The sequence below is a fragment of the Moschus berezovskii genome, chromosome 9 (assembly GCF_049115385.1).
Source record: "Moschus berezovskii isolate FMDL1 chromosome 9, NW_MosBer_1.0, whole genome shotgun sequence".
Classification (NCBI taxonomy): Eukaryota; Metazoa; Chordata; class Mammalia; order Artiodactyla; family Moschidae; genus Moschus; species Moschus berezovskii.
Genome location: NC_142468.1, coordinates 102,854,122 through 102,926,210, shown reverse-complemented (window position 1 = coordinate 102,926,210; position 72,089 = coordinate 102,854,122). Strand labels below are relative to the sequence as shown.

At 36.2% G+C, this 72,089-nt stretch overlaps 2 protein-coding genes and 3 pseudogenes across 2 annotated transcripts; 3 read left to right on the top strand and 2 right to left on the bottom strand.

Annotated features, from left to right (window-relative positions):
- Nucleotides 1-844: 844 nt before the first annotated feature.
- LOC148776783 (olfactory receptor 4K14-like) lies at nucleotides 845-1,777 on the bottom strand (annotated as a pseudogene).
- An 18,671-nt stretch (nucleotides 1,778-20,448) lies between these two features.
- LOC148776782 (olfactory receptor 4K13-like) lies at nucleotides 20,449-21,423 on the bottom strand. Its single transcript, XM_088840406.1, has one exon. It carries the CDS (start codon nucleotides 21,421-21,423, stop codon nucleotides 20,485-20,487), a length of 939 nt encoding a protein of 312 aa, XP_088696532.1. The 3' UTR covers nucleotides 20,449-20,484.
- A 20,212-nt stretch (nucleotides 21,424-41,635) lies between these two features.
- Nucleotides 41,636-42,568, top strand: LOC148776781 (olfactory receptor 4K13-like). The gene has a single exon (XM_088840405.1). It carries the CDS (start codon nucleotides 41,636-41,638, stop codon nucleotides 42,566-42,568), a length of 933 nt encoding a protein of 310 aa, XP_088696531.1.
- Nucleotides 42,569-50,158: 7,590 nt separating this feature from the next.
- LOC148776780 (olfactory receptor 4L1-like) lies at nucleotides 50,159-51,088 on the top strand (annotated as a pseudogene).
- Nucleotides 51,089-65,212: 14,124 nt separating this feature from the next.
- Nucleotides 65,213-66,137, top strand: LOC129536208 (olfactory receptor 4L1-like; annotated as a pseudogene).
- The last annotated feature ends 5,952 nt before the right edge of the window (nucleotides 66,138-72,089 follow it).

Below are 72,089 nucleotides of genomic sequence, written 5' to 3'. Positions count from 1 at the left end.
ATCTCATGCTATGAACCGAGAGCCCTTGTGTGTTGGACTATAATTGTGTGTATGTGTATATGTGTGTGTATGCTCAGTCATGTTTGACTCTTTGCAACCCCATGGACTGTAGCCCATTAGGCTCCTCTGTCCATGGGATTTTCCCAGGCCAGAATACTTGAGCGGGTTGCCATTTCCTTCTCCAGGGGCTCTTTCCCACCCAGGGATCAAACCCATGACTCTGGCATCTCCTGCACTGGCAGGCAGATTCTTTTCCACTGTGCCACCTGGGAAGCCCCACTGGACTATGATTAGGAAATAAAAATTCATTTTTAATCAATTTTGTTAGACAAACTGTTAAGAGAAATCTGGCTTAAAGAATGTGGAATTCATTCCAAGGAGGATGTGTGGAATTGAGTAAACATACGCATGCATGCCTGCTTAGTAGCTCCGTTGTGTCCAGTTCTCTGTGAACCCATGAACTGTACCCTGCCAGGCTCCTCTGTCCACAGTATTTTCCAGGCAAGAATACTGGAGTGGGTAGCCATTCCCTTCTCCATAGGCTCTTCCCAGCCCAGCGATTGAATATGTGTCTCCTGCATTGCAGGCAGATTCTTTACCATCTAAGCCATTAGGGAAGCCCTGAGTAAACATATATTGTATGAGCAATTTCTTACGCATATATATAATATCACACACAAAATTATGTATATATTTTGTTGAAATCAGTAACTATTTCTCTATAATGTAACACAATACAAATTATACCAATGTCATGTCAGAATGAAATATTTGATCAGAATTATATTAAAGAAAGATATCTTCTGAATGAATAAGAACATATAACTTTTTGGAAAGCTGGACTTCAGTGAAAAGTCACATGTCGGTTTCTCAGTTTCTTCATAGATATTTTCGTCTCCTTATTTCTCAGTGTTTAGATAAGAGGGTTCAAGAGTGGAGTAAAAAGGGTATAAAACACAGAGAGGAGCTTGTCCACAGAGAACCTACTAAAAGGCCACACGTAAATGAAAATGCAGGGCCCAAAGAAGAGTGTGACTACCATGATATGTGCTGAGCAAGTTGAGAGTGCTTTGGATACCCCACCAGCTGCACGCTGTCGGACAGTGATGAGAATAACAGTGTAGGAGATCAGGAGGAGAAGAAAACAGCTCATGGAAAGCAAACCACTGTCTAAGATCATAAGTATACCCAAGACATAATTGTCCAGGCAGGCAAGCTTGATCACAAGAGGAAGGTCACAGAAAAAGCTGTCCACCTCTTTGGGGCCACAGTAAGGTAAATTTACAGTAAAGGCTACCTGACTGATGGAGTGCACAAATCCAATGACCCATGAAACCAACACCAGCCCCACGCAAGTCCGCTGGCTCATCACTGTCATGTAATGTAAAGGCTTGCATATGGCCACATACCTGTCATAGGCCATGGTAACAAGAAGTACCATCTCAGCCCCTCCAACAAAGTGCAAGAAGAAGATTTGAGCCATACATCCTCTGAAGGAGATGAGCTTTTGATCACTAAGGAAGTCCCTGATCATCTTGGGAGTGGCAAATGAGGCCAGCCATATGTCCAGGAAAGAGAGATTCCCCAGCAGGAAGTACATAGGGGAGGAGTGTAGATGGGGGTCAGATATTACAGTGACCACAATGATAAGGTTGCCCAGAACAGGGACCACATAGATCTCAAAGAAGAATACAAAGAAAAATTTTTGAAGATGCTGTGAAGTGCAGAGTCCATGCAACACAAATTCTGATACCGAGGAATAATTCTGCAGGTCCATTATCACTGGTCTCAGATTTTGTTCTGAATCTACACAAAGAAAAGAGCTATAAGTGAAAGTGCCTATCATTTCCCAGGCACATGAAAGTGACCGATTAAGTGTGATCTAAATATAGTTTTTAAGTTGTAAGAGAGAACATAAAATACGCTATATAGAAGATTTAAACCGATTGCCTACCAACATATTTATTCACCCTTTTCAGACTTCAGTGTTTCCTTAGGGGCAGTTAGACATTCTGGGAGACTCCAGCATAGATGAGAGTTGTGGGAATATTTTTTTCTCCATTATCTAGCCTTTGGCCATGAGCAAATATAGAATCAATCATGTATAGAAGGTGAACCAAAAATCCTTGTAGGATTGAGAATATAAAGATTTTCTTAATAGTATTATAGTCTGTCCACCTGTCACTATTTTTAACTATTTTTAAGTAACAGACCTAAGAATTTGAATTAAAACTTAATTTAAAATAATGCCATCAATGACAATTGAATGTACATTGTCAAGTCTCCCCTTCTCTCCTCTGTTTTCCATTTACCTGTGCTGTGCTTAGTTGTTCAGTCACGTCGGACTGTTTGTGACTCTATGGCCTACAGCCCGCCAAGCTCTTCTGTCCATGGGGATTCTCCAGACAAGAATACTAGAGCAGGTTGCCACGCCCTCCTCCAAGGGATCTTCCCAAACCAGGGATCGAACCCAGGTCTCCCTCATTGCAGATGGATTCTTTACCCACTGAGCTACCAGGTAAGCCCCTTGCATTTACCTATACAAACTCAAAACAATATCTGGCAAAGACATTTGATGGGTGGCCATATCTACATACCTAAGCACCAACCAACATCTCTCACCAGAAGCCAAAAGATGAAGTAAATTTCATCCCTTCGAGGCAAATTAAAAGGAAAAATATTCTTCCAAGCTAAAAAGCATGATTTGGTTAAAAACATATTTGAGATGATATATAAATATAGGAAACCTGCCAGATTGTGAACCATTGTATATTCTGTTTAGTAAATTGGGGGGTGGTGACATTATTGTGCTTTATATAAGTTATGCTGCTGCTGCTGCTGCTAAGTCACTTCAGTCGTGTCCGACTCTGTGCGACCCCATGGACGGCAGCCCACCAGGCTCCCCCATCCCCGGGATTCTCCAGGCAAGAACACTGGAATGGCATTTATCATATTTTCTGTTACTGTCTTTGAGTAAAATTTGATCTAAATAGTAGCCCAATTATATACAATTTTAATGTAAAGCATGAATTTGTACCATCAGGGAGAATAGCCTCAGTTGAGGCCACAGGACTCTTTCCTAAACTTGGAGAAAACATAATTATCAAATCTACAAATGACAGAAATCTGGTGGAGTTCACTTATAAGATATTTTAAAAGGCTATAAAAATGGGCTGTAGTCAGCAAATTCTATATATGGAAAAGAGAGATAAAAGAGTATAGACTGATACCATGTTAATACAGATATAGACTATTATTCATGCACTTCTTTATAATTGTGTTTTTTTATGCTTTATAATTATAATGAGAATATATTTTTTCTTTTATCATTTAGAAAACTGTTTTTGTCAAAAAATGAAAAAGGCCCTTATAGTATAATTTGTTATAATGCTTGTGATTAACTGAATGATAAAGAAGATCTGGTTCAGAAAAATTATGTCTTACTTTCCAATTAATATTCAACTCAAGATATGGCTTCCCAAAGAGCAATAGAGTTAGTATCTCTTCGGGTTAAGCCTATTTGGATTTTTGGGGGGGCCTGATTTGTTAACTCCAATTGATCAACTATAAAATACAGCCATTTTAAGTGTAAAAACTCTATGATATTCAGTAAACATATCTTCTGTACTAATTTACTCCTTCACACACTCACTCATTCAGATCATATCTATATAACACCAACAGAGTTTCCCATTCTCACTTAATTAAGTATATAGAAACCAACCAATATGAAAGAAAATAAATAAATTTATCTAAGATTTATACAATTTCCCTGATTCCACACATTTTTAAAAATTACTGCTTTTGTTATTTTTTTTAATTTGGTTTGGGAATACAAAGCTAATGGTCTAATTGTTTTTTTTATAAACTGTTTTGAAAAGATTTTAAGATGGCTTTCAATGAATGAGATTTTTTTTAGGACCTCTCAACAAAAATCAGAGCATAAAACCTATGAAATAATTTGGTGAGGGGGGTGTGCTGCTTTCACAATTATGTATAAGAGATTGCTAAGTTCAGTATTTGATTTAAAAATATAGCTTTGAGCTCCCCAGAAGTACAATGGGATGTATAGATCCCAATATTGATTTATCAAGAGAGATAAGCTTGTGTTTCACTTTCATCACAAGAGGAAGTTACTGTATAAACCAATTTGTAAAGTCATTGAATAGCTCTTTATGAAAAATTTTACAAAGCATGTAGAACTGTCCTTTGTAAGAGTTTAATTATGTTTACCCTTTATAAAATTGAAAAAATAGCATTATAAAGTTTTTACAGGGAACTAAAGTAACACAGGGGCTTCCCAGGTGGTGCTAGTGATGAGGAACCCACCTGCCAATGCAGGAGACTCAAGAGATGTGGGTTGGATTCCAGTGTTGGGAAGACCCCCTGAAGTAGGAAATGGCAACCCACTCCAGTATTCTTGCCTGGAAAATTCCATGGACAGAGGAGCCTACATGGGGCCCCAAAGAGTCAGACACAACTGAGCGACTAAGCACATAAAGAAACACATTCCATGCTTGAAATATTCTAATGATATGAATAGGACACAATAGTAAAAATTTAAAATCTATAGGAGTTAATGGTTTTATCTGTTTTAAACCACTCAAATAGTACTCATCTCAACAGACTTTTGTCAAGATAATAAGGACTCAAAATTTTTTATTCCTCTTGAACTTTTATAAATATTTAATTGCAACACCTTTGTTAATAGACTGGGGTTATAAATTTGAAATTAAGTGCTTCGTGGACAGAGTGGTCATAAATCACAATTCAGGAACTCTTCATAAATATAGTTGGATTACCCTGACACCCATTGTAGCATACATAGTACAGACCATAATGGCAGTATCTTTATTGATATTTCTTCCTCTTTATGACCATGAAAAATGTCACATGTAAATCTAAAACATAACTATGTTTAATTTAGTGTTTTACAAAAATTAAGAGAATGAAAAGTTGAAATAATCAAATGGAAAATTCAGGAAACAAAAAATTAAAAAAAAAAAACAAAACACTTGCCGTTGAGTCAAAATGTTCCAGAATTAGATATTGGTAATGGATGCACAACTCTGAAATGTAAAGATACTAAAAACCATCGAACTGAACACTTAAAGTGAGTGAACTGTATGATATGTAAACTATATCTCAACAGAGGTGGGAGAGGGGTTCAGGAAGGGGAACTCATGTACACCTGGGGCAGATTCATGTCAATGTATGCAAAACCAATCAATATAATATTGTAAAATAATTAGCCTCCAATAAAAATAATAAATAAATAAATAAATAAAATAGATACTAAAAAAAGTAAAATAAGAAAAACTTATATAGGGTTCTAATTTCAGAGACCCTTTTATGATTTGCAAGCGCTTTTTAAAGATAATTAAACAATGTTGAATTTGTAATCAGGAAAAAAAAATGAGGTTGCATACCTACAAAAGATGCTTAAGTATAGCAATGAAGAAATTTAAATGTTAATACGCTTTACTCTAATCATTTAATATACAAGTTAAAAGAACAAATCAGTCTCTATCTGACTTTTCTGTTTAGACACACATTCACTTAAATATACATCCAGTGATTTTTACTAACCTGGAGTTAAAATATTCAGTACTGACACTGTAGATCCCTCAGTTTGAATTTTACATCTATTATACTTAAATAAAACTTTTTAAAACATACATATTTTAATTCCAGAGAAGATTTAATTATCTCTTCTGCCTCCTAAAAAATAAGTCAGAGAAGTATCATTTTAAGAAGATAGAGAACTTCAGATTTGAGTTTCCCTCAGATTTCAGACATTAATGTCTATATCCTCTTGCCGCCAAAGAATGCTCAAACTACCGCACAATTGCACTCATCTCACACGCTAGTAAAGTCATGCTCAAAATTCTCCAAGCCAGGCTTCAGCAGTATGTAAACCGTGAACTCCCAGATGTTCAAGCAGGTTTTAGAAAAGGCAGAGGCACCAGAGATCAAATTGCCAACATCCGCTGGATCATGGAGAAAGCAAGAGAGTTTCAGAAAAACATCTATTTCTGCTTCATTGACTATGCCAAAGCCTTTGACTGTGTCGATCACAATAAACTGTGGAACATTCTGAAAGAGATGGGAATCCCAGACCACCTGACCTGCCTCTTGAGAAACCTGTATGCAGGTCAGGAAGCAACAGTTAGAACCAGTCATGGAACAACAGACTGGTTCCAAATAGGAAAAGGTGTACGTCAAGGTTGTATATTGTCACCTTGCTTATTTAACTTATATGCAGAGTACATCATGAGGAACGCTGGGCTGGAAGAAGCACAAGCTGGAATCAAGATTGCTGGGAGAAATATCAATAACCTCAGATATGCAGATGACACTACCCTTATGGCAGAAAGTGAAGAGGAACTCAAAAGCCTCTTGATGAAAGTGAAAGAGGAGAGTGAAAAGGTTGGCTTGAAGCTCAACATTCAGAAAACAAAGATCATGGCATCTGGTCCCATCACTTCATGGGAAATAGATGGAAAAACAGTGGAAAGAGTGTCAGACTTTGTTTTTTTGGGCTCCAAAATCACTGCGGATGCTGATTGCAGCCATGAAATTAAAAGACGCTTGCTCCTTGGAAGGAAAGTTATGACCAACCTTGATAGTATATTGAAAAGCAGAGACATTACTTTGCCGACCAAGGTCCGTCTAGTCAAGGCAATGGTTTTTCCCGTGGTCATGTATGGATGTGAGAGTTGGACTGTGAAGAAAGCTGATCGCCGAAGAATCGATGCTTTTGAACTGTGGTGTTGGAGAAGACTCTTGAGAGTCCCTTATACTGCAAGGAGATCCAACCAGTCCATTCTAAAGGAGATCAATCCTGGATGTTCATTGGAGGGACTGATGCTAAAGCTGAAACTCCAATACTTTGGCCACCTCATGAGACGAGTTGACTCACTGGAAAAGACTCTGATGGTGGGAAAGGTTGGGGGCGGGAGGAGAAGGGGACGACGGAGAATGAGATGGCTGGATGGCATCACCGACTCTGTGGACATGAGTTTGAGTGTACTCCGGGAGTTGGTGATGGACAGGGAGGCCTGGCGTGCTGTGATTCATGGGGTCGCGGAGAGTCGGACACGACTGAGCGACTGAACTGAACTGAACTGATCAGATTAAGAATCCTTTAAAGACCAGCTATTTTTGTCTAATTATCATGACGGAGTCTGGGGAATAAGCCATCTTCTAGTGGAAATTGTTGGTAGTGAATCATGTTCACTTCCCCAGTTGCCAATGGAAGAAACATTTTAAATGTCTGTCAGGTTATAAAATCATAGCTGCAATTACTTTAATAAGTCAACTAGAATAATAAAGCATCATTATCTAGTTTAAAAAGTATAAAATATACTTTTGGTTGGTGGTTTAGTCACTAAGTTGTGTCCGACTTTTGCAATCCCATGGACTGTAACCTGCCAGGTTCCTCTGTCCATGGGATTCTCCAGGCGAGGATACTGGAGTGGGTTGCCATTTCCTCTCCAGAGGATCTTCCTGACCCAGCAATTGAACCCTGCTCTCCTGCATTGCAGGCAGATTCTTTACCAACTGAGCTATGAGGGAAGACCTCAAAAATATGCATGCTTCTTTCTCAAATAGTCAAATTAACAAGTTACATTCTAAAAATATGCTGAAGATCCAGCATAACACTTTGGAGAAGGCTCATTCCTACCAGCAATATCAGATTTATATATAACAAAATATTTGCTTTCTCAAAGTCAGATTCATATGATCACCTCTTTTCTGGGTTACTACAGATCATTTATAATTAGTGTCCTACTTACTTACCCAAATCATTTTAAATTAAATCAAGTTTCTTATTCTAATGGTTGTATGGTTGCAAAAATCCTAGAATGTTCTAATGAATGGTAATCACATTTGCAACTATCTGCATAACATTGAATTCCATATTAGACATATATATGAAGTCAAATTTATAACACATTTTTCTTCCAAGATAGCACCTGCATGTAATGAAAAGACCAGTTCCAAACTGGTGTTACATAATTATAGTTCACTGAAAGGAACAATAAAACCTTTCTAAGGTTCTGTTTCTCTATTAGAAACACAGAAAGAATGGTTGCTAAATAATGATTGTAGAAGTAGACGACATATCAGTGTCACTTGCGTCTGAAATATAGCTTTTATGTGAGTACAGCTATATTCTGTAAAACAACTACAGAGAAACTGTGACAAATCACAGAAGTGGACACTTGATACAGAGGTAGGGAAGGATTTACTAAATGTGATAATTAATTATACGTGTCAACATGGAGAGTGTCTTTGGATGAGACTGATGTTAAATTGGTGAACTCTGAGTAAAGAAGATCACAATCCACAATGTGGGTGGGCCTTATCCAATCAGTTGAAGGCTAAATGAATACTCTAGATTATCCTCTAAATCTTTGAGATTGAATAGAAGAACAACAATCAAAAAAAGAAAAAAAAAGTCATCAGCTTGCTTGGGATTCCAGCTTGCCAGTCCATACTTCAGATTACCTGACTTGCTAAGGTTCCAAATCACATGAACCATCTCTTAGAATAAATTTCTTCTCTTCTTGTTCTTTTTCTTCCCTTCCCTCTCCTTTCCCCTCTACCACTGCTTCTCTCCACAATGGAAGAATTCAGATAGTAGAAGGATAAATTATCAAAATATTTAAAATTAAAAAAACATTTTGTATTTGAGACATCATCACAATAATATTAAAATCCAGCTACAAACTGGTTAACTGTATGTCTAAACTTGTGAATCATGTAAGCTTTAACTGCTCAAGTCCTACTGGCCAAAGGGTCTTTGGGGGCTGACATCCAGCCTGTGCCACACCCTTCCAATGAACCATTTACACTGACCAAGCCTGCGTCTGCCAAAATGGAATCACAATTTTTTTCCAATCCACACAAAGTTCCAGAGTGGGTATTATAGCCCTGATCACAAAGGCCTAATATCTTCAATATAGAAAAAAATGAATAAATTACAAATCAGTAAGAAAACTTGAAGAGAAAAATGAACAAAGAGTATAAGAAAATTATTTTTTAAATGAAGAAAATAATAGGCCAGTGAACATTAAACATCTTACTTCAATAAATGTCAAACATAAAAATTAACAAGATATCACATTTATTCACATACAAAATTTGGAATAAATACACCACATCCTTGATCAAGTATGAGGTATGTTTTAGTCAGTTTATTTTTCCAGGGGAAGCGATGAGTTCAGGTTCTTCCTATTTTGCCATCTTGGACTCCTCTGTCTTCAGCTAGTGTTTTGACAGAGCTTTTCTGAATGTAAAGAGCAGGTGAGAGAGAGAAAGGGAGTTGAGGAGAGAGAGGTTGAGAGATGAAGACAAAGAGAAAGAAAACACAGAGAGGGAAGGAAGAAAGAACCACTAAAACTTTGCAGATTGGCTCTGTGCAGGAACACGTATTCAGTGCTTAAACAGGCCATTTACAACTTTGCCTTAAGCCTTAACTTTCTGTTTGCACTTAGCTTAGAGACCAGTCAGAGTTGAAAGCTTAAAGTCTTCTCATGTCTTTTTAAATTTTTTTGAGCGTATATCTCACTCTGGTCATGCATGTAACTTTCTAATTCCTCAATGTACCTAGTCACTTTTGAAAGAGACAATTTCCCAAAGAAACTCTCCCCAAATTTGTTCCATAAGTTTTGGTGTTCTATTGTATACCTCAACAGTAAACTTTTGTCGAAGGTTGCTGTGGATTTTTATTTGCATTACAATGTTTTGAGGAATGTTGTCTGCTTTACTATCTTGAGTGAGTTACTAGGTATGTGAAATAAAAACAAGTGCTACTCCTTCAGGTAGCCTAAAGACAAGTAAAGGCAGAGAAATAATATTTTAAGAATAACATCTGCTTTGTTCCCTCTAGAACTTTAAGTATGTCATTCCACTAACTTCTGGCATCTATGCTTTTTGATGAGGGACGAACTGTAAACATATTGAGAGTAACTTGTGTGTGATGTATGAGTATTTTTTTTTCTGGATTCAAGATCCATTACTTAGTATTTAACAGTTTGACTAATATGTATGTAGCTGTGAACCTGAATTTATTAAGGTCACTGAGGGCTTCCCAGGTGGTGCAGAGGTAAAGAAACCACCTGCCAATGCAGGAGACGGAGGCAATACATGTTCGATCCCTGGGTCAGGAAGATCCCCCGGAGAAGGAAATGGCAACCCACTCCAGTATTCTTGCCTGGAAAATTTCATGGACAGATGAGCTTGGCAAGCTACAGTCCATGGGATCGCAAAGAATTGGACATGACTCAAGTACTGAGCACTCACACATGAGATTTTTTGGCATATATATTAGTGTTTCTCATCAAGTATAGGAAGGTTTTGGGTCTCTTGTTGTTGTTATTTCTTTAACTATTCTTTCTATTTCTTTCTTTCTGTCTTGTTTTCCTTTACAATTACCATTATATATTTTAGTACTTTTAATGGTACTCCTCAGGTCTCTAAAGCGCTTTTAATTTTTCTTTATTCTTCTTTGTTTCTGTTCCTTGACTGGATACTCTCAACTGACTTATCCTCAAGTTCACTGCTATTTTCTTCTGAAAGCCAAAGTGCAGTTGAGTGTTTCATTTCCACTAGTGAATGTTTCATTTCTGTTATTGTATTTTTTCATTCCAAAATGTCTTTTTTTCATTATTTATGTCTCTTTATTAATATTCTCAGTTATTCTTCTGGTTCAATAGCTCTTTCACCTATGATATAATGTTAGCAAGATACTGGGTCACAATCCTGACTATCCTCCTATAGCAGATCATATTTTCCAAAGAAATATGCACCTTTTCTTCCATATACTCTTCTACAATGAGACATGCCTCTCCCAATGAAGATTTACAGCTCATAATGACTGACGTATGAGAAAAGAAGCCCTCTTGAAAGATTACCCAAGATGAGTTCAGTTTCAAAATAAACTGACCCTATGTTACTCAGATGTGAACTACTTGTCTCAGCCCTTTCTCACTCACTGACCCACAAATTTGCAAGCAGAATAAAGTGGCTACATGAGCCACAATATTTGGGGAAGTGATTTGATGCCCATCAAACTGAAGCACTCATGCATAATTCTTCTAGAGCCCCATAAGGTCATGTCAGATAGACTTCCATATATTCTGGGTTTTCGTATTTCCTTCTACCCTCGTCTATGTCAGTTGTCCCCAATAACACGTCCCTAATACTACTCTTTGATGACTTTTTACTGCTACTCCTGTCATGAACATTCTTCTCAAAACTCTTTAGAGTTGACCTACATGACTTTGAAAGCCTTCTACTCCAGCCTGTAAAATAAATTCTTATGCCAAATCTGCCATTGCTCTTATATTTTAAAGAACACCAGCAGGTTTCCATTCAGAAGCTACTGCTACTTTCTTTAATGCCCACTTTGCCTTTTCTACCTCTGATGTTGTGTTTAGGATTCTCAGGCTTCTGTGCACACTGGTTTTCTGACTGCTGTGGGCTAAAGCTGCTCATATCAGAAATAAGATCTCATATTTCCATAGATTCAAAGAAAAAAAAATATCTAATGGTGTCTGTTAAATTACAGTATTAATTAAAATGTTTCTCTAAAAATGCCTAAACACTGATGGTTTCAAAATTAAAGATCATATTTTAACCATCCTAATACATTATATAATCTAAATACTAGTATAAACTTGCCACTTATTAAATGTTTCTGGAAATGACATTTATTTCAAAGAAATCTTTGCCACTGGCCATAAGAGAAGATAATGCTAAAATTACTATAAACAAAGGAAAGTTTCTGATATGTACAGAAATAAACAGCTTTGATAACCACACATGTTTCAGTTCAGTTCAGTTCAGTTCATTTCAGTCGCTCAGTCATGTCCGACTCTTTGCGACCCCATGAACCGCAGCACGCCAGGCCTCCCTGTCCATCACCAACTCCCGGAGTCCACCCAAACCCATGTCCATCGAGCTGGCGATGCCATCCAACCATCTCATCCTCTGTCGTCCCCTTCTCCTCCTGCCTTCAATCTTTCCCAGCATCAGGGTCTTTTCAAATGAGTCAGCTCTTCGCATCAGGTGGCCAAAGTATTGGAGTTTCAATTCAATCAGTCCTGCCAATGAATACCCAGGACTGATCTCCTTTAGAATGGACTGTTTGGATCTCCTTGCAGTCCAAGGGACTCTCAAGAGTCTTCTCCACACATGTTTAGAATATGTTAAATTGTACAGGTACCAACAGATAAGAGAGGTTAATGCATCTGACATTAACATATAAATTGGGATTTCTATGGCTAACCTGCAACTATACTGGTTACCAGAGTATATTTTCAGAGTATATTTTGTAAATGGCTCTCCTCTATTCTTTTGTCTCTCCTTCTAATCCCATGTCACTACTGACTTCTCAGATATATTAACTGACCATTTCACTGCCACACTAACTGAAAATGGTTAAGATGTAATTGATTCCCCTTAAATCTTTAAATCTTCATCACATAATTAACCGTAGCACTAACTGCTTAAAATGAATCTGCCCTGAGAATCTATTTTATGCCAGAGATTGTGTAATAATCTAGTGGGAATAAGAAATGAAACATCATTGCAAGCCTCAAGGGGTAACTTGATTAGTGGCTCTTGACAAAAAAATGCAATAAAAAGTCAAACTTTAAATGATAGCATCATGTAGCATGGACAGTGTGTACATAAAAAGGACAATGTTAATCCTAAAACAGGAGGCCAGGTTAAGGTAAAAACATCATTGAGGGCATAGAACTATCTGCTCAACTGTTTTTAAAACTATTTATTATTTAACATTAACTACCGACTATGTTAGTTTGAGACTGATAAGAGTCGTTGAAGTTTGTGAAAGACTTTAATGTAGAGGATCTTTCTCTAGTGTGACTGCTAACAAATTTACTTAAATATTAGTGTTTAATTAATGTTCTCTCATTGACACTATATGGTTGGTTTCAATACTCTTTTTATGGGTTTTATTAAGAGCAAACATAACATTCACAAACACTTATCACATAATAACAATTTTATTTATTAATTTGTTTATTTAGCAAACATTTCACTTCTATTCTATGACAGAATTTTCTAAGCTTTATCATTGAGTGATGTTTTAGTCGGGTAATTTCAAACAGTTTCAGTGTTTCAGGATGGAACAATTCTTATAAAACTTTTTTTTTTGCCACATTTTCTTGGAGGACAAATATTCAGGAAAAAAAAAATTTTTAATAATTAAAAGGGATCCCAAAGTTCCACACTGAAATGAGAAATGGGCTTCCTTATTAGATACAGAGCTCCATTCCAGGGGAGAGTTTCTTTTCCCTGGGACCTCAGAGCTGAAATGCTGCAGCCAGAGGTTACCTCCACCCACAGCACAGCCTTCCCTCTGATCCCTGCTTGAAGGAACCTAAAAATGCAAATCCCAGCTTTGGAATTAAACATGAGACTCCTGGACCAGCTCTGCACCTGACTTGCTGGATGATCTCTGAATGTTGCTTAACCTCTCTGTGCCTTATCCTCCAGTGTGCCAGATACTGGTCGAGGTGCTGGGAAATAGACAAGATCCTCACCCAGGTCATGTCTCTGCTCCCTTTCTGTTCTAGGTCTCCTCCGCATGCCACCACTGGCCTCTCTCCATCTGGTAGAGCCATAAGCCTTCCCAGGAAGGTCTGATCCAGAAGGGGACCACTCACCAGTCACCAAGGGGCATCTTAAAATCTTCTCAGGGGCTAGCTGGTGACTGACATGGGACTGGCACCTGGGTGGGGCCAGTGTGACATGAAGGAAAGGAGGAGTGTGAGGCTCGGGGCAGTTCCATCCACAGAGCCTTTCTCATCGCTGGCCCTTACAGGATCAGCTGCCACTTTGTGACCACCAGTGGGTGTGAGGGAGGAATTGCTTGGCATTAATATATGCATATATTTAGTTCCATTGTGTGTTAGCCACTCAGTCGTGTCCAACTCTTTGCGACCTCATGGACTGTAGCCCATCAGGCTCCTCTATCCATGGGATTCTCCAGGCAAGAATACTGCAGTGGGTTACCATTCCCTTGTCCAATAAATAATGCCATAATTCTCTCCAAACTGGTTTCTCCCACTAATGTTGCATGAGTCCTATATTTCCACATTCTTGCCATCAATTTGCATCATTCAAAATCTGATTTTCATGTTAATTTGGTGGTGCAACTTTGTATTTAGCCTTAATTTTTTTCTAGTACATGAAGTAACTTTCCTTGGTTGTATTAGTTTCCTAGGGCTACGATAACAAATTGCTACAAGCACTGTGGCTTAAAACCACAGAAATTTATTGTTCCACATCCAGTAGGTAGAAGTCTGAAATAAAGGTGTCATCAGGACCATGCTCCCTCTGACAGTTCCAGGAAAGGATCCCTTCTTGCCTCCTCCAGCTCTGGCAGCTCCAAGTGTTCCTTGGTTTATGACAGCGTAACTCCAAACTCTGCCTATTGTGTCTTCACATGGAATTTCGTTTGTGTAACTGTGTGTCCTTTTCTGTCTCCATAGGGCACATTCATCGGATTCAGGGATCACCCTAATCCAGTATGACCTCATTTATACCAATATCTTTATTGTATCCACAAATACACTATTTCCAAGCAAGGTCACATCCTGAGATTTCAGGCGGACATGAATTTTGGAAAATGCTTTTCTACCGACTACACCTCTATGGCAAAATTAAAAATTATTTACTATTTACTGTTTAGCTTTTTATAATCAACACTACTTGAAAATTTCGTCATATTTATTATATATGGTTATTTCAAAACCTCAATACTTGTGAACAGGCAAGTCTTACAGTTGAAGTGTTCAATATCACTTCAAGAAATCTTGAGTATAAAGGAAAATAAATTAGCTTTTGCATTATTTGTCCATGGACCCAACTTCCCTCTGTTAATTTTTAAACTCTTTCAGGATTTTGGGAATGGGTTGTTTATAAATATGGTTTCCAGAATTTGGGTTAAAGGTAGAGGTAGCATAAGAATTATAAAGAGGCGCATGGAGTCTAAAAACAGACTGAGTTTGAATCTTAGTTCTTTACTTACTAGATATGGAAACTTAGATAAATTATAAAGCCCCTCTGTGACAGTTCCCTCATATATAAAAATGGGGATAAAATCATCAAGTAGCTAATAATACTGAGATAGCCAAGTTATTTACTTAGTTTCTCATCCATTATATTATTTTTAATTAAAAATTATTTTAATTCTATTAATTTTTCAAAATCTGTCTTTTGAATACTGACTGAAGAATTACCTTTAACCACTCTTTCCATAGCAGCCTTAAACAATTCCTATTTTTCTTGGGACATATTAACCAATCTGACCAATTATGCTCACAATAAAATCTTGCAAATTAAGATTATAATGAGTATTATATGTATTTGTTCCTCCTCAAATTTAGAAGGCTCATCCACACTTTTAGAGAAGTTAAAGAATTAGTTTTGTAAATATATGGTAGGTTACAAAAATTTTAAATCATAAGCAATAGATAATTTCTTGCTACTACTAATAGTTTGACTTGCCTTTTTAGTAGGTTGTGATGTCTACTGGGATTATAGACTTGGCTGATGGGTACTAGAGGAAAGAAAGTTCTCAAAATAATGTTAAAACTTGTCTGTGAAAATAGCTATTTTTTGGTAATGATGAGAATAATCAGCCTGACTTCCTATTTGGGAGGTACAGGACTTAGAGCCGAATCTATTGAGGGGATTGGGAAGAATTCATCCCATTCTTATAAATTCTCCTTCCTAATTCTTGATTTCTTGTTTAAAGCCAGGAAGAGAAACAGGAGGTTGCTCTCTCTAGATGGCGCCCAAGCTCCTTATAAGTTTGTATTAATTTTTGATAGGCGGTCTAACTTCCAGCTTTAAATGCATTTTCTTAGATTTCTTATACCACCTAAAAGATTTACCTCTACCTACTGGAAATGTTAACAGTAGCTCCAATGAAATTAGCAATTTTATCCATGTCAAATGAGCCAAGTGCAAACTGTAGTTTTTATCTCGAATATTAAATTATTTTTGTAAAATGCAAAATATTCAACATATTGTATAAATAGATTAAAATCAGCAAATCTTACTGGAGTTGAACTGTCTCACAAATTTTATGGCAAATATCTATTTTGTTCTCCAGCTTTTTGGAAAAAAATTCAGAAAATGTACTAAGTGCTCGAAATGTCATGATCTAAGATATAAAATAAAATACTGAAAAATAATAGAAAAACATATTTATCATAGCTGAAATGTTATATACTAAGCCTCCCAAAATTGAATAAAATTTTGAATTACTTAGAGTTTATTTTAGTGGTTAATGTCAAGTAAATATATATATGTATCACACACAAACACATACACATATATAAAACTAGACTTTCTTCACTCCAGAAATAACAAAAAATACAATTGAAAATGACATTAAAATTAAATAAAATAATATGTTATAATTTTAATAGTTTTAGTATGTAATGGAAAACTTTATTAAACATTGTTGGAGGACATAAAAGAAGACCTGAATAAGTGCAGAAATAAACATGTTCTGTAATAAAAAGCCCAAAATTGTCAATATCTTACTTCTCCCTAAATTGATGTGTAAGATGAGTGCAAATATAATTACCTAAGGCAATGGCAAGCCACTCCAGTACTCTTGCCTAGAAAATCCCATGGATGGAGCAGCTTGGTAGGCTGCAGTCCATGGGGTCGCTAAGGGTCGGACACGACTGAGCAACTTCACTTTCACACATTGGAGAAGGAAATGGCAATCCACTCCAGTGTTCTTGCTTGGAGAATCCCAGGGACGGGGGAGCCTGGTGGGCTTCCATCTATGGGGTCACACAGAGTTGGACACGACTGAAGTGACTTAGCAGCAGTAGCAGCAGTAGGTTATTTCATAGAAGTATTCTACTCAATATCAATGAATAACTGAATTGGTTTCAGAATAATTTTAGAAGAATAGTAATGGGGATAGTTAATAAATAGATATTAAAATGAACATGGGCTTATGGTAATTAAAACAACTTGCTATTGAATGAATCTCACAGGCATTATGCTAAATGAAGGAAGTCGTGTTCAAAAAGCTATTTCTATATGATTCCATGTCATTCCAGATCCAAGTCTAGAAAAGACAAAACACTAGGGACAGAGAATAGATCACTTGTACCAAGACCAGAGCAAGGGAGAGAAGGTTGACTACAAATGGGACCAGGGGAATTTGGGGGTTTAATGAAACTCTCCTATGTTACTGTGATGTTTACAAGACTATATGCTTTTGTCCAAATTTACAGAATGATACACTAAAGAGAGTCATTTTTTTTTTTTCCATTTAAAAACTACTTTTGAAAAAAGCTTAATACTAGTACTAGAGTTGACTCACTGGAAAAGAGTCTGATGCTGGGAGGGATTTGGGGCGGGAGGAGACGGGGACAACAGAGAATGAGATGGCTGGATGGCATCACCAACTCGATGGACATGAGTTTGAGTGAACTCCGGGAGTTGGTGATGGACAGGGAGGCCTGGTGTGCTGTGATTCATGGGGTCACAAAGAGTCAGACACGACTGTGCGACTGAACTGAACTGACTGAACTGAGGGTCAGGAATTGATTGCAGGATTCTCAGAAGTGTTAATCACCCCTTCCCCCTCCTGAGTTCTGAGCCAGTCTATAAATAGAATCAGGAAAAAAGAAGAGACAGAGTATCAATATTATTACTGGTAAAGCTGTATTGAATGTATAACTCCGAAAGTCTCTGTACTATTTCCCCTTAATTTTAACCCTGAAACCCAAAGGGAGGGTTTGCAGAACAAATACTTAAACAGACAGGGGCAAGTATACATTTAACTACCCATACTTCTAGAGCAGATAATTCTTAGAGGAAGACACTTTGAGATGTTTCCAAATCTGCTCCTAGAAGGCAGGTTATAATCCCTGACTCAGGTTTAACACCAAGAGCAGAAAGAGCACTCATGAGTGTGTGAGCAACTCTGAAAGGGCAAAACTATGAGGACCTCATGCTCCGTCTCCTTTTTAAACCTTAATGATCTATAAAGCATGCTTCATACCAAGAGGAATAGTGAGTGAGTGGTATAGGGAAGGAAGTGCAAAAAGAGAGAAGTCTTGCTAATATCAAGATGAATGTTTCTGTATTATGTCTATGGCAAGCAGAATTGCGAGAGAGGGAAAATATTATTCCTCCTAACAACAACAGTTTACAAATTTCACATAACGAAGTGAAAGGAGGATAAATTATATTAAAAATAATGATGTGGAAAAATATGCAACTGTTTGGGGGAAAAACTTGAGTAGTTAGTGGTTTTACTCTGCGATGGCATAAAAAAATACATAACAAATAATTTAAATTAAAAATTTTTGGCCACAACCATCAATCAGTAATGCGCTTGTAGAAACAAGACTGTAGACTATTCTAAATCTATGATGCATTTCTACAAGATGTGCTCAGAGAAAAGATATATCTAGCCAGATAGAATTCAGTATGCATGTACATTGTTTTATCCAGAAACTGGTTTTTCGGTATAAAACAACTAAGGTTGATGTGATGTGCCTTTTATGTAGAAATGACCTATTGATGTGTTGCCGCCATAGTATTTAATGTTTTATTTTCCGGGTCATAGCTATGATAAATTCCATACATGTGATGATTCTCTTTTATTGTGTGCTGCAGTTAAAAGACAATGGGCATCTCTTCCCATAACCAGTTGCCATAAATTTCCTTTTGCCTTTTATTCAGTTCCAGGCTTAGTTGCTTAGATGGCAAAGAGGAATATCATAGATAGAGCTGAAATGGAGAAGGCAAACTTGGAATAAGAACAGTACAATGTACTATTTGGGGCAGGAGAATCTATGCTTTCTTTTTCCTTCTCTTTTAATTTCCATATCATATAGTTTTGAATGCCAAGGAGTCCCTTAGGTCTTCTTTTATAAGATAAGACTGCATTTGACCTAACTCTCTACCTCAGCTCTTGCTATCAAACTCCATGTCCCAGCTCAAAAAAATTATGTGTGCTTCCTCCAAGGTGTCCTATTTCTTGCTTCCCTGTGTTCTCCTATACAGCTCCCTTTCTCAGCATGTCTTTCTTCTCTATCCAACCAATGCTTACTCCAATTATTGCCTTCTCCTGGAAGACTTCCTTGAACCTGTTCTGATTTAGATGTCGCTCCTTTGCATCTCGACAGCACGCTGTGCATCCTTTAATACAGTGCTTTCATGACACAACACAACTGCAAATTTTGTTCACTCTCTCCATCCTTAGGCCATGCTCCTTACAGTCCTAGATATATCTTCCAGGATTTTGCAGCCTAACTAAATAGATGCAGAATGGTTGGAGGCACTGTGGTAAGTAGGTAATTAAAAATTAATACATACTGACTAGGGATTATCTACAAAATGCAGCTCTCTAGCAAGGTAGTTAGCCAGGCCCTTAGCTAAACAACTAAGTGAAGTGTCATCTGTGTGCATATTCCAAACGCAGAATACCATTGTAATGACAGCAGCTATTATAGCAGCAATAATCATATACTTTACAAGGTTTCAGTTCAGTTCAGTTTAGTCGCTCAGTTGTGTCCGACTCTTTGCAACCCCTGAATCACAGCATGCCAGGCCTTCCTGTCCATCACCAACTCCCGGAGTTTGCTCAAACTCATGTGCATCGAGTTGGTGATGCCATCCAACCATCTCATTCTCTGTCATCCCCTTTTCCTCCTGCCCCCAATTCCTCCCAGCATGAGAGTCTTTTCCAGTGAGTCAACTCGTCGCATGAGGTGGCCAAAGTATTGCAGTTTCAGCTTTAGCATCAGTCCTTCCAGTGAACCACCCAGGATTGATCTCCTTTAGAATGGACTGATTGGATCTCCTTGCAGTTGAAGGGGCTCTCAAGAGTCTTCTCCAACACTACAGTTCAAAAGCTTAAAGACCTGCTAAAATAGTAAATACTTTGGCCACTTCATGCGACGAGTTGACTCACTGGAAAAGACTCTGATGATGGGAGGGGTTGGGGGCAGGAGGAGACGGGGACAACAGAGAATGAGATGGCTGGATGGCATCACCAACTCGATGGACATGAGTTTGAGTGAACTCCAGAGTTGGTGATGGACAGGGAGGCCTGGCGTGCTGTGATTCATGGGGTCGCAAAGAGTTGGACACACCTGAGCGACTGAACTGAACTAACTGAACTGAAAATAGTAAAAGAAACATTCGAGGAAGTTTTTCTAGATAAAGAAACTAAGCTGCAGAGAATTTATTCATTTTGCTCAAATTTGCATGAGAGAAAGTGGTGAAGGTGGGATTTCAACGCACACCTGACAGACTGTAGATATTATGCATTTAAACATTAAGGGTGACAATAGGGAAGCTTCCTTTTTAACAATCACACATACTGTTTTACAGAACTTGAAATGCATTTAAAGTGCATTCCTAAATAATGTCCAAACACCTCTTCAGCGGTGTCATCTACAAAGCGTGCTTTGAATTTGTATGTCGAGTCTTTATCTTCCAAATGGCTGCTTTTACCTCTTGATTCCTTAATGTATAAATAATAGGATTTAAGAGAGGTGTGAAAATCGTATAAAACACAGAAAGAATTTTGTCTATGGAATATCTGCTGAAGGGCCATACATAGATAAAGACACAAGGGGCAAAGAACAGAGTCACTACTGTGATGTGTGCTGAGAGAGTGGAGAAAGCCTTAGAGGAAGCACTGCCAGTGTGGTGCCTGACAGAGTAAATAATTACCGTGTAGGAGACAAGCAGGAGGAGGAAGCAGACCAGGGACAGGAGGCCGCTGTCAGCAATGACCAGGAGTTGGAGCACATAGGTGTCCTCGCAGGCGAGTTTGAGCACAAGGGGTAGGTCACAGAAAAAGCTGTCCACAACATTGGGACCACAGAAGGGCAAATTCAACATGAAAGCCATTTGACTAGACGAGTGCACAAATCCAACTGCGTAAGAGGATAACAGTGGCCCAGTGAGCACTCGTGGGCTCATGATGGTCATGTAATGGAGGGGTTTGCAAATGGCAACATATCTGTCTATTGCCATGGCTACAAGCAACATCATCTCACTCCCACCTAGGAGGTGCATGAAGAACATCTGAGAATAACATCCCCACCAGGAGATGGTCTTCCGGTCTCGGAGGAAATCTACAATCATCTTAGGGGTAGCAAAAGAAGCCAGGATCATATCAATACAGGAGAGATTGATAAGCAGAAAATACATTGGTGTGTGAAGGCATGAGTCAAAGATCACAGTGACTAAGATGAGGAGGTTTCCCAACACAATCCCTCCATAGACCACAGAGAATCCCAGAAAGAATAAAATCTGAAGATTCTGAGATTTGGAAAGTCCCAGCAAAATGAACTCAGATACCACTGAATGGTTTGTCTTTTCCATGTCATCCACTTGTCTGGTTGTCTACTTAATCCTGTAATAATCAAAATGAGTAAGAATAAGGAGTAGGAAAATTATGCTTACATAAGGGTGGTTCATGCTGATGACCAACTTCGCTATTTAGATAGGGTATTTGAATTTATAAGCACCTTCTACTTTTGGGAATTTTTGTTGGTCAGTGATTTACTAAAAGATCCAGAGAAGTATCCAAATAAGGGTAGAATTCAGAATATACATTTCTGAAAAACAAAAATAAAAATAGTTATGAAACCACAAAATTATGAAACCTCAATTTTATAAGGCTGTGAACTTGGAATTAGAAGGTTTCAATACAACACCTAGCAGAGCCATTCATTGAGCAACATAGAATAAGCCATTTTCCTTTTGGTGGTCAAGTTTCCGTCTCTATAAAATAAAAAAATTAGACTACAAGGCACTAAACGCCTCTTCGTGCTATAAAGATAACCATGCATTAGATAATTATGGTGGGTTTTATATCAACAGAGTAATATTGAAATTTTTAATCTGGAAATTAGAAATGTAGACAATATACCCATGATTCACAAGAACTATATTTTGGAATATATTCTGGTAAAGAACTATGAATTAAAACATAAATTAAGGTTTAAACATATGCTTTTAGTTCCTGAGAAATCTACCTTTATTTTTCCATGCTCCATTCCATGCTCCAGTGCAACAATGTCTCACAGCTTAACTAGTGGTGGTCATTACACATTTTTAAAAAATATATAAATATACAACTTATTCACTCAAAATTTAACTGTATTCACATCAGATGCCTACTTTAGAATTCTGGGCAAAAAGTACAAAAGGTGAAAAAAATCCACAGCCAAATGTAGCTGATTTTATTTCATTTCTGGTTTGTATTCATTTATTTGTATTTTGTTTGCTTATTGCTGTATAGAGGACCACTGGTTGTTTCTCGCAAGTATATCTGTAACAGGCTTCAAAATAACTGAGAAAGTTTGAGGCAACTAGCTTATACAAATTTTGCAGTAAAATCACCTAATTAAGCCCATGCTTATTGCAAAACTGATTTGACTAGCTTTGCTTTTTAAAAATTGCTTTCCAGTTCAGTCACTCAGTCATGTCCAACTCTTTGCGATATCATGGACTGCTGCACACCAGGTTCCATGTCCATCACCAATTCTGAGTTTACGCAAACTCATGTCAATTGAGTCAGTGATGACATCCAACCATCTCATCCTCTGTTGTCCCCTTCTACTCCCACCTTCAATCTACCCCCGCATCAGGGTCTTTTCCAGTGAGTCAGTTCTTCGCATCAAGTGACCAAAGTAGTGGAGTTTCAGCTTCAGTATCAGTCCTTCCAATGAATATTCAGGACTGATTTCCTTTAGGATGGACTGGTTGGATCTCCTTGAAGTCCAAAGGACTCTCAAGAGTCTTCAACACCACACAGTTCAAAAGCATCAATTCTTCAGTGCTCAGCCTTCTTTATGGTCCAACTGTCATATCCATACATGACCACTGGAAAAACCATAGCCTTGACTAGACGGACCTTGATTGGCAAAGTAATGTCTCTGCTTTTTTGGAGAATCTCAGGGATGGGGGAGACTGGTGGGCTGCCGTCTGTGGGGTCGCACAGAGTCGGACATGACGGAAGCGACTTAGCAGCAGCAGCAGGTAGGCCATAGCTTTTCTTCCAAGGAGCAAGCATCTTTTATGGCTGCAATCACCATCTGCAGTGATTTTGGAGCCCCCCAAAATAAAGTCTCTCACCGTTTCCATTGTTTCCCTATCTATTTGCCATGAAGTGATAGGACCGGATGCCATGACCTTAGGTTTTTGAGTGTTGAGTTTTAAGCCAGCTTTTTCACCCTCCTCTTTCATCCTCATAAAGAAGCTCTTTAGTTCCTCTTCACTTTCTGCCTTAAGGGTGATGTTATCTGCATATCTGAGGTTACTGATATTCTCCCAGAAATCTTGATTTCAGCTTGTTCTTCATCCAGCCCAGCGTTTCTCATGATGTACTCTATATATAAGGTACTCCTTTCCCAATTTGGAACCAGTCCATTGTTCCATGTCCAGTTCTAACTGTTGCTTCTTGATCTGCAAGCGGATTTCTCAGAAGGCAGGTAAGATGGCCTGGTATTCTCATCTCCTTAAGGATTTTCAAGTTTGTTGTGATCCACATAGTCAAACACTTTAGCATAGTCATAAACGATTTCTAAATTACCTGTTTTTATAAATCTCCTTCAGGAAATAAAATATAGTCTTTCTTTTTGCCCCATTGATACCCAGCAGACAGGGAGAAATATTTTCATGTGAAGGTGCCTTCTGTGAATGGGGATATCCATGCATCTCCAAGCCTCTATCCCATCAATTTCCTACAATTTACTCTCCCAATCATCAAAAACAGAAAGAAAAAGCATCATAATGGTGTATATTCAGTTTCTTCAAAACAACTTCATAGTATTAATACATTTTCCAAATGAGGCTGCATTTTTCACTATATGAACATATCTTTTGGCCAGTTTCCTACTCTGAGAAATATGAATTGACATAAAGTACTAAATCACATCAAGTTTGTAAAGGTATTCATTTCCATGTCTAGAAAGTTTATAGCTCCTTTCGGCTACAGTCTAGTATTTTAAGGATCCCTTACAGTGATCCTTTTTAAAATCTAATTTTTGAAACTTCATTTAAAGAGAACAGGACAGTTCTCTCAAGAAACACATAAAGTAGTTTATACACATTTTAGCATCTGTGCATGACACTTAAATATCTGTTGAAAGAATGGTTGAATAAGTGAATTATGCATTATATATTCAGGATCTAGATTAAAATTAGTTATAGAGCAAAGTCAATAGAAATTGGAAATTTTAATCATATGTCAAATTGAATGTTGAATCTTTTAAAACAGAAACAATCACCATTTTAAAATATTTGTTAAAAATATAGTTTTCCTTTAGATTGCTTTTTAAAAAGTAAAAGTAGCTTATACTAATGGGGAAAAAATACCATGTCACACATAACAGGATCACTAACTGTAAGCCATTTGTATCCTAGATAGCATTCAAAAAAAATAATAACATACTAGTATAGTGTTTGTGTGTGTGTTATGTATATTAGTGTATATATTTATAAGACAACAAGTGTTCATGCTACACGCATAGTTATTTCCCTTGGGTTTTTCACTTAAAAATTAAAGATATGTTCATATGAGTGCACAAAAATTATAAACTTTTTGCAGCTATACAGAATTTGATTTTACATCAATAGATGATGCATATATAATCACCCCACAAATGCAGTTGATTTTAGGATTTTAACATTTCCCATAAAAATTCTGTTTTCATCATATCATTGTTTTCTTAAAAACTTATATAAATTTCTAACTATATTATGAGTCCCCAAATGTACTTAGGTCTTCATAGTCAGCCCTTCACCAACCAATCCAATACTATTTTCTAGTATTGAAAAAATTCAACATCTCTTTCAGCAGAAACTTCATGGCATTCTACATTCTTCACGCATTTTTTTTTCCCCATCCTTGCTTGTTTTCTCCTTCTTAGCTACATAAATTCCTTTGTCGTATAACCAAACCCTTCAGAGCGCATTAAGGCCTCTCTTATACACAATAAAAACCCTCCATAAATTTGAAACTCATGATAATTTCCACTGTATTTATTGTCCATTTCATGCATCCTATAACTTAACTATTTCCCATATACATCACATATGTTACATGTATTAAATCTCAGTCTTCTAAAGGAGCACTAGAACAAGAGTTGTTTAAGTTGCTAAGTCATGTCCGACTCCTTAGTTACCTTATGGACTAGAGCCCACCAGTCTCCTCTGTCCGTGGGATTTCTGAGGCAAAAACACTGTAGTGGGCTGCCATTTACTTCTTCAGGGGATCTTGCAGACACAGGGGTTCAACCTGCATTGCCCACATTGGCAGGCAAATTCTTCACCACTGAGCCACCAGGGAAGCCCAGAATAAGAATTCAGTTCAGTTCAGTTGCTCAGTCATGTCCCACTCTTTGTGACCCCATGAACTGCAGCACGCCAGGCCTCCCTGTCCATCACCAACTCCCGGAGTTTACCCAAACTCATATCCATTGAGTTGGTGATGCCATCCAACCATCTCATCCTCTGTCATCCCCATCTCCTCCTGCCCTCAGTCTTTCCCAGCATCAGGGTCTTTTCAAATGAGTCAGTTCTTTGCATCAGGTGGCCAAAGTGTTGGAGTTTCAGCTTCAACATCAGTCCTTCCAATGAGCATCCAGGACTGATCTCCTTCAGGATGGACTGGTTGGATCTCCCTGCAGTCCAAGGACTCTCAAGAGTCTTCTCCAACACCACAGTTCAAAAGCATCAATTCTTTGGCGATCAGCTTTCTTTATAGTCCAACTCTCACATCCATACATGACTACTGGAAAAACCACAGCCTTGACTAGGCGGAACTTTGTTGGCAAAGCATTACTTTGCTTTTTAATATGCTATGTAGGTTGGTCATAACTTTCCTTCCAAGGAGTAAGCATCTTTTAATTTCATGGCTGCAATAGCCATCTGCAGTGATTTTGGAGCCCCCCAAAATAAAGTCAGCCACTGTTTGTACTGTTTCCCCATCTATTTGCCATGAAATGATGGGACCAGATGCCTTGATCTTAGTTTTCTGAATGTTGAGTTTTAAGCCAACTTTTTCACTCTCCTCTTTCACTTTCATCAAGGGGCTCTTTCGTTCTTCTTTAATTCTTCTAATAAGAATTAGGCACAATTTATTTCAACACTAGGTATCTCTGACTTCTAGGGTTAAATTGCTAGTATGTTTTCCTTCCCAAATAAGGAATTTTTAAGGTACTTGAAAATATACAAATTATTTCTCATAATACTAATACAGCTTATGAAAGCCATCAATAAAGCTGTTGAATGAGTGAAAGCATATAGATATTTAAAAAGAAAAAATTCTAAAAATTTGTTGATATTTTTAGGGTAATATTTCTAAAAATACATAACTAATAATTTTTACAACCAAAGGATTTTTCTACTTTTATTTCTTTCTGTTTTTATAGTGTTACACTAATCTATGATTTTCCTTTAAAGAACATTTTTATATATAGGTTTTTAATCCAAAACCTTACACATATACATACAGAAAGCACACATACACACATACACACACACTCATACACTCACCCACACATACTCCTAAGGGTATGGAGAAGGCAGAAGACAGAGAAAAGAATCTCTTTTGTTTTCAAAAGGATCATTTTGATTGTCTGCCTGTCATCTTCCCTTTCTGCAAAAGCAAAGTCCTTAACTTCCCTTTGTTAGATGAAAAACTTTCAGATTATTCTAAAATGGTTGAGGATAAAAAATATGAAATCCTGAAATTAACATTTTAATTCTAATGCTCAAACAGTAAAAAATCTTCCTGTAATGCGAGAGAATTGGGTTCATTCCCTGGGTTGGGAAGATCCCCAGGAGGAGAGCATGGCAACCCACTCTAGTGTTCTTGCCTGGAAAACCCCTGTGGACAGAGGAGCCTAGCAGGCTACAGTTCACGGGGTCACAAAGAGTCGGACGTGACTGAGTGACTAAGTACAGCACATAGACTCATGTGCAGGAAGTACGACTGAACTAAGTTTTAGAATTTGAAATTTACTCATAGAAGATTATAGTCATCAAAATCCGATAAGAAAAGGACAAACTGTGGTTGATTACCTAGTGCTTTAGGGTTTCCCAGGTGATGCTAGTGGTAAAGAATCCGCTTGCCAATGCAGAAAACATAAGGTCCCAGTTTCAATCCCTGAGTCAGGAAGATCCCCTAGTGAAGGCAATGGCTACCCACTCCAGTATTTTTGCCTGGAGAATCCCAAGGACAGAGCAACCTGGAAGGCTACAGTCCATGGAGTCACAAAGAATTGGACATGACTGAAGCAACTTAGCATGCACCTAGTGCTTTATCTAGAAAGAATAAAATGTTCAAGTATTAGAGAACAGATACAAGATTTATTCTATTTAAAGTTTATATTTTTAATATTTGTAATCTTAATAAAAATGTTAAGTAAAAGTGAATATTCTTAGGTCAGATTTGCCAATTTAGCTGACTTATTTTTCTTTAAAAACAGAATAGGATAAACTGATGTGTTAGATGTGGTAGGTGGATAAGCACAAGAGAATAACACATTTCTTGGAAAACAAGAGGGAAGTTTCCATTCACCCAGTTACTGTTTTCAATAAACACTGTTTGGCATAGTTCGCCATAAAATTTTTGTTGGTAATAACATTGACATGATAAAGTTTGACATGGACGCTGTTTAGCAGATTGAAAATAAAATCACTTGAGTTGTATCAAAGTATACTCAATCATATAATGTTCTTCATGTTGTCACACACATATGAGACTATGCTATATTTGTATGACAACTAGAGTAATAATGCCTCCTAGAATTCAATAATTGTATCACATTGTTCAGCTTCTAAATGACTTTTCACATCTGATTCTACCTATGGACAATGTGATTATAAGCCAGTATCCAGGAATGTTTCTGTATTGTCTTAATCTACATTAAAACTGACTCCATGACTTACCAACTGTACAGAGTGCTTCAGAACATCGCTTGACTCCGGGCACACTGAAACCTGAACAGTGTCTCATTTCAAAATAATTGCATTATTCCTAAAATAGTGACACATGTGAATATTCATTTTCCTAGGGAAAAAGGGATCATAATTATTGAGAGGGTGATAATAAAAAAAGGATACATTTTGAGACCTAACAATACCCAACTGATGATCAAATACCAATGGGAATTATTAAAGATGCTATACTGTTTTCCCTTAATTACAATAGTAGTAAACATTCTTTTCTAGTATCACATAATTATAGAAATTGATATGCTTTACTTATGCACAACAGATAAGAGGGCAATATAAAACCACTTTCAAGTCTGGTGTATTCAAATTATGAAAATTTACTTGAAGAGTATTAAAAGGCATCAAATGCAAAATATATGTAAAGTTTACTGTAAACTAACTTTAGTTTTTTTTTTAATGTATAATGTATTTTAAATAGAACTGGGCCTATTAAAATACAAGACTTGAAAAGATAATGTTAGGTAATTATATTTCCCTCTATTTCCTCATTTCCACCCCCCAGTTTTAAGAAAATTTTCCTGTGGACTATTTCCTTTTACTCTCATATTCAACTGAAAAGTACATTTTCCCATTAATATTAGCAGACTTCTGTGTCTGTATCCACTCCTATTCAAAGTAAGATATGCTTTGAATTGCCTGTTTCAGTTTTCAGTAAGACCAGTACTCTAAGAATGATGAGAACTGTGAATACCACGTAATTCAATGTTTCTTGGATAATTTTTGTATATTAATAAAAAAATGCCTTTCTTGACCAGAGGAATTGCATTCATATGAAGTACCCTGATAGACTCTGCAATGTTATAAATCTTTACTTGTATTCATGGTGGTTGCTTTTATAAGAGGCTAAGCAGATTTAAGAGCTGAATAGGTGTCAATTCTATTGAATATCTGTTTTTATACCACTGGGGTTTCAGGAGTGAATCCAATACAATCCATTTTCTGATTTTGTGCAGGTTTGCCATCAGAGAAATTTGCCTAAACTCATCTTCAGATTATTTTCCCCATGGGCACCGAGTTCAGTTCAGAGAAGTGGCTTCAGCAGCTGTGTATGAGAGAAATATGCACATCTATTTTTTGTTTGATATTCCCATGTCAATGTATTTCATGACTCCAAGTAGCTGTTTCTAAGAATTCTAAGTCATCTGAAAGAATTTGCAGATGCATTCCAGTTTCCTGGATCTAGGTTTTGTTTTGTTATTTTTCTCAAGAGATTTCTACATGACCTTTTAAATCTTCCTCAAAGTTCCCAAGAAAGTATCCATGACCAAGTTCTCAAAATAAGAGTGGTTTTATTTTCCAATTATCTGAAGCCCATGTACTTGACCACATAGGAAGAACACTGGTTTAAGAGACTATCAATGTCTGAAGATATCACTGTGACTATGAACAGAATTCCTATTGCAATACTAACATGGGATACTTGGCACATTTGTCATACAGATTTCCCTTTTTCAACATTTTTATTGCTTATTGGGACTGATTCTGGCTGATTAATAATGCAAAGAGCAACATGGCCTTCATTCTGGAAAGCCCATCGCTAAAAACGAGCCCCAAACGCCTGTTTGGTTTGACCAGGAAAGAATCAAATGGCTTAGACTGGGTTTTCCAAGTTAGTAACTACTAGACAGACATGATTATTTTAGATAACCGCTGTTTCATTTCTCTTTTCTTCTTTTTTCCTTTCTTCCTTCTTTCTTTCCTTCCTCCTTCTGTCATACTCTCTTTCTCTGTTTCATTTCTGTGGTTTCTTTAGAGTATGTAATATGTAACTTTAAATTACATAACTTTTCCAGTCCTGGCCACAGGACTGGAAAAGGTCAGTTTTCATTCCAACCCCAAAGAAAAGCAATGCCAAAGAATGTTCAAACTACCACACAGTTGCACTCATCTCACACGCTAGCAAAGTAATGATCAAAATTCTCCAAGTCAGGCTTCAACAGTACATGGACCGAGAACTTTCAGACGTTCAAGTTGGATTTAGAAAAGGCAGAGGAACCAGAGATCAAATTGCCAACATCCGTTGGATCATTAAAAAAGCAAGAGAGTTCCAGAAAAACATTTATTTCTGCTTTATTGAACCGTGTCGATCACAAGAAACTGTGGAAAATTCTTCAAGAGATGGAAACACTAGATGACCTCACCTGCCTCCTGAGAAATCAGTATGTCATTCAAGAAGCAACAGTTAGAACCAAACATGGAACAACAGACTGGTTCCAAATTGGAAAAAGCCTTAGTTTTTCAGCTGTGTCTGACTCTTTGTGATTGCATGGACTATAGCCTGCCAGGCTCCTCTGTCCATGGGGTTTTCCAGGCAAGAATACTGGAGTGGGTTGCCATTTCCTTTTCTAGGGAATCTTCCCAACCCAGGAAACTAATTTGGGCCTCTTGCATTGCAGGCAAAGTCTTTAATGTCTGAGCGACCAAGGAAGCCTTCCAAATTTGGAAAGGAGTACATCAAAGCTGTATATTTAACTTTATATGCTGAGTACATCACATGAAATGCCAGGCTGGGTGAAGCACAAGCTGGAATCAAGATTGCTGAGAGAAATATCAATAACCTCTGATACACAGATGACACCACCCTTACGGCAGAAATGAACTAAAGAGCCTCTTTATGAGGGTGAAAGAGGAGAGTGAAAAAGCTGGCTTAAAACTCAACATTCAAAAAACTAAGATCGTGGCATCCAGTCCCATCATTTCAGGGCAAATAGGGAAACAATGGAAACAGTGAGAGACTTTATTTTCGTGGGCTCCAAAAATCACTGCAGATGGTGACTGAAATTGAAAAACAGTTGCTCCTTGGAAGAAGACCTACCTAGACCACATATTAAAAAGCAGAGACATTACTTGGCCAACCAAAGTCTGTCTAGTCAAAGCTATAGTTTTTCCAGTAGTCATGTATGGATGTGACAGTTGACCATAGAGAAGGCTGAGTGCTGAAAATTGGATGCTTTTGAACTGTGGTGTTGGAGAAGACTCTTGAGAGTCCCTTGCACTTCCAGGAGATCAAGCCAGTGAATCCTAAAGGAAATCTGTCCTGAATATTCATTGGAAAGACTGATGCTGAAGCTGAAATTCCAATACTTTGGCCACCGGATGTGAAGAACTGACTCATTGGAAAAGACCCTGACTGGGAAAGACTGAAGGCAGGAGGAGAAGGGGATGAAAGAGGGTGAGATGGTTGGATGTTGGTTGGATGTCATCACCAACTCAATGGACAAGAGTTTGAGCAAGCTCTGGGAGTTGGTGATGAACAGGGAAGCCTGGTGTGCTTCAGTCCATGGGGTTGTAAAGAGTCAGGCATGACTGAGTGACTGAACTGAACTGAACTTTAAATTGTCACTTTCTGATTTCTGTCAACTTAAATACTCACAACCTAAAAGTTGAGAGCTTTTTTTTTTTTCCAGTGAGGATTTTTAGAACTTCAAACCTAGAAGAAAGCATCTAAAATGACCCTGAGAGAACTGCTCCAAGGAGTTGAAGGGAAGAACCAGGTTATATAAAATTTTTTCAACAAAAGGCACATAGTCTGAACAACAAAATATTGTTGTTACTTAAAGAAAACTGGATAACTCAAGTTAAGGAATTTAGTTCTTTTCCATGTATGGGAAGATGCAAGAGTTTGGGCTCACTGAAATCATCCCATTTATTTGCACCTGAGCTGTGTAGGACCAGTATCTTGTGTCGGTCACATCCTGAGTTTCCTTGTGGCTCAATGTAGGGAGTGGCTATAATCTGATGGCTTCAATATGGCAGGTATTCTTCTCCTTCCGAGTTCCCTCAGAGCTTACCAGCTCACCATGGTGGTGGCTGCAATTGCTAATGTCTGTAACATCTTCGTTTACTGATATGGCAAGAAAAGTTCTATTTCTCATACCTCCAGATAATTATAACATTTCATTAAATAAATGTAAGAAACTTCTTTATGCACTTTCTCTTCTATGAACTATTGTCATATTCAAATTTTATTTGTACATAAATAAATGTAAAAATTTTCATTACAACTTCATTTAACATATTTATATAAGCATCAGGTTGCTAAGAATTCTTTAATCTTTTGTATGCTTTAAAAAGTCTTGATTTCAACTTTAAGTTTTAAAGGTAGCTTTATTGTAGGTTCAAAGGTCTTCTTGATCATTTTAAGATATTTAGCAGCATTCCTTCTTCTATCCATTAAATTCCAGTAGCAGCCTCCACATGTGACATCCAACCAGGTCCCCAGATAATGCCAAATGTCCCTTCATGGAGAATCCCACTGATATATGACATCCAATCATTAGCTAATAAAAATTCAAAGAAGTAAGATATGATCTATATGATCAAGAGATACATATTCAGAAATGATTTAGATGAATAAGCTTTTAAAATTAAAAATTTTGAAATAGACATTATATAAATAAATCAAGAATTTAAAGGAAAATATGAACATGAGAGAAAAAAATGAAGATATGAAATAAATAACCAAATGGAATTGGGGGGCGGTAAAACAAAGGTCCGTCTAGTCAAGGCTATGGTTTTTCCCGTGGTCATGTATGGATGCGAGAGTTGGACTGTGAAGAAAGCTGATCACCGAAGAATTGACGCTTTTGAACTGTGGTGTTGGAGAAGACTCTTGAGAGTCCCTTGGACTGCAAGGAGATCCAACCAGTCCATTCTAAAAGAGATCAATCCTGGGTGTTCATTGGAAGGACTGATGCTAAAGATGAAACTGCAATACTTTGGCCACCTCATGCGACGAGTTGACTCACTGGAAAAGACTCTGATGCTGGGAAAGGTTGGGGGCGGGAGGAGAAGGGAACGACAAAGAATGAGATGGCTGGATGGCATCACCGATTCTGTGGACATGAGTTTGAGTGAACTCCGGGAGTTGGTGAGGGACAGGGAGGCCTGGCGTGCTGTGATTCATGGGGTCACAGAAAGTTGGACACGACTGAGCCACTGAACTGAACTGAACTGAAAATATAATACAGAAACTGAAAAATTCCATTTGGGAAACAAAGGAAAAATAAAACACTTGGATAGAAAATAGAAATCATCTAAGCTAAACCAGAAACAGAACAAAATTGGAGAAAAACTTACAAGAGCCTCTATAACCTATGAAAAATATCACATAATATACCACATGTAGTACCGGAGTCAGGGATGGAAGAAAGAAATATCTAAAGACATAATGTTTAAAAAAATCTAAATTTAATGAAAAGTATGCTGGGCTGGATGTGTTAAAAGATGGAAACAAGACTGCCAGGAGAAATATCAACAACATCAGATAGGTGGATGATACCACTCTAATGGCAGAAAGTGAAGAGGAACTAAAGAGATTCTTGATGTGGGTGAAGGAGGAGTGTGAAAAATCCAGCTTAAAACTCAATATTAAAAATCTAAGATCATGGCATCCAGTCCCATCACTTCATGGCAAAGAGAAGGGGAAAAAGCAGTGACAGATTTCCTCTTTTTGGGCTCTGAGATCACTGTGGTTGGTGGCCACAGCCATGATATTAGAAGACGATTGCTTCTTGGCAGGAAAGCTATGACAAAACTAGACAGTGTGTTACAAAACAAAGACATCACTTTGCTGACAAAGGTCCATATCGTCAAGGCTATGGTCTTTCCAGTAGTCATGTCCAGATGTGAGAGTTGGACCATAAAGAAGGCAGAGTGCCAAAGAATTGATGCTTTCAAACTGTGGTGCTGGAGAAGACTCTTTAGAGGCCCTTGGAAAGCAAGGAGATCAAACCAGTTGATCTTTAAGGAAATCAACACTGAATACACTTTGGAAGCTTTGATGCTGAAGAAGAAGAAACTTTGGCCACCTGATGCGAACAGTTGACTCATTGGAAAAGACCCTTATGCTGGGAAAGACTGAAGGCAGAAGGAGAATAGGGTGACAGAGGATGAGATGGTTGGATGGCACCACTGATTCGGTGGACATGGTGAGGGATAGGGAAGCCTGGTGCGCTGCAGTCTATGGGGTTGCGAAGAATCAGACGTGATTTGATGACTGAATAACAACAATGAACCCACAGATCAAAGAACAAAATGAGGTTGATGAACTCTTTCAATTTTTGTCTGTCTCTCCTTCAATTCTCAGTGATAATCCTGCTGGGTAGAGTATTCTAGGTTTATTTTTTTCTCCTTCACCAATTTATATCATGTCATTCCCTTCCAGACTGCAAAATTTCTGCAGAAAATTCAGCCGATAGTCTGATAGGGGTTCTTTGGTATATGACTCTTTGGTTTTTCTCTTGCTGCCTTTAGAATTCTCTATCTTTAATTTTTGTCATTTTAGTTATGATATGACTTGGTGTGGGTCTCTTCAGGTTCTTCTTGATTAGGATTCTCTGTGATGAATATCTGAATATTTATCTTCTGCCTGAATATCTGTCTCCTTTTTTAGTCTCAGGAATTTTTTAGGCATAAATTCATCAACACTGAACACTCTGCTTGACAAAAGCAGTGTTCACTCTACTGGGGGGTTGTGCTGGAGGTAGAGGGGCCAGACTGGGTGACTGGCATGGGCAAAGGTACATGTTGGGGTACTTTCTGGAAACCAGCCAGAGCCCAAGGCAGTTTCAACCTGCTTCCTCTTCCTTGTTCCTGGGAATAAGAAAGATGTACATGCCCTTCACCAGTGGGTCTGGGTTTCTCACAGTCCTCTATAAGTTCCACTGGTTTTCAAATCAGCTAATGGGACTCATCTTCCTAGTGTCACACTCCAGGGCTGGGGTGTCAAATATGTGATTTGAACTGCTCACTCCCCAGGGAGGATCTCCAAACCCCTTTTCTTCTATGTGCCCTCTGATGGGTTGTGAGACCTGAACTGATCTCAGTTCTTCCCTTCCTACCCAATGCTGTGTGTATCTTTCTTACAAACAAGAGTCTTTCTGCCAGTTTCAAAGTTGTTTTCAGTGAGAATTGCTCCACATGTAGATGTTTTTGATGTGTTTCTGGGGAGAGGTGCAATAAGCATCCTCCTGTTCTACCATCATCTCTGTCTACTCCAAGTTATTTCACTTAAAACATTTGGAAATTTTTTCATTAGTGAAACAAATGTTCCTTGTGTTTCTTTTTTAAAGGGATTATTTTAAATTATGGTTTTAATCTCTTTGATACACAGCATGTACATTTTCTTTCTTCTCTTGCCAGTAGTATAATTTGTGGTTTCAAGATTTGCTTGTTTCATTTAAGTTGTCCATTCACAAGATTTGGGCAAAAAGAGTTAAATAGGTATTTCACAAAAGGGAATATTCAAATAGATAATAATCATATGAAAAGGTATTCCTTATTACTAGTAATCAGGGAAATGTACATATAACCACAATTAGTATTGCTATGTACATAAGAACATAGCTTTAAATTAAAAAAGGTTGAGAATATCAAAGTCTGTGAAGGATATGGAACCTCTAGAATTCTTGTACACTTCTGGTGGGAGGATAAATTGGTGAAACAACATCGGAAACTGGCAGTTTCTAAAAGACATGCCTACCTAGGAGCCAGTAATTTCACTGCAAGGTATACACCTAAAGAGAAAGAAATGATCATGTCCAAAAGAAATGTACAAGAATGCTTATAGCAGATTTGGGAATAACACATTAACCCTTTAACAGGTATGTTATTTTCTTAAGAGTATCTAAACTATGAATACGTGAAGTAATCAATATGTGAAACTGTCAATATAGAGGCAGAAAAGAAGTACTTTTGGATATTATTAACCAGGCTTTTCACTGAAATCACAATATAATTCAACAAAATAATTGGTTGCACAGGCCATTTATTGACATAAACATTGGCAGTCAAATGTGAGAAATAAATTAGCTGCTGTTTGACATGGAAGAAATAAAAAAACAGTAAATCTCTTTAATTTTAACCAAATTTTAACCAGTTTGAACTCTTCTGGAACAATGCAGTTATGGGGGAGCTTGCAAATCCAAGAGGAACTAATTACAGAGGAAAATAGAAAGGTATCAGAGGAATGTGACTCTTAGGAATAAGTTATTTCCAATATTTCCAATTAAATTTGTTCTCTTGACTTTTATTCAGATAATAGGATTAAAGAAAGAGATGTTTATGGCTAGGAAAGTATTTTTTTTTGAAGAAATTTTCTATAATAAAGTAAATTATAATTAATCTTGTTTCTTATATTTATAAATCCTTCTTATTTTGTATTTTTGAAAATTCAATTTTATCTACACTTTATATAGACACAGTTTTTATATCCATGTCTGCTTTTTGAAATGTGGATGTATTGTTTTGTTGGCAAAGCCTTATTTTTGTCCCTTGTTATTGGGAAAAACTACACACTAATGAGAGAATTTGAATACTCTAGCTTGCCAAATACATGTCCTTTAAATTGCTGAGGGAATTCAGTTATAAGATGCCAGATTTTCCCAAGGTCAATAATTGACACATTTTTCATGCTGTCTTGTACATTTTCAAGTAAAATTCTCCTTTATTAGAATTTGCACATACAGAAAGAAGATTAAAGAAAGTGGGAGCAAGTGAAAAAACAATTCTAGAAGAATCTCAGTGATTTTCAGCCACAACTCTCAAAGCAGGTACAAGGTATGGAGAAAAAAACTAAAGACATTTTTATGTTTGAATACATTAAATAAAATATTTATTCAAACATCTTTAATTTTAAAAATTAAATATCTTTATTACAAAATATTTGTGATGTATCAAGATATATGGGAAAATATAACCAGAAATCTAATTCTACCATCCAACTAAATCACCAAAACTTTGCTGTGTATGATCTCAAGCTATATTTTTATGGAAATTAATTTCTTTTTTCCACAGGTTCAAACATCACATATATTTTCCTAAACATTTTATACTTCACTTTGTCCTAATTTTTTTACATGGCTCTTGATATTGTCCTGTTGACTCATAAAAAATTGATATTAAGGGCATGTAAATTGACTGTTTCTCTCCAGTTTAGTTCTTGCCTCTTACAATCTTTTTTATGTTTTTGATATAATAGAGAGTTTACTCATCCTCACTGAATAAAATCTATTCACCTTTATTTTTGCCTTTTACATGATCCTAACTCAATATTATAAAATAACAAAATGAATATATTTACTTATAGGTTTTTCTTGATCTTACCCAATATTAATACAAAAGAGTATATATATTCACATATATTTATGTCAGTATTTTATTTTTGAAATTATTGTCGAAATATTTTAAATATTTGAATTTATTTTTCTTTAAGATATGTAGCTAACCAGCCATATTTATTCTCAAATAACTGTAAATTTATCCTTAAGAACATATTCTTAATCTACGACTATTTTTAAATTCTCAGGTTTCTTACAGTCACTTCATTACTCCATCTAATGTTATGAAACTAAAATATCATTGTATTACTCTGCTCTGTAATACATTTTAATATCAGATTTCATTGTCCTTCACTTCAAAAATTTTTCTCATTATTCACAGAGGAAATTTTGGAAAGGCTGAAGGGTAAGGGGACAGAGATATCGTCCTGACTTGAAGTTTCCTTGTCAAAGTTGATATACAACTTAGAATATGTTTCCAATTCTGGCTAGGTATGATTGATTGGCAAATCCATAATTACCAACTTAGAGTTGCCACTGCAACTCTAAATGCTTTAGGCAGTAGATGATAAACTGGCACAGCAAGTTAATATCACAAGTTTCAGGTTACTTATGGATAATTTTAAATATTCCATTATGCTGCTGCTGCTGCTGCTAAGTCGCTTCAGTCGTGTCCGACTATAGCTGTGTGTAAAATAAATGACTCTCTGATTCAAAGCTTTTGGTAGACAAATGCCAACTACATTTTTGAGAGCACTTATCCAGGACTAGACTCTAATTCAATTTTATTAAATTGTACAGAATTTGAACTTATAAAATTTAGAATCTTTATTAAACTTTATATGTTAATATGCCAGAGGTAGGCAGTCTTGGCAGTTTAGTGAACTGATAGTTCTCTGAAATTTGTTTGAAATATTTCATTAAAATATTGCAGCAATTTAAAATATAACATTTACAAATTTAATATGTCATATGTTTTTCCAGATCAGCACACATACATTTCCATTTTAAAATAATCCCACAAATAGTGGAATTTTGAGGAGCTTCTTGATTTTTGGTTATTAAAGACAATGATGCAAAAAGCATGCAATTATGTTTCTTTGAACACTTAGCCTATAAATCCCACAAGTGGAGGTTCTCCATTAAACTGTCGTAAAACCTTTAAATCTAAGATATAGTGCCAACTCCCCCTCCCAAAAAACATATAGGGCCAATATAAAAAAGAGAATTATTAAACTCTATCTCACATTCTGTCAAAATTAAATTTATTTTTAAATGTGATAAGTAAAATTACATATTTTGCTATAAATTGCATTTCCTTAATTATCAATAAAGTTGAGAAGGGTTTTTTAAAGATATTTGAAGTTCTACTTCTGTGAATTGCTAATCCATATGGTTTTTCCACTTTTCCACTGTTTCTTTAACCTTTTCTTACTAATCAAACTTCTTAGTTTGAAACAGTTCTTAGTTTCATTTGTTGAAAGTATATTCTCATCTCTTTATGATCACTTTTTTATTTTTTACATTTAGTAAAGTCAAATATACTAGTCCATATCTTCCTAGAATTTAGTTTTTGCATCATATTTTTAATGAGCTATTTTGAATGGGTTAAAACATGCACCTATGTTTGCTTTTACTGTTTTCATAGCTGTATGTTTCTAATCTAAATCTTTTACACTTCTGAGATTTATTTTCAAAAGAGAAGTGAAATTAGAGGTTTGATCTTGCCATTCCTGATTGCTAAGTAGTTGCCCCATTATCATTTACTATTTCCCTTGCTGATCCCCAAATCTATCTCTGTTAATATCTCATTTACCTATGTGTTTGTGTCTAGGTGTGGACAATACAATTGACTCTGAACACATCCTGGAGAAGGAAATGGCAACCCACTCCAGTACTCTTGCCTGGAGAATTCCATGGACAGAGGAGCCTGGTGAGCTATATATAGTCCATGGGATCACAGTCAGACATGACTGAGCTACTAACTTGAACACATGGGGAGATTAGGGGCACCAACCTTCCAATACAGTGGAACTAAACAATTATATAATACTGTAGTATTTATTATTGGAAAAAATCTGCATATGCACAGTTCAAACCCTTGTTATTCAACGGTCAACTGTAGTTTTGTTTCATTTTTCTGTCTCATTCTTTCCGCTCTGGGTCCTTACTCTCTGAAATCTGTAATTTGTGGAATAAACAGTGCATGAAGACAAACACCGCTATGTCACATGGCAGAGTCATATGTGAAAAGTATGATTTAGTGGAAAAACTTATAAGTAAAAATTTAGCAAAATTCCTTCTTTTCTCATCATCTCGTGGGAAGCTGGGTTATTGGTGCATGTAGACTTAGAATGCGTCCTAGGAAAGTTATCTCACCCACTGCCTGGTCACTTTATAATCAGGCAAACCTGAGAACAAACTGGAAGAAAAGATTAAAATATCAAATCTTTAAAGTTAAGCAATATTAATTTTGAAGCCAAAATTTTAGGAGAATATGACTAAGCCAACTAATGGTATTTATTGATACTGTGGAATTCTGACATTAGAAATGTCCTCTTTCCCAAAACAGAGCCACCAGCATCAGCTACTTATTACATACTGGCTCATCAGTAAACAGTTATATTTGTTTCTCCACAAATGTGCTTTACTATGTCATCTGTTGTTGTCATTTCTGATATTTCACTTGTTTCTTTGGTTTATTTTTACATCCTTGAACCAAAATCAAACTGTCTTATATGGCTTTATAAGTAGGTTTTGGCAGTATAAATTTAGCTTTGTTCTTCAAAACAGCCTTGGCTCATCTTGACCTTTTGTAATTCAATATACATTTTAGAATTAACATGTCAATTTTCCAAAAACTCCTACTTGAATTAAGATTGGGAGTACATGAATATATATATGAACTTAAAGATAATTGGCATATTTTACAATTTATGAATCCAATATTTATTAGATGCTTATTTTGTTGTCACTTGTAAATTATGTTACTTGCCTAACTCTTTAATTTTGTTAATTATATAAAGTGAGTTTCTAGTATTGAACCATTTTTGCATTCCTACAATAAAATCAGGTGGTCAGAATGAGAGCTAAAAAAATACCAATATTTGTGCAAAGTAGTATTTATATAAATCTTTATTGAGAAATTTGCATTATTTGATTAGTTGAAAATGACTAGTAATTGTGCTTCTGGTAATGTAATCTTGAAAAAATTTTTTACATGTAAATGGATATGTACGAGTATATTGTACAATTTTAGAATATCAGTTTGTCAGTAAAAATAAAACCATTTGCAAAATGTTGTTATGACAGGATATCACGTAATCATTTTCATGTCATACATAAACTAGATGATAAGTGAACTTTACCTCTGCCAGTATTTTTTATTTTCTTTAAAAAATTTGATGCAAAATGATAAAAATGCACATACTTATTAATTCTTAAAACAGGATGATCTTTATTATAGTATTTTTTACTTTTCCGAATTCTTAAAATATTTAAAAATATTTTCCTTTGCCCAGCTAGAAACTCTTCCGTTTTTTGTTTTTTTTTAGATCTCTTAACAATGTGTTGTGTTACTATCTCTTCTTAGATACCTGGTATATATTCCTTGTTATTTTGTTTCAAAAATTCTGGCTAGCATTATACATGGTATAAGTGGATGTCATTCTACAAAGTTCTGCTTTACACATCCAGAGCAATATGGATGTGTTCCCTGATAAACAGATTTCCTTTTGTTTATCAGGGATCTACAAGCCAGCAGCAAGCATCCATTTAGGCTATCACTGCACTGTACTTCACAATCTGCTAAATTCATAGGCCCAAAGGAAATCAGGGCCTGTGGGAGAAGACTCAAATATTTGGACACTTCTTCCGTCTCAGAAAAAAATAAGACAAGAAGCTATCTCAGTTTGCCAGCATAGATTCATTTGTCTCAAAGACTCATCATGTTTATTATCTCTGTTCATCTAACTTTCAGCCGCAAATACAGAATGACTTCTAGATTGTTGATGCTCTATATTCCAGTTACTCAGTTTCATTTCTCTTGGTCCTGTTTATAATTAGAAAACCACTTGGCCTTTCTTTCACTTACATGACCCTTACTATTATTAGAGTTCAAGATGGTAGACCTTATTTTTTGTCTATGGAGGATGAATAAACCTATTTCTCAAAATCTAAAAACGTGGCAAGGAGCTTGAATATTCTCTCACCAGCTGAGATAATCACTTTTCTTATAATTAGCCCAAATATGAGTTACATATTGATAGTTTCAATTTTCTTCAAACATCTTGGTTTATGGTAGATATTCCTCATAATTTTTATTAATAAATTGTGTCTATCTCTTTCAAAAAGCTGGATTTAGTGTTGATTCTTTTTTATCCTTTTTAAGCATTTCAGTGAATTTTAGGGAAAAAAAGTTAAGTGACTATGCACTTATCTTTCAAGTTTAACTAACAGACTTTCTATTTTGATTTTGTTTTAGGTAACATATGCCAACAGCCAAACAAATGGAAAAACAAAATCACTCTGTAGTGGCTGAATTTATTTTGCTGGGACTCACAGAGTTTCATGAGTTACAGATTTTCTTTTTTTTCTTTTTTACCGTTATTTACATAGCCATTTTATTATGTAACCTCATTATTATCTTGGTAGTGAAACTGGACCCTCCATTACAGTCTCCAATGTACTTCCTACTGGTCAACCTGTCCTTTATTGATATGTCTCTGGCTTCCTTTGCTACTCCTAAAATGATTGGTGACTTAATTAGTAAAAATAAGGCCATTTCTTATGAAGGATGCATGGCCCAGATTTTTTTCCTTCACCTTTTAGGTGGAAGTGAGATGATGTTGCTTGTAGCCATGGCAATTGATAGATTAATTGCCATATGCAAAAATTACAAAAATATTATGAGCCACCATATTTGCATCAGACTTGCACTTTTCTCCTGGACTACTGGGTTTGTGCACTCTGTTAGCCAAATGGTTTTTATAGTGACTTTACTATTCTGTGGCCCCAATGTTGTAGATAGTTTTTTTTGTGACCTGCCTCAGGTGATCAAGCTTGCCTGCACTGACACCTATGTCTCAGACCTATTAGTCATCGCATTTAGTGGACTACTTTCTTTGTTCTGTTTCACATTTCTGTTCATTTCCTATAGCATCATCCTGATAACTGTCCATCATCACTCCTCCAGTGGATATTCCAAGGCCATGTCCACTCTTTCAACCCACATCACCGTGGTGGTACTATTCTTTGGACCTTGCCTCTTTATCTATATATGGCCATTCAGCCATGTTTTCATAGATAAGATCTTCTCTGTGTTTTATACAATTTTTACTCCCCTTTTAAATCCAATCATTTACTCATTTAGGAATAAAGACATGAAGAAAGCAATAATAAAAATAAAGTCCAAGAATGTGAGTTCCAGATCAGCCTTTTAACTTAAATATTACAATCATCAAAGGCATCATCGTTGTTGTTATTGTAATCATCATCCAGAGATACAGGTATAAGATTTTACACTGAACATAAGTCATATTTTGGGAAATTATTATTTTTCCTTACACAAGCATATATGCAACAAAGCATTCTGAATTGTACATCCAAGTGCAAATCATTCCAATATATTATCATTCATTTATGTTGCAATTTTAAATTTTTCTATAAATTCTTAGATTTTAAAATACTGTTTGTTGAGTTCTAACCATGTCTAAGGCATTTTGCATGCATTTTCTCTTAACCTCACACAATGAAAATAGAGAATATTATTTATATTTATCACCAGAAACTGCACATTAAAAATTTAACAAACTTGTCACAAAAATTGTTAAGTGCTAGACCTAGAATCAGATCCTACATGTAACTACAAAATCTATGCTGTTATAAGTAAAATATTTTTATCTAAACTTTAATTAGTATTCATACATTTTTGCTCCTGTCCTCTCCCTTACATGTCATAGTCCCAATAATTAAATCTTCCCAACAAAAGGTTAAAATGATTTTCCCTTGATCTGAAAGTGAAAAGAAGCCAACAATTTCTGTTTCCTTATGCCTCTGATTCAATAAAAAGAGTTTATTAAAATAGCTAAGAAGGTTGACCCACTGAGCAAGGTGTACTAGTACTACTGATACACAGCAGGGCAGGAAAAATCATGTTTGAAACCCATGTGATTCTCTATGGTGCCTCACAGTATGTGCATATCAAGCAGACTCATGTCAATGTATGGCAAAACCAATACAATGCTGCCGACTCTGTGTGACCCCATAGACGGAAGCCCACCAGGCTCCCCCGTCCCTGGGATTCTCCAGGCAAGAACACTGGAGTGGGTTGCCATTTCCTTCTCCAATGTGTGAAAGTGAAAAGTGAAAGTGAAGTCGCTCAGTCGTGTCCGACCCATAGCGACCCCAAGGACTGCAGCTTACCAGGCTCCTCCATCCATGGGATTTTCCAGGCAAGAGTACTTGAGTGGCTTGCCATTGCCTTCTCCAACCAATACAATAATGTAAAGTAATTAGCCTCCAATTAAAATAAATAAATTTTTAAAAATAATAAAATTTCTTTTTTCTTAAAAAAAAAGAAAATCACACAACCTAGTACAAATTAGAATTTGATTCACTCCACCAAGTAAAGAATCACCATCATTGGAGATCTTGGATGAAGACAAAAGAAGAATGCAATTGGTAGTAAAAGAAGATAGACATAAATAAATATTACAATAGTTTAGTAGAATGATGATTATAGAAACTAAGACTGTTTCTTCCTAAAATATTTATGGTCATGGTGTATGTATAGTATTTGCTGACAAATTTCAATTTTTTTTGGTTGTTCATTATCAAGTAGTTGTTGGAGGTTAACTTTAGAATTTTGTCTCTAGGATATGGGATATTCATGTGGGATTATGACTAAATTAGAGGAAATAATAATACCACACTGAGATGTACATAGTAACCTATAGAATTTCGTCTTTCCATTTGGAGAAAAGAGGGTGACTGTCTTAATTTGTATACATCTTTAGGCTAAGACAACTGTTGTTCCTTGGCAGTTTAAATAAAGATAGAATGAGAGTATTAAACATTTGAGAAGAGAGAAGGCATGTATCGAGAATCACAGAATTTTACCCTGACAAGTAACTTAGGGTGCATATTTAATCAAGAATAAAGGATATTATATAAATAAATTGAGTTAGAATTCATAGTTGAAACAAAAGAGAAGCCTGAATTAAGCAGTTATTTTAAAATGTTATTCAAACCCATGGTTTTAAGGAGGGTGCATGCATTTTAAACTAACTGTAATCATCTAATTAGGTACAAAAAGATGAGAACATCTATTTATGTCTTTTAATATTAAATGATAAATTTTGTTATTATTTACTACACAGATTATTTTAGGTACTCAATTAATCTGTGTGTTGCCTGGTCATGCTATATGGCATTTAAAGTTTCTGGAGAAAATGTGAGTTAATCAAAGACAGAGGGGGATCAAAAGCAGTTCTCTTCAAGGTCATTTACTTTGAACAAATTGTTATTCAATAAACAACTATCTCTCCGTATAATAGCTTAGTTGTGCTAAAAGTAAAGGGGAGGGAATACTTAAAGATTATATTATCTTATTTTAGCTCAATTTATCCTCCACAGCTTCATTAGGGCTTTAAAAATGTTTCTGTGAATAAACCTTGGATTGAAGATCATTCTTGTTTTTAAAATTCATGTAAACGATTATAAAATGACAGAATTTATAATTATATCCACAATATGAACTTTTTCTTAGCTAAATCACAAAGTATTAATAAAAGAACATTGAGATACAGAACTGACGGTAAACTGGCAAAATATTTTAAGTTAAGAAAAATTATTTCACAATATGGATTTACTTCCATCTTTATTAACAATGAATGTGACAATATATATCGTACCTTGATAAATTAGCTAGTCATCAAAATTAGTAAAACACTAAAAACTAAATATATAAAACATAAAATAAACCTCTACAATTTTATTTGAAATATTAATAGTCAATGATAACCAATGGAAGGCTTTAAATTTTAACTAAATGTAGTAACAAGTGTTTCCGTTTCTTACTTGTACCAAAAGAACAAAAGCCACATTCCACAGAGAAATTACTTGTATTTTCTGCCATTCTTATAAAAATGACTAAGATAAGCAGTACAACAATAAATAAAATACATTCCTTATCAGCAAATGCTATTGAAAAGCACACAGAAACTATTTCTAACTATCTCAAAATTAAGTGATAGAATAAATTATGTCTTGGGAGGAGTTTTGCCTTATACAAGAGTTGAAAGATTTTAACACTTGTACATAAAAATTGTCATCAATAATACTAACTCATAATGAAAGCTAGTCTATGACAAAAATCTACATTAAGCCCTTGGTTGAATAGTGAATTTGACTGGAATTAAATAAGAACTTGCAGATAAGATACAGATATGTCGACCAATTTGAAAGTTACTCATGACATTGCTGGCAAGTTATTGAAACAGACTTTGAAGCCTGCTATGCTAAGTATATTAGGATGATCAATATGATGAACTGTGTAAAAGCAAACTCTTATAAAGAAAGAATTTACTGTAAGATTTTATAGTAAAAAGGGCAATGACAATGAAAACATATTTTGCCATATAAATATTCTCTGAAACTCTCATAGCAAGGTAAATAAATTTTAAAAAATATTAGTATTTTAATAACCATAAAACAGTTAGTTGTAACATTAATGTATAATATGAAGTTTGAAGTAATTTAATGTGAATTATTCTCAGTATATCTTTACAATTTTCTATTTCCTAAATATATTAATGTGCATATAATATGCACTTTTAGGAGTAAGCCTGTAACATGTATAGATCAAATTTCTATTAAAGATGTAATGGTCAGAAAAATTTAGAGATTATTCATCTGAAATAATACCACAAAATTGTTAGAAGGAAGGTAAAAATGTAGCTTGGGAATAATGTGAGGAAGAGGAAGTGTCTATTAAATCAAAGCTGTCTGAACTTATTATATCACAAAAAGCCAATACTCTCATGACTATTTTAATCATTCCAAGGCTCAAGGACCAGAAATTAAGAGTGAACATCTCTCCTGGTCATGCTATCACAGCAGTCCCAAAGTTTTAACTACTCCCACTGAAATTTGGATTCCGAGGGCTCCAAAAAAAATCTGCCTCCAAAGTGGTTCACGTCTTTATAAAAGATGCAGAAAACAATATCCAGAACCACATGAAGGGCATCACAGAGAGTAAAAATTAGATTTCTAATTTCGAATAACGTCTTGAACACATTGTTTCTCATAATGCACCTTTACAGCAAGTAAGTGAAAACATTATAGAGGATTAATTCATTACAAATTTAGTATACTGAAGATGGTATTTTAATTAATTCTGTGTTGACTAGAAGGAAAATACTATGGTTTTCAAGACATGGGATTACATATTTATTTTACAATGGACTATAATCAACAATTTCTATGAAAATTTAAAGGTATATGCTCTCAAACTGATATTGCAAATGAATTTGGTGGTATATGGTAAGTGATTAAGAATGATGGATAAAATTAAGAAACATAAATTCCTGAGCATCCAGATAATTCATACTATCACTGAAAATAGTGGAAAAGCTAGAAACTCATATTATTTTTTGCAGAATAGGGATCAGTTCAGTTCAGTTCAGTCACTCAGTCGTGTCCGACTCTTTGCGACCCCATGAATCACAGCACGCCAGGCCTCCCTGTCCATCACCATCTCCCGGAGTTCACTCAAACTCATGTCCATCGAGTGGGTGATGCCATCCAGCCATCTCATCTTCTGTCGTCCCCTTCTCCTCCCACCCCCAATCCCTCCCAGCATCAGAGTTTTTTTTCCAATGAGTCAACTCTTCGCATAAGGTGGCCAAAGTATTGGAGTTTCAGCTTTAGCATCAGTCCTTCCCATGAACACCGAGGACTGCTCTCCTTTAGGATGGATTGGTTGGATCTCCTTGCAGTTCAAGGGACTCTCAAGAGTCTTTTCCAATACCACAGTTCAAAAGCATCAATTTTTCGGCTCTCATACGATTTCTTTTAATCAATTTCAGGTAACCATTTAATACACATTTGAATGATTATTATTCTATTCACATAGCTGTGCAAGGATCACCACAATCTTGTTTTAAATAATTTTCACCACTGCAAAAAGAAAACTCACGCCCATCTCCAATCAATCCCCAGCTGAAGGGCTACTAATATGCATTCTTTTTTCATAGGTTAGCTGTTTCTAGACATTTAATGTAAGTGAACTTACAAAGCATATAGTCTATTGTGCCCAGTTTCTTTTATTAATCATATTTTTCAGTTTCATCTGTATTTTAAGATAAATATGTACAGTTTTAGAAAAAGGTGAAATTAGTCGATAGAAATTATGCTTAATTTATTTAAATGTCTATAATGAAAATGGGAGAAAATATTTATTTGAGTTAGTTATGCTTATACTGTTCATTGTTCAGCTGTTAAGTTGGGTCTGACTCTTTGTGACCCTATGGACTTCAGCACACAGGGTTCACCTGTCCTTCACTATTTCCTGAAGTTTGCTGAGATTCATGTCCATTGATTTGGTGATGCTATCTAACCATCTCATCCTCTGCTACCTGCTTCTTCTTTTGTTACATTAAGTAATTTATGTCTTATATACACATGAGCAAGAGTAGAAATATTTATTTTCAACAATTTACTAAAACAAGTCTTGACTCCTTCCTTCCCTAATACAGATTTATATGGAAAAGTCTCAGGATTATCTAAGATTATATGAGAGACTCAGATTCAACACATGCCCTCTCTGTGCCCATTCTGTGTCCATCCATGAGCTTATACATACACCATCTCACCTAATAATCACTACATTTCCTCGGGGTGGTCCTACCTCTAAGACTTGGGAAAATATAATTAATTATGGGGGTCTTGATTTTTCATTTACTAAAGAGAACGAATGATTACAAAGTTCCATCCTAACTCTAATATACTGTGATTTTGTCTTCAAATTCTTGCAAAGAGAATCATAAATTGAGTAAAGTTAACTAAAATAAAATGTGCAATTATTTAAGAGGAAGACAATTTTCTTCATTGATAGGATTTTTGTCTAAACTATATGATAACTTATTTAATTTGTATAGTCTTTTTACCTTCATAATATAGAAGCAGGTATACTAAGTGCAGAACCAAATAAATATTTTGAGATATCAATGTATGGCAAAACCAATACAATAATGTAAAGTAATTAGCCTCCAATTAAAATAAATAAATTTAAAACATAAATAGATAAAAAATGAAAGAGAGGAATAAGAGACAGAAATGCTGGGAAAGTCATCAACACAGTAAATTCCAGCTTTCCCTCTGAAATAAAAGGCCAAAATAAATCTTTAATAATCAATTATATTTAACTAAATTAATTCCATTTGCAAGTTTTTCTGTTTTTACTTTATTGTGGGAAATAAAATTCAAGGATATTGGTTTCCAAATTATAACTGGCATATTCATTCTTTCTAACAGTTATCAAGTCATGTCACTTCCCCAAAATGCATGCAGTTATTGAAATTTCTGTCACAAAAGTCTCAACAGCAATATTTCTGGTCACTCTCATGATAGTCATGTAACACAATCGTTATAGAAGGCATGGTGTGGAGACTGTCCTCTGCATGCCCCTCCAGGTCCACAGTATACCACTTAGCATCCACTCTGTACACTTCTGGAGGTTGACCTACAGGAACTACATCATTTTTCACTATTATTTCCCCTAGTTTGTAGACACTGACTATTTCTTAAAAATATCGGAGGTAAGATAACAAGATAATTAAGATAATTAAGGTTGGATAACGGTGATAAGATATTTTGACAAGAGACCGAGCAGAGCTGAAAACAAGGAGAGATTTACAGGTCACTGGAGAAAAGAAAACAAACATTTCCTAAGCATCTTTAAAACTTAATTCAGTCACTTTTCCAAATACACCACTCTTTCTACTCACTGCTATCAATTCTTTTCTTCTTATAAATCTTCAGTCTTTAAGCCTTGTCCTTTTTATTTACTGACCATGAGTAAGTTTTTTTTTTTTTTTACTTTTTAAAATGGTTTGAAGATAAAAACAAGCAAGCTTGAAGCTGTGTCTTAAACGTGACACTTGGAACTGGTTGCCAATTTAAAAAAACTTACATTTTTCACAAATCATGTGCTAAATTAAATATTTTCTTCCATGTCTCATTGCTAATTTTTGATTGATAATTAATCTCTAGATGGTTAACTCCTGAGATACCAGATTCTGATTCATTTTGTATAAGAAAAAAAGTGCAGTTAATTACATAGAGGGATTCCAAATACTTGTTGAATCATATCTGTTATGCTCATAAATGGAACATATTAATTCAATCAATATTTAATAACTTGACCATAAATATACATTCCTTTATGTTTGGCTGGAATATGGTGTTTTGATACATGCCCAGATGCTGGTGTAAGTCATTTAAAACATCTGTGCCAAGTTTCCTTTAATACAAAATTAGGATAATTATAATAACGAGATTGCTATGCTCATAACACTAAAGCTTGTTAACATATGTGAAATACAACACAGCTTATGACATAGTGATCACATAATTATAATTAATTTTGATCACTCTACCTCCTAAGAATGACATTTAAAAGCTCAGCAAATAAAATTTAGTGTGATATATTACAACCAAAGCAATATCTATACATTAGGACTGAATAATTTCACTATTTACTTCCAAACCATTTGCACACAACACACAAACTGTTCACTGTGAACAATGTTAATAAAAGGATTTGAGAAAACAGCTCCAAAAGATCTGAGATTTAAGACTATCTTTACTCATCAAATAGAAATAAAAAAATGTTGGTGTTTTTGTTGAAGTTCATTTGATAAGTCGTGTTTGACTCTTTGCGATCCCATGTCAGTCAGTGCTAACTGTGGCTTTTTAAAAAAATTCTCTTTGTATATAAAGAACATTTGGAATCTTTCTGAGTTGAGTAAATGGATCTGAAAAATGGATCTGTAGTGACTGAGTTTATTTTGCAAGGATTTTCTGCAGGATGGGAACTTCAGGTTGTCTTCTTCGTGACGTTCTCCTTGATCTATGGGGCTACTGTGCTGGGAAACGCTCTCACTGTGGTCACAGTGACATGCAGTTCCACCCTTCGTTCTCCCATGTACTTCCTCCTCGGAAACCTCTCCTTTTTGGACATGTGTCTCTCCACGGTCACCACACCCAAGATGATCAGAGACTTGCTCACTGAACACAAGACCATCTCTATATGGGGATGCATGGCTCAGATGTTCTTTATGCACTTGTTTGGAGGTGCTGAGGCAACTCTTCTGGTAGCCATGGCTTTTGACAGATATGTGGCCATATGTAAACCCCTGCACTACAGGAAAATCATGAACCACAGGTTGCTGAACGGGTTTGTTATACTCTCATGGACAATTGGTTTTATACACACCATGAGTCAGATGGTATTAACGGTAAACCTGCCTTTCTGTGGCCCCCGCATTGTAGACAACATATTCTGTGACCTTCCCCTTGTGATTAAGCTTGCGTGTGTGGAAACATACACCCTGGAATTATTTGTCATTGCTGACAGTGGACTCTTGTCACTTATCTGTTTCCTCCTCCTGCTTGTCTCCTACACTGTCCTCCTGGCCACTGTGCAACGAAGATCATCGGGAGGCCTCTCCAAAGCTCTGTCCACACTGTCTGCCCACATCACTGTGGTCAGTCTGTTCTTTGGGCCGTGTATCTTCATCTATGCCTGGCCATTCAAGAGTTTTGCCAGCAATAAAGTCCTTGCTGTATTTTACACTGTATTCACACCCTTATTGAATCTTATTATTTACACCCTGAGAAATCAGAAAATGTGAGAGGCCATGTAAAAATTAAGGTTCCAAAATGTTAGCTCCACATAGAACTTTTAGATTTTAGAACTGTATAGGTAACCCAGCTTTCAAATATATTGCAAATATAATTTGAATACATATGCAATACATAGTTTTACTTTCTTATTTTAGAATCATAACTGATGCATACAAAATTAATGATAATATATTTTAAATTTATTAAATGCTGTTATAATGATAATTAGTGATCTCAGCAAATAGCCATATAAAAATCATTAAATACTTTATGATACAGGCAATATATATTTGTTAGTGAAGAAATAAATACACAAACATGGTGATTACTGTTAGAGATTACTTTAATTGAAATGGGTTGTTAATGACAGTCATAATACTATCATTTATACTCATAGTCATTTATAAATGACTGTCATTTACAGTATCATTAAATGAGACTGAACAAACAATGATTGAAAGAATTCGAACAAATGAAAGAAAATGTAAGAATAAAAAGTCATATTTGACAGCATCATAAATATAGAATGCTAGATTGAACATAAGATACCAAAGGGAAAAAACAATAGAAGGGCAATTTTAATAGAACTTCATAGAGCAGCCTTGAAATCAAACACTCTTAAGAAATTCAATTTGTATTCACAACTGACTTTCAAACCTAAGGAAACAAAAGTAGAAGCACTTTTTTTTAAATTTTATGTAATATACCATGTAACTTGTCTTTTCCAAGTGCTTAAACTATGGTTCAATTGTCTTTGGTAAGCTTGAAATTTTTCTTGCAATTATAAGCAAATTAACATTTGCTTGTTAGTGTTAAGGGCAAGGGGGCATTTCTTGCTGAATTCAGAATCCCAAACTTATTGATGGCTAAACTTAAATATTCTTCCCCAATTCAAGAGACTAAACATCTCTTCTTGTTCCAGGCAATAGTTTTCAAATTAATCCTAAAGAAGATATAGATTTTTTTCTCCATTCAATGCATCTTCAAGTTCATCCAAAGTGATGCTGTTAAAACACAGTGCTCGGATTCTTTACAGCATGTTGGTAGCCTGTTTCTTTAAACTGTATGGCAAGCTAAATTCATGCTTGCTGCTGCTGCTAAGTCGCTTCAGTCGTGTCCGACTCTGTGTGACCCCATAGACGGCAGCCCACCAGGCTCCCCCGTCCCTGGGATTCTCCAGGCAAGAACACAGGAGTAGATTGCATTTCCTTCTCAAACGCATGAAAATGAAAAGTGAAAGTGAAGTCGCTCAGTCGTGTCCGGCTCTTAGCGACCCCATGGACTGCAGCCTACCAGGCTCCTCCTGGATTTTCCAGGCAAGAGGGCTGGAGTGGCTTGCCATTGCCTTCTCCAAATTCATGCTTCAGTTCAGTTCATTTCAGTTCAGTCGCTCAGTCGTGTCCGACTCTCCGCGACCCCATGAATCACAGGACGTCAGGCCTCCCTGTCCATCACCAACTCCCGGAGTTCACTCAAACTCATGTCCACAGAGTCGGTGATGCCATCCAGCCATCTCATTCTCCGTCGTCCCCTTCTCCTCCCGCCCCTAACCTTTCCCAGCATCAGAGTCTTTTCCAGTGAGTCAACTCGTCGCATGAGGAGGCCAAAGTATTGCAGTTTCAGCTTTAGCATCAGTCCTTCCAATGAACACCCAGGATTGATCTCCTTTAGAATTGACTGGTTGGATCTCCTTGCAGTAGTTCACAAATGTCAAAATAACCTATAACATATTATTGACCAGAATGTTCATAAAAAATTACCAGTGAAACAGTTTTATGCTATACCTAAAATTGTCCCATAAAATTATGATTATTTCTCTAAGATGGATATAATCAAAAAGGTGACAAATAACAAGGGTTGACAAGGATGTAGAATAATTGGAACCCTCATATACTGCTGATGGAATACAGAATGGTGTAACCATTTTGGAGAGAATTTTGGCAGTTCCTCAAAAATGTTAAATATAGAATTACCATGTGCCCAGGTTACTTCATTCCAAATACATCTTCAAAAGAAATTAAGGCACATGTACACCCCAAAAATTATACTAAAATGATTGTAGCAGCTTTCATCATACTAGTAAAAATGTTAAAACGACCCAAATGTTCATCAACTAATGAATGGATAAATAAAACATGCTGCTGGTACTGCTGCTAAGTCACTTCAGTCGTGTCCGACTCTGTGTGACCCCATAGACGGAAGCCCACCAGGCTCCCCCGTCCCTGGGATTCTCCAGGCAAGAACACTGGAGTGGGTTGCCATTTCCTTCTCCAATGTGTGAAAGTGAAAAGTGAAAGTGAAGTCGCCCAGTCGTGTCCGACCCTTAGCGACCCCACGGACTGCAGCCTACCAGGCTCCTCCATCCATGGGATTTTCCAGGCAAGAGTACTGGAGTGGCTTGCCATTGCCTTCTCCGTAAAACATGCTATATACATATAATGGAATATTATTTGGAAATAAAAATGAATCAGGTACTGGCATATGCTACACTATGTATGAATCTTGAAAACATTTGGCTAAGTTAAAGAAATGAGTCACTAAAAACTACACGTTACTTTAGTCCATTCGTATGAAATATCCTTTATAGGCAAACCCTTAGAAGTAGAAAGTAGACTAATGGTTGCCTAGAGCCGGGAGTGTGAGGGAAGCAAGGATGTGGTCTTTTTAGACTGGCTTCTCTTCAATGTTTTCAAGACTCATTCACGTCACAGCTTACCTCACTACTTGATGCTAAGAGTGACATGAGCATCATGAGAGGAGGAATCCCTGGTCCATTGCTCTCCAATAAACACACCAATTTAACAGCAAAGAGGAACTCAAAAGCCTCTTGATGAAAGTGAAAGAGGAGAGTGAAAAGTTTGGCTTGAAGCTCAACATTCAGAAAACGAAGATCATGGCATCTGGTCCCATCACTTCATGGGAAATAGATGGAGAAACAGTGGAGACAGTGTCAGACTTTATTTTTTTGGGCTCCGAAATCACTGCAGATGCTGATTGCAGCCATGAAATTAAAAGACGCTTACTCCTTGGAAGAAAAGTTATGACCAACCTAGATAGCATATTAAAAAGCAGAAACATTACTTTGCCAACCAAGGTCTGTCTAGTCAAGGCTATGGTTTTTCCCATGGTCATGTATGGATGTGAGAGTTGGACTGTGAAGAAAGCTGAGCGCCGAAGAATTGATGCTTTTGAACTGTGGTGCTGGAGAAGACTCTTGAGAGTCCCTTGGACTTCAAGGAGATCCAACCAGTCCATTCTAAAGGAGATCAATCCTGGGTGTTCATTGGAAGGACTGATGCTAAAGCTGAAACTCCAATACTTTGGCCACCTCATGCGACGAGTTGACTCACTGGAGAAGAGTCTGATGCTAGGAAGGATTGAGGGTGGGAGGAGAAGGGGACGACAGAGAATGAGATGGCTGGATGGCATCACCAACTCTGTGGACATGAGTTTGAGTGAACTCCGGGAGTTGGTGATGGACAGGGAGGCCTGGCGTGCTGTGATTCATGGGGTCGCAGAGAGTTGGACACAACTGAGCCACTGAACGGAACTGAACTGAACTGAACTGAACTGAGTGAACAGATTTTCTTTGTGGGAACCCTGAAACCAATTGAAAATCTCTTTTACCCCTGGAGAATGAAAAATCAGACTCACCAAATCAGGCAAGGAGATTCAGGTCTTGCTAGTATTGGAGCTCTTACAGGTCTGTCACAGTCTGGCTGTCTGGGGGAAGACAGAGGCAGTTAGCTGGACCAGTTATATAATTGATTCTCCATAACTCAGCACAGAATGAGTGGATAAAATATTCCAGCTCTCAGCTTCCACCTGTAAAGGAAAGAGTTAATTTACGGATCTAGCATCCCAACTTCACAGAGGATTCCCAAAGAACTAGTACTTATCTCACCAGGCTTGGAGCTGTGATGGTTCTGATAGAGTCCAGGTGCTGGGGGAGAATGGGGATAGCAGGTTGGGCTTCTAGACGCCAAAGCTTCACCACATACCCCACCACGATCTGTCCACAGAGTGAGAAAACAAAAATCACTACCAAGAGGCATGCTTCCTCCTGAGGAGGGAAACCATTGGCAGAGGTCTCCAGAACCTCTGTTCAGGTTTATTGGTGAGGACCTCCTCCTGTGCAAGGCCAATCTGTGAAGACTGGCAGAGGTGCCTGCACGGTCTAATGTTTAGAGACCAATGCAGAGAATCAACAGAGAACCAGGCAAAGATGTTCTAAAGAAAGAAGCAAGGTAAATCTCCAGAAACTGACACTAATGAAACACTTCATGATTTGCCTGACTGAGAATTGAAGGTAACTGTCATAAAGATTCCCTTTGGAATGAAGAGAGCGTAGCATGAATACTCCTTTCAGTAACAGTCTCATGACTCCCTTCAATAATAGTCTCACGGCTCCTGCCAGAACATGACAGTAAAATCTCACAATTACTTTAGTATATAGTCTCTTTCATTTTTATCAGGCCCAGTGTATCCCAGGGGTTATGCTGGGCTTCTACTTTAGTTATTAAGCAGAAGAGGAAGTTAGTCCAGGCCTAAAAGATGACCTATCTCCTTGCAGAAGTGACGCCTCTGAAGCTCCTTGAGCAGCAGAAAGTTCTAGCTCTTACTGATGTTGAGGAATCTGTAGAACCAAAGTCTATGAGGGCATTTATCCAGATGTACTCATTCCATACTTCAGGGTTTTAAACTTTTCCCAACCAGTGCTCTGACCTTATCATGATACACATGCCTAGAGTGTTTGTACTCTTTTGGATCCGTGTAACTGTGGAAGATCCCCTAGAGAAGGGAATGGCAACACACTTCAGTATTCTTGCCTAGAGAATTCCATGGGCAGAGGAGCCTGGCGGGCTGCAGTCCATGGGGTTGCAGAGTTAGACACTCCTGAGTAACTAACAGTTTCAAAGGTGAAGGATATTCTATAGGTATACTTGTGTAACTCTGTTAGATCTTCAGTATCTTGCTTGTCTGTGTCTACTTACTCAGGAGACAAGGAACTCTTTGTAAACTACCAAAGAGTTTTTAAATCCTTACACCTAACCTTTAATGTTTGTTAGTTAACGACTTTCAGTTTCTTTTTATTTCAAGGCATCAATACAACTTACAATAACCAAACAACTGCACTCTTTATAGGAATTTCTCTTCTCTTTCTTCCAAATGAATCATTCACCTGCAATAGCATTCCTTTCCAACAGGTTGAATTCCCAGATCAAAACCCATGAAATATTTAGCCATCAGCCAACTGCACTAAGCGAGGGCCTGTGTCCCATCTACCACCTGAGTGAATGTGTGCTCACTCAGTCAGTCAGAGCCAATTCTTTATGACCCCATGGTCTGCAGCCTGCCAGGCTCTTCTGTCCATGGAAATTTCCAGGCAAGAATAGCGGATTGGGTTGCCATTTCCTCCTCCAGGGGATCATCCTGAGCCAGGAATTGAACCTGCATCTCCTGCACTGGCAGCTGGATTCTTTATCACTGAGCCACCTGGGAACCCTGCCATTTGCAGTGGAATCTTATTGGCCACCAGGTGATGAGCCAGCTACAAATCCCCATTTTCATCTGTTTCTCAGACCACTCCCAGTACCAACTATGTTAATTTAGGTCTTCTGAGAAATGGATACCAAGATGAGGTTACATTCATAGTACATTCACACAGTGGAATAAAACTCGGTAATACATTTAAAAAAATTAAACTTGTACATTAAACAGTCTGGATACATCTCTAAAAGACTGTTATTTTAGGGAGAAGATACTCAAAAGCATACACATTGTAAGATTTTATTTAAAAGAAATTCAACAATAGACAAAACTGATATTACGTGAGGGAAATGAGAATAGTCCTTATCTCTGCTGGTGAATGTTTATTGCAAAGCAGTAGAAGGGAAATTTTGGGTGTGAAAAAAATTTATTTAGAAATTTGACAAGTGTGGTAGTTTCATAGATGCCTGCACAAGAAAACAAAATTTTCAAACTATACATTTAAGATTGGTTCATCTTAACATCTATAAATTATTTATCATGTAGATAACAGAATTTAAAGACTGGCTTTAAAAATGGCAAAAATATCAAATAAAGTTATTTGGGATGGTATCCTTTCAATAGTGAATAAAAGAAATTCTGAGGATGCTTTATGGAAATAATATTAATTATAATAGAGCAACATCTTGATTTGTTTTCTTACCAAAACCCTTTTTCTCCTTCTCCGGGGATGCAGCTATAAGCTCTTAAAGCCAATGTCTAACTCATTTTCCATGGTAAAAGCAGGTGTGACAGAGAGGAGTTCTGGTTTTACTGGTCCTAATAGAAATTTTATTTTTATTTTTTTAATATTCTCTACTTTGGGGCATTTTTGTGTGCTATATTTGTCTCTAATTTTGCCTTATATGTTAAAATTAAACTAGCAGTGCACTAAAATTAATACCTCTTCAAGTTTTCTATTTTTTTTTTCAGAAAAAATAGATGCAATTCACTAGTAAATTACTTATTGCCTTATTCTTTCCTTTTCCCAAGCACTAAGACTACCATAAATGACCATCTTATATAAATTAAAACATAGTTTAGAACATTATATGAACTTCTCAGTTCAAACTGAAGAAAACTAATCATTAAAGACATGGGTTATTTTATATGATGAGAGAGAGCTTCAGTTGTTTTCTTTGACAAGATAATTTGTCAAGTTTTTTGGGAAAATCAAATCCTGGGTCACAATTTTATTATAAATAAATATAAGTATTTAATAAGACGTATCCCAGGGGTTCTATTTATTTTAAAATGTTCAGATTATTAATTGAGAACTTAGTTGGCAATCAAGATCCAATGATGAATGGTGGTATATCGGGTTCTTTTTTTATACTAAATTATCTCCTTTGATGATGATCTGCTTATTTCAATACAAGCCTTTGACTATGTGGATCACAACAAAACTGTGGAAATTTTTTTAAAAATTTTTTTTCAGTTTATTATTCAGTAGAGGATCATGTCATCTGCAAACAGTGAGAGTTTTACTTCTTTTCCAATTTGGATTCCTTTTATGTCTTTTTCTGCTCTGATTGATGTGGCCAAAACTTCCAAAACTATGTTGAATAGTAGTGGTGAGAGTGGGTACTCTTGTCTTATTCCTGACTTTAGGGGACATGAAAGAGATGAGAATACTAGATCATCTTACCTGTCTCCTGAGAAACTTGTACGCAGGACAAGAAGCAGTATTTCTAACGTTACATGGGACAACTGATTGATTCAAAACTGGGAACAGAATATGTGAAGGCTGTATACAGTCGTCCTGCTTATTTAACTTCTATGCAGAATACATCATGTGAAATACCAGGCTGGATGACTCACAGGCTGGAATCAAGATTGCTGGTAGAAATATCAACAACCTCAGATATGCAGATAATAGTCACTCTAATATTAGGAAGAAAAGAGGAACTAAACAGCCTCTTGATGAGGGTGAAAGAGGACAGTGAAAAATCTGGCCTAAAACCCAACATTCAAAAAACTAAGATCATGGCATCCAGTCCTGTCACTTCATGGCAAATAGACGGGGAAACCATGGAAACAGTGATGAACTTTATTTTACTGGGCTCCAATATCACTGTGGATGGGGACTGCAGCCACAAAATAAAAGGAGCTTGCTCCTTGAATGAAAAGCTATGACAAACCTAGACAGTGTATTATAAAGCAGAGACATCACTGCCAACAAAGGTCCTTGTAGTCAAAGTTGTGGTTTTTCCAGTAGTCATGTACAGATGTGAGAGGTGTACCATAAAAAAGGTTGAGTGCCAAAGAATTGATACTTTTGAACTGTGATGTTGGAGAAAACTCTTGAGAGTCTTTTGGACAGCAAGGAGATCCAGCCAGTCAATCCTAAAGGAAATCAGTCTTGAATATTTACTGGAAGGACTGATGTTGAAGCTGAAACTCCAATACTTTGGCCACCTGATTCAAAGGAAAATGCATTGGAAAAGACCCTGATGCTGGGAAAGATGGAAGGCAGGAGGAGAAGGGGATGACAGAGGTTGAGATGATTGGATGACATGACCGACTTGATGGACATGAGTTTGATGGACATGAACTGGCTTCAGGAGTTGGTGATGGACAGAGAAGCCTGGCATGCTGCAGTCCATGGGGTTGCAAAGAGTCAGACATGACTGAGCAATGGAACTGAATTGAACCAGTGTAATGCTACTACAGAGGAATATTTTCTTCAAAATTTTCAGCTAGAAATAAACAAGAACAAGCGAATAATTGCAGAGTAATGAAATATTTCTAAGTTTAAGATAACATAAATTTAGGAACTAAAATAGAAGAAAGAGAAATAAATTTCTGGAATGCTAGGAAACAACGAGCAAGTCTGAATCATGGAAGACACGGCTGGAGCAGAAGCTTTGAAAAGGCAGGGTAGTGCAGGAGAAACAGGTATCAGAGAACAACCTCATGGCTGCTTTTTTTTTTTTTTTTTTGTATTTCTGTCTTCAAGTCATCCAGTAAACATGCCACTGAGACACCACACTTCCCAAGTAGCTCTCCTATGTCCCCTGTCTCTCTTTAAAAATTTATTTTTTGTTTCTTCTCTGTTGTTTTCTAAGCTGCTGATTATCTTCTGCTTTTAAAATCAGAAATTTATGATTAAATGAAATACAATTTTAAATTACAGGTTGTGTTACACGATCAAGTGCTCTGTTAATTTACTAAAATATTAAAAATCTCTTTGCAGCTATTCATACCTTATTTGCTAACCTGAATATAAACAAGATTGACTGGTATTACATCTTGTAAAAATGAAAATCATTTATTTTCAAAATAGAAATAGCACTTGTAAGTATTTATGCACTCAGCATAGGAACTCCTAAATACATAAAGCAAATATTAACAGACATAAAAGCACAGTACAATAATGGTAGGGGACCTTTAACACACTTCTTATATCAACAGATATTCTTCCAGATAGAAAATCGTAAAGAAATATTGGTCTTTAATGACAGATTAGAACAGAAAAACTTAACAGATATTTATCGAACATTACATCATTTTTTCAATTGCACATATTTTTTCAATTGCACATAGAACACTCTCTATGGTTGATATCAAGTTAGGAGATAAAATAAGCCTCAATAAACATAAGATTGAAAATATATCAAACACCTTTTCCAATAATGTCATAATGAAACTAGTGATAATTTTCTTTGAAATATTAATAGTCATATAATAATCAATGGAAGGCTTTAAAATTTTCACTTAATGTAATAGAAAGTGTTTTAGAATGTTTCTTATTAATAGCAAATGAACAAAGCCACATTCCACTGAGAAAATACTTGTTTTTCTGCTATTTTGTAAAAATGGGTAAGATGAGCAATATGACAATAAATAAAATGCATTCCTTATCAGCAAACACCATGGAAAGGTACACACAAACCATTTCTAAGGTTTGCAAATATAGTGATAGAATAAATTAAATCTTGTGGAAAGGAATTTCGCTTATTGTAAGACTATGGGAGATTTTAACATTTGTATATGAGAAATTCCCATCAACTACAATGACTCTTGCAAAAAAGCAATATCTATGCAAAAACTCTGTATGAAACCATGGGTTAAATGATGAATTTGACTAGAATTAAATAAAGATTTGGAGATTAGGAGCAGAGATGTCAACCAATTCAAAAGTTATTCAGGGCAGCCCTTGTTGTCAAGTTATTGAAACAGACTCTGAAGCCTGTGTTGCAGAGTATACCAGAAATATCAATATGATTATTTCAGTAAAAGCAACACCTTACAAAATAAGAATTTATTATATTTTATTTTAAGAAAGATAATGATTATGAAAGGGCTTCCTGGGCGGCACAGTGGTAAGAATCCCCCTGCCAGTGCAGGAGATGCAAGAGACGCAGGTTTGGTCCCTGGGTCGGGGAGATCCCTGGAGGAGGAGACGGCAATCCACTCCAGTGTTCTTGCCTGGAAGATTCCACGGACAGAGAAGTCTGTCAGGGTACAGTCCATGGGGTCACAGTCAGACACAACTGAGCACACAGCACAACAGCACACAGCAATGATTATGAAACTATTTTGTGCCGAGTATAAACATTCTCTCAAAATTTCATAGAAAGATACCTGAATAACGAAAATAGCTATACTTTAGTTAGCTTAATGATTAATCATTAATGAATATCAATTTTAAATAATTTAACATAATTTATTTCAATTTTATCTTTAAAAATTTCTACTGTAACATGTAAACATATACATAAGATGTGCTTTTATACAATCTGTGTAGATCAATTTTTATATTAATATTTTGATGGACAGAATGATTTTTCGATTATTCATCTCAAAAATTACTGCAGAGTTGTTAGAAGGAATGTAAGAAAATTTCTTGGGAGTGAAGTGAGGAAAATAAAGTGTGTGTTAAAGCTGTCTACACTTACTATATCACAATCAACCAACACTCTCATGCCTATTTTAATCATTCCAACTTCCCACTAGGGAAGCCCCTCATATTCAAGAGAATAAAGGAAAATTTGAATACTCCAGGAAATGACAGGAGAGTGACAGTATATTCCAGGATCAGAAATTAAGTGTGAACATCTTGCCTCAGTGATTTAACTACTCCCACTGAAATTTGGATTCCCAGAGATCCAACAAGTCTGCCTCCAAGGTGGTTCACATTTTTATAAAACAGGCCTAAAATAGTACCCAGAACCATATGAAGGGAATCACAGAGAGTGAAAAGTAGATTTGTCATTTTGAATAAACCCTTGAACATGCTGCTCCTAATACTGTGCCTTTAGAGCAAGTAAGTGAAAATATTACAGAGAGCTAATTCATTAGAAGGTTCATACTCTGAAAAAGGTATTTTAATTACTCCTGTATTGGCTGAAAGGAAAAGGCTATGGATTTTAAGATATGAAATCACATCCTTATTTCACAATGAGCTATAATCAACAATTTCCATGAAAATTTAAAAGATAAATATTCTCAAAATGATATTGCAAAGTAAAATATGACAATAGATGATGTGATTAGGAATCATGACTAAAATTAAGAAAAGTAAACCCTGAGTATCCAGATAATTCATACTATCATTGAAAATAATGGAAAACCTAGAAACTCATGATATTTTCTGCAGAATAGGGATCAAGCTTCAAGTGTTGGCAGAACAAGTAAATATGCATATATAATGACAGTTGAAGCAGGATTTGGCAAGGTAGAATTAGGTAGACACAAACTAGATGTTTAGAAAATCTCTGTATAAAACGTACCATTAATACAATGAGATTTTAAATAAATCTGAAAGAGCGAGAAGTCCCTCCAGGATATTCGTATTAAAGTGCGAAGTCGCTTCAGTAGTGTCAGCTTTCTGCAACCCTATGCACTGCAGCCGGCCAGGCTCCTCTGTCCTTGGGGTTCTCCAGGTAAGAATACTGGAGTGGGTTGTCATTTCCTTCTCCAGGGGCTCATCTTGACTGAGGGATTGAACTAGGGTCTCCTGCATTGCAGGAAGATTATTTTATTGTTGAGCCACCTGGAAATCCTTCATATTCAAGAGTGCAGTTCAGTTCAGTTCAGTCACTCAGTCGTGTCCGACTCTTTGTGACCCCATGAACCTCGGCACGCCAGACCTCCCTGTCCATCACCAACTCCCGGAGTCCACCCAAACCCACGTCCATTAAGTCGGTGATGCATTCCAACCATCTCATCCTTTGTCGTCCCCTTCTCCTCCTGCCCTCAATCTTTCCCAGCATCAGGGTCTTTTCAAATGAGTCAGCTCTTCGCATCAGGTGGCCAAAGTATTGGAGTTTCAGCTTCAACATCAGTCCTTCCAATGAACACCCAGGACTGATCTCCTTTAGGATGGACTGTTTGGATCTCCTTGTAGTCCAAGGGACTCTCAAGAGTCTTCTCCAACACCACAGTTCAAAAGCATCAATTCTGTGCTCAGGAGTCTTTATAGTCCAACTCTCACATCCATACATGACCACTGGAAAAACCATAGCCTTGACTAGATGGACCTTTGTTGGCAAAGTAATGTCTCCGCTTTTTAATATACTATCAAGGTTGGTCATAACTCTCCTTCCAAGGAGTAAGCGTCTTTTAATTTCATGGCTGCAATCAGCATCTGCAGTGATTTTTGAGCCCCCAAAAATAAAGTCTGACACTGTTTCCACTGTTCCCCAATCTATTTCCCATGCAGTGATGGGACCAGATGCCATGATCTTTGTTTTCTGAATGTTGAGCTTCAAGCCAACCTTTTCACTCTCCTCTTTCACTGTCATCAAGAGGCTTTTGAGTTCCTCTTCACTTTCTGCCATAAGGGTAGTGTCATCTGCATATCTGAGGTTATTGATATTTCTCCCAGCAATCTTGATTCCAGCTTGTGCTTCTTCCAGCCCAGCGTTCCTCATGATGTACTCTGCATATAAGTTAAATAAGCAAGGTGACAATACACAGCCTTGACAAGTACTTGACAAGTACTTGACGTACTTGTACAGTACTAGAAAACTATAATTTACAAACACAAAATTTTAACAAGAATAAAAGTTAAAAATGTATAATGGTTTACATTTTATTGAATATAATTCACATAGTATACATTTACCCTTTTTAAGTACACATTTCAATGATTATTTTTATACTCATATATTTGTGTATCTATCACCACAATCTGATGTTAAGTCATTATCATCAGCAGTGCCCATTGGCACTCACATCCCAACTCACGGGGACTACTGACATAATTTCTGTCTTTACGGATTTTTGTTTTTAAATATTTCATATAAAGCAAGCTATATAACATGTGGTCTTTTCTGTTAGGTCTCTTTTATTTAGTTTTTGAGATTTGTCTAGGATAAGTGTGCATAGGTTTTAAAAAATATAAAATGCATCTATATTGAAATTATGTGTGTTTTCTTAAAATGTCTATAACAAAACGGAAAGAGAATATTTAATTGTTACATTGAGTGATGTGTATTGTTCATATCTGATAATAAAATAAGCCTTGGTTTATTACTTTTCTAATAGGGATTTATATAAATTATTCTCAGGCTTTAATCTTGGATTTTCATGAATAACTGACTCAATATACGCCTTCTCGGTGCTCATTCTGTGCCAAGCCAGGAGCTTATATATACACTATCTCATCTAATACTCACTACACATTCTTGGGAGTGGTCTTGCCTTTAGGACTCGGGGAGATTTACTTACTTACCTAGACCTTGATTTTTCATTTACTAAATAAGGTGTGGAGAAAAGTGATTAGAAAGTTCTTTCCTAGTGCTAATGCATTATTTTTCTACCTTCAATTTTCTCCAAAGTAGATCATAAATTTAGTGAAAGTAATAAAATCTAATTGGCAATTAATTATTCAAGAGGAACAAAAGTTTCTTTACCAATACATGTTGTTGTCTAAGCTATATAATAATTTCTTTCCTTTCATTTATGTTACCTTTGTATTCATAATAGAAGTGCAGAAATAAATATTTTGAGAAGACTTGCTCAGGAAGAAGAATGAGAGACACAAGCACTGGGAAAGTCATCAACTTAAATTCATGCCATCTTTCCCTCTGAAATAAAGTAAAAGGCCAGTATAAGTCTTTTTAATCAATTTCTGCTTAATTGAATTAATTTCATATTCAGGTTTTTCTTTTGTTAGTTGTATCAGGGGTTGTAAAATTCTATGTAACATAGGAACTATGTGAAAAATATAGTCTGTTTTTCATTAAGAGGAGCATTTACAATAGAAACCTTTATGTTTAGTTTTAAAAAATAACAAAATATAATTCTGGAAGCAAAAAAGATAAATCCATGTGACAAAGGCAATGGTTCCCAAATTGTAGCTGGTTTTCATTTTAATAGTTATCGAGCTTTGTCATTTCTCCATAGTGCATGTAATTATTGCATTTACTGCCACAAAAGTGTCAATAGTAATATTTATGCTCATTTACATTTTATTCATGTAGCACAACTCTTCATAGAAGGCTTAGTGTGCTTCTGTCCTCTGTGTACTCCCCAGGTAAACAGTCAACATTTCAGGATCCACTCTGTATACTTCTGTAGACTAACCTACAGTAACAACATTATTTTCACTTTATTTTCTCTAATTTGCAGGCACTAATCATTTCTTGAAAATATCTGAGATAAGAAAAAACTTCTGGAACTTTTTTTGAATTGAGTAAATGGATCTGAAAAATGGATCTGTAGTGACTGAGTTTATTTTGCAAGGATTTTCTGCAGGATGGGAACTTCAGGTTGTCTTCTTCGTGACATTCTCCTTGATCTATGGGGCTACTGTGCTGGGAAACGCTCTCATTATGGTCACAGTGACACGCAGTTCCACCCTTCATTCTCCCATGTACTTCCTCCTCGGAAACCTCTCCTTTTTGGACATGTGTCTCTCCACGGTCACCACACCCAAGATGATCAGAGACTTGCTCACTGAACACAAGACTATCTCTATATGGGGATGCATGGCTCAGATGTTCTTTATGCACTTGTTTGGAGGTGCTGAGGCAACTCTTCTGGTAGCCATGGCTTTTGACAGATATGTGGCCATATGTAAACCCCTGCACTACAGGAAAATCATGAACCACAGGTTGCTGAACGGGTTTGTTATACTCTCATGGACAATTGGTTTTATACACACCATGAGTCAGATGGTATTAACGGTAAACTTTCTGTGGCCCCCGCATTGTAGACAACATATTCTGTGACCTTCCCCTTGTGATTCAGCTTGCGTGTGTGGAAACATACACCCTGGAATTATTTGTCATTGCTGACAGTGGACTCTTGTCACTTATCTGTTTCCTCCTCCTGCTTGTCTCCTACACTGTCCTCCTGGCCACTGTGCAACGAAGATCATCGGGAGGCCTCTCCAAAGCTCTGTCCACACTGTCTGCCCACATCACTGTGGTCAGTCTGTTCTTTGGGCCATGTATCTTCATCTATGCCTGGCCATTCAAGAGTTTTGCCAGCAATAAAGTCCTTGCTGTATTTTACACTGTATTCACACCCTTATTGAATCCTATTATTTACACCTTGAGAAATCAGAAAATGCAAGAGGCCAGGAGAAAATTAAGGTTCCAAAATGTTAGCTCCACATAGAATTTTTAGATTTTAGAATTGTATAAATAACCCAGCTTTCAAATATAAGGCTAACAAAATTTGAATATATTATATGTAATACATGGCTTTACTCTTTTATTTTAAATCATAACTGGTGCAGAAAAAATTAATGATAAAATGCTTTAAATTCACAGTTAATGCTGGTATAGCACATAATGATAATTAGTTATCTGCAGCAAAATAGACATATAATGTCATTAAATACTTTATGATATATTCAATATTTATTTATTAGTGAAGAGATAAATATAAAAATATGTAGTGGTACTATTAGAGATTATTTTAATATAGATTGCTAATGATTATCACTAACTACTACTACCATAAATGTGGTACCCTGAATAAATCATGATTAAAAGAATGATAACAGCAAAGGCAAAAATTTAATTTCAACCTCTTGAACCAATGAGATAAAGAACAAAAATAAATAAATTTGATAGTATAGTTACTATAAGATGACAGAGTGAATATAAATACCAGAAAGGAAAAAGAAATAATGGAAGGACAATTTCAATAGAACTACAAAGAGCAGCCTTGAAACCACATGCTCACAAGTGTGATTTGACTTTCAAATGTCAATTAAAAAAAAGAAGTACATTGCTTGATTTTATGTTATATATCATAATTTAAGAATATTTGCCATAAGAATTATATTCAACTCTATTTCTACATAGTAAACAAAAATATCTCAGTCCTACAATATAGCACACCTGGTATTAAAGGAATCCTAACTAATTGCAAGGTAAAGTATACAATCAGTGGTAGATGGAATTATATGTCATTTCATAAATTATTATGTAAGATTTTTGGGTCTATCAGTATAAATCGCTCGAGCTCTTCAGTCACTTGGTTGACAAAACATATAGAATTGTCAAAAATCATTTAAAATATTTTTTAAATTAATGATTTTTAAAATAAATTAAAAAAAATTCACACCTGAACTCTAGTTTGAACTTTGAATGGCATTCCAGGAAAATACACCAACATGGAACCATTGCCTACTTTGAGAACATCTATAGAATACACTGCCCAGAGCCTGCTAGTAACACTGAATTTGGGAGAGCACTGTGGACTAGACTTTGAGCTTGAACAGGGATGGCTCAGACTTCACTTGAACGAGAGCTCAGAGTCTGGGGGAAAAAAAAGAGAAAATCAGTAGAAAGCTTGCCCAGCAGAAGCAGACAGCAAGAAAAAAAAAAAAAAGTCTCTCAAACTTGATTTTTAGTGGAGTTGAAAATAAGTGCTTCCCTAACAAGGGTTTGTCTTGTCATCAAATTATTTGTATGTCCTGAAACATCAAGGTGAGAATTTTCTTTTAACATGCAACTTCAAAGTGATAGGCTTGGGTATTTGGTAGAAGAAAACACAAGAGTTCACTGAAAAAACTGTGGTTTGAAACACCGGTTAAAATACAAAATTCAACTGAGTAAATTTGCAGATCTAATTGGCTTATTAAACAATTCATGTCAGGTAGAAAGGCTCATCTGCCAGAAAGATACTATGAGATACACATGGAAGCTTTGATAGTAAGGGGAGTAGATAAGCAAAGGAAGTCATACGTAAGTAAAAAGAAGAAAGCTCATTGAAAGAAAGTAAAAGTTCAGATGAAGTCTGAGCTTAGGCATTTTCCTTTGGCTTGAACTTGTTGCTGGACAAGAAGAAAGTATTCTTTCCTCCTGCTGGGAAAGTAGAATGATTGCCCTTCCTTTTTGGGAGAACTATATACATCTATCCCCATTGAGGTTAGTGCCTGATTACTTCCTGTTTGGGGTAACTGAGGATAAATGGTGGGGCATGAGAGCTCCCTTTACAGGCCTTCCCAAATCCAATTTTAGTTAAGGTTTCCTCTTAATTTTCAGACAGGCTATACTTACTCTCATAGAAATATTTTAAAAGAGAACCACAATAAAAGATGTTTCCATGGTGGCTCAGACAATAAAGAATCTGCCTGCAATGCAGGAGACCCAGGTTCAATCCTAAGGTTGGGAAGATCCCCTGGAGAAAGGAATGGCTACCAGTTTCAGTATTCTTGCCTGGACAGAGGAGCCTGCCCGGCTACAGTATTCTTGCCTGAAGAAAACCATGGACAGAAGAGCATGACCGGATGACAGTCCATGGGATCACAAAAGAGCTGGACATGACTGAGCAACTTTCACAATAAAAAAACCCAAGACAAGCAAAGAAAAAGTTCAGCATAACTGAGAATTGGGAGAAAGGGAAAAGAAAATACACAGAATGGTATAAATCAATTATAAATCATATATCTGATTAGGGACTTGTATCCAGAATACAAGAATTTAGAAAATTCTAGAATCAAAAGACAACTCAATTAAAAATGGGTAAATAATCTAAATAAATGTTTCCATAAAAGATATACAAATGGCCAATAAGTATTTAAAAAGATGCTGAACATCATTGGTATCAGGAGGAAACCCAAATAAAATTCACAATAAGAAATCACATCACACCCACTGGGATGGCTATAATCCAATAGATAGACAATTCCAAGGGTCAACAAGGATGTAGAACAATTGGAACCCTAATACATAGCTGGTGAAACATAAAATGGTGCAACACTTTTAAAGAAAATTCTGGCAGTTTTTCAAAATGTTAAGCGTAGAATTAACATATGACCGAGCAAGTTTATTTCAAATATCAATGCAACATGAATGAAAACACATATGCACACAACAAACTGTAGACAAATGATTGCAACAGCCTTAATCATAATAATAAGAAAGCTAAAACATCCTCAAGTGTTCATCAGCTGATGAATGGATAGAACAAAATGTGCTGTATCCACAGTATAGAATATTACTTGGTGATTGAAAACCTCAGCTCTCAATTTCTCCCTGGGGAGGGAAAGAATCGAGCCATGCACCTAACACCTCAACTTCTCAGAGGCTTCTCAAAGAACTAGAATCTTTCTTATCAATCAATACTGAAAACTGAGATCCCTGAGAAATCTGTAATTATATAAAAAAGCAATAAAAACCAAAACCAAAAACCACAACAAAAGACACTGCATTTCCAGAGATATTTCATCTCTCTCTGACACTCTCCTCTCTCTTGGTCCCCTCTCTCCTTCTTTTGTATCTGCATACATGCCTCTGTGGCACAGGCATCTCTGTGGGCATGGTTTCTTTGTCTCTACATCTTTTCTCCTATTTTTTCCATTATGTCTTTCCATTCTCCCCTCTTTTCTCCTGTCTTTTCCAATTACATTTCAGTCTCTCTTTCTGGGAATTTATATTATTATATTCATTTTACCCAAGCAAAATGACATATATTCAAAGTTATTTATGTGCAGCACATATGGCTGAATTGGATATAAATTTGAATGAAAGTACACTTGATCATATATTATATTCCTTTTGTAAAAGACGTTTGTTATTTTAATTTTAATGTAATAGGTTTATTTCACTTCTTAAACAAAAAGTTAAATTAATTTTTTACAATTAAGTATTTTTTCTTCCATATATCATTAATTTAGAAACTAAAAATTCTTTATTTTGTTACAGCTGAACACACATTAAAAAAAGTGAATAACTATAAATACAAAAATAACAGTAGAATAATTCTTTTATTTGAGGCAGCATATCCCTAGAGAGACTATTCTACAAGACATCATGAAGTTCTCTTATTTAAGGAGAATTATTCCTGAAAAACATTTTGAGCATAATATATTCTCTAACTCTTCTATACAAAGAAATGCAGGTAGTAACATATTTATCATTGATTTATTTTCACTATTTAATTTCTGATTAAACAACCCAGCATTTTCATCACTTGTATGAATTGTATAATAAGATCTAAAATAATCTCCCTAGACTTTCTACTTTCATTATGCTTAATAAACATATGTGCCATTCCATTATCACTGTCGCTGATAAATTGTCAAATCCTAAATCCTAACAAGACCTGTGTGGCTCTAGCTGGTACATTTTTTAACAGTTAATCCTTAAAATATTCTCATCTTTCCCTCTTTCTAATTCTAGATGATATTCTAATATTCCCACTGGAAGTACTCTGCAGGCTTAAAGTAGCTATAATACCCCAAGCACTCCTTGTTGCATTGTAAGTAGTAGAACAGACTTAGAATTCATCATGTTTCACCATGAGAATATATATTTAAGGAAAAATTCTGGAATGATAGTTAATCTCCTTTTCATCAGGAGGAAGATAATAGCCATTTGTTTGAGAGTAACAATAAACACCTGGTGAGGTGAAATTTTTGCTCAGTCTTCCTATTTGAAAGACATTGAAAGGAAGAAGATAATAGAAAACAATTCACATTGTAACTGTCCGGGACATTTGCTGCCTGAAAATGCATGATAATAGGATACTGTTGCAGGAACAGAGAAAAGGTGAGATCTACATTCCAACAGCACTTCTACCCTGTGCCTCAAATACACCTCCTGCCACATCCTTAGTGTTGCTGCTGCTGCTAAGTCACTTCAGTCGTGTCCGACTCCGTGTGACCCCATAGACGGAAGCCCACCAGGCTCCCCCTTCCCTGGGATTCTCCAGGCAAGAACACTGGAGTGGGTTGCCATTTCCTTCTCCAAGGTGTGAAAGTAAAAAGTGAAAGTGAAGTCGCTCAGTCGTGTCTGACCCCTAGCGACCCCATGGACTGCAGCCTACCAGGCTCCTCCATCCATGGGGTTTTCTAGGCAAGAGTACTGGAGTGGCTTGCCATTGCCTTCTCCGCTTAGTGTTACTTTAAAGAAATTAAATTTTTTATTTCCACTATTATAAAAAAGTGTAAATGCCAGTAGCTTTAGGAGATTAATCATCTGAATTTAAATTGGGATATCATACGAACAATTTTTCCTCAAGCTAAATCAGATATAAAGGGAGGAAGAATCAGAGTCCTAAGAGTCCCAGAAACAAACTACACTGACCTCACAAGTTTGCAAATTTCTTGGATCACGCACTCAATGGGTATGAGTATTTTCTTTTGCATCTGGTCCTAACATACAAAAACGTAAGGCTCCAAGTTAAGGATCTTAAAACAAGAAAGACTTGATTCACAAACCCTAGCTGAAATAGTTAAGAAAACTTTACATGGGCACTTTCTTGAACATCCACAATCTTCTACCCTGAAATGATTCAGATTGAAGCTGTCATCATCTCTGATGGAATAAACTCCAGGGCAATGACCAAAGATCTACTGACACAGTGTCCACTTTATCATTTTTTACCAGAATTTGTCTAATTACTGGATGTTTTAGGTCAGTCTAAGTAGATGTGAATTGGCTACTGATCGTCTCATTTGACCCCGAAAGATGGGATATATTATTTCTCCTTTTAAGATTAAAAGAAGATTTTAAAACACTAAGTGACTTGCCCAAGGTTATACAGTTACCAAACTATAGAAATAGTCACTTATGTTAAATAGAACATCTTCAAATAATATTCATGATACTATATAAAATCTTGGAGTATTAAAGGAAAATAAAAATTTCTATGATCTAATTTAACTATTCCATTTAATTTATAAGATACTGTATGGGTGAAGATTTGTGCAATTGAATACAATTTTACATAATCCTCAATTCTACTATTGATTAAATATTTCTTATTCTTCTGCCTGATCCACATTTTTTAAAACTCGTAGTAACGGTTACAATATATTGTAATAAAATATAGAAAACAATACATTATCAGAAACTACATTGTCATATTTGAACTTTCATCTTGGCAAGGGTGGTATTAAGGAGATTAATTTTAGAGCACAAAGTCATTCCATATCTATCAGAATGAGTTAAAAACAGACAAAACATGTGAGAGAATGTGTGATTGAGTGACTAATGTGTGATTGAGACTGAGTAAATTTCAGAGGATAGTATTCAGGAGAAAAGGCCTAGCACTGAAGACCAAGTGAAGAATTTTCAGTCTGTAGAAAATCGACTCTAAATGAACATTTAA

Excerpts from the sequence above, each read along its gene's own strand:
- LOC148776782 (XM_088840406.1), bottom strand. The coding sequence starts at position 21,423 with ATGGAAAAGACAAACCATTCAGTGGTATCTGAGTTCATTTTGCTGGGA.
- LOC148776781 (XM_088840405.1), top strand. The coding sequence starts at position 41,636 with ATGGAAAAACAAAATCACTCTGTAGTGGCTGAATTTATTTTGCTGGGA.